Consider the following 72089-nt stretch of genomic DNA (forward strand, 5'->3'; position numbering starts at 1 on the left):
TAAATAGAGGCCCCACTGTATAGACGATTGAGGGTCTAGCGCACAATTTTAAATCCCCTGCAAGGGATAGGGGCAGTTACAGTCAAGCCGACCCAGTTTGTGAACAGACACCACCTAGAAAAATAATCGTGGGTAACATATCCCTCTCTCCCAAATCGTGGGAAAGCCTCAATTTTGAGTGAGCCACCAAGGCTGGCACACGCAGCATGAGCTCACAGCACCGCTGTTCAGCTTGTGACCACAGCATTACCTACAAATGTCAAAATATATATGTACATGCTATTATTTAGTGATAGTATTACAGAAGACCCCTGACTGTCATAAAACGGACCAGGATTCTGATAATAGCAGGATTGTGGTGATATTTAGCGATGTGCTCTATAGTGGGAGGAATAATGCTGAGGGAGGGAGGGAGGTGGCGTCGTCTTCTGACTGTGTGTGTGTGGCCACCTTTTATTGACTGCACTTACCATACCAGCTTAGTGGTTCACCATGGTGAACACAATGGTAGATACTTATATATAACGTGTGTATAGAGTGTAATAATAGCAATAGGAGTATGTTGGGAGCAGTCATTTTGGTGAGGGAATGTGTCATCTAATGACATGTCATGTTGTGTACTGGTGGCCACGATGGTTTTTGGGCACCAGACCAGCTTATTTGTGCAGGTATGGTGAATAAAACATGCAGATAGTTATATATAATGTGTGTGTATATATAGTGTAATAACACCACAAACAGTATTGTTGGAGGAGAAATATTAGTGCGTCCTGCCTTAAACCAGTGAGGGCGGCAGCCACCAGCTGACTGTGTGTGTGTGTAGCTATGTCTCTTATTGCCTGAACTCACAATACAAGCTTAGCTGTTCAGTTATGGTGAACAAAAGATGAAGATACTTATATATAACATCTGTATATAGTGAATAAAAGCAAAAACAGTATGGTGGGAGGAGAATGTTGGGGAATGAGGTTAGGAAGGGGAGAGGCAGTGGCTGGTTGGTGTGCGGCGGCCACTCTTTGTGGCTTTTTGACTCACTATACCAACTTAGTTGTTCCTTATGGTGACCAAAACATGTAAATACTTGTATTTAACCTGTGTATTGTTATGAGGGGTGGGCAAAGGGGGGATGCTAGGGGGTTCAGGAGAAAGAATGGTCAGTCTCTTTGACTCATGTAATTCACCAAAGTCATTTGGTCCCAAAGGTGAGGACCACGTAATGCCCACCACCGCAGGTCTATGCTCACACCACCTAGGTGCCATTGATCCACCCTGGGAGCCCTTCACTTATGGTGACCAAACCATAGTTGGTTCCCCATCAACCACGGAGGAACTGCTACAAGCAATTCCGGCCTTGCCCCACGGAGTGAAGGAAGACTCGGGCGTATCTTCAACAGCACTTCCGAGTCTTGCCTGCCATTATAAAAGGTCGCAGGTCTCTCTTCCACACCTGCGTTTCTATACTGCCTAACAAGATCACCAGCTGGGTTAATATCTCTGCACCCCAGCTATGCAGTTCAGTGGGTATGTACTATGCTGCCTGATGTCAAAGTGTTGCTTGAAATAGGACTACCAGCCTTGGGTACACTTCTATAAATGTCTGTGTTGCTCTAGCACCACCAGCCGCTAGGAAATTTCCATATAAAATCTTACTGTTTACTTGGTGGGGGTTACAATATCACTCGTGTATGCTCGTAGAGATAATATGGAGGCACACTCAAACACATCAGTAAAAATATATGACATTTACTAACAAAAAGCTACATGAACACATAAATAATAATGGTACATAAATGGACATATATGGAATAAATAGTCTGGAGTTCATCGGCAACTCTCCTCTCATGACCTCTGCCAACTTCGTCAGATGGGCAGATTTAAAAGGTGGTCTCACACCCTCTCAAGTGAGGGGCCACTTCTTCAACGTCGACCTTCTCCTCTCCAACTGCCACATCGTCCACACATTGCCTTCCTTAACAGTCGTAAATACTAGCATCCCTGCAGCCTATCCTAACACTAATATACTAATAAATATACCGATACTGTATTTAGCCTAATCAGCAAGGGGTAAAGGGAGGGAAAAAATTATCTACCTTCAACATTCTTGCTCACGATGCCTGTCCCTTGATGGTGCGAGGTTCCCATAGTTCCTGGGCTGCTCCTTGATGATACAGTGGCGTGTTGCAGGGCCTCAGGTGTCATGAAGCAATCGCGTCTTCTCCATGCCACTCACTAAGTTCAGGTCTTCCAATCCTGTTCCAACCAGTGATCACCGAGCCAGTCACTGTGTACACATGTTCCTTCCATGAGGCGTTTCCTCCTTGACCTAGAAACGGTGTCTTCCCTCCAACTTCAGTAGATGTGACCCGGTCATTGCAAGCCCACTCTCACATCAACTAGACTCGCGGACACCAGGTATGCCGGGATAAGTAATTTTTTTATTACTTATCCCGTCATCAGGGAACACAAATGAACACTTATATAAGATGAAAGAATTTTTTGATTTTTTTTTGTTGCACCTGGTGTGTGGTGTTGCAGGCCAAACAGCCCTTAGCGGTTTGAGGGTTAAGCACTGTCTATTCACTATAACAATAAACCAACTGCACATGACTAAAGCTAGAATATACAGAAATTAAACTAGAAGTTAACATTCCACAAACCTGTACACAAGCATAGTAGTGAGATATGTGACTAGAATCGTCCCCTCCCTGAGGAGAACCTCAGGGATCGAACTCGGCCCTAGTCAAAATTGGGTGTGGGAGTCCATAGATTGGGACGGGGTGTGTCAAGGGGGGCTGTTGTGGGTCACAGAGGGTAAAATGTATGGGACGGGTACCGCCAGGGAGGACATTGTGGGTCATGTGGGGGTAAGAGAGTGAGGAGAAAATGGATGGGGTGCAAAATGCGCGGATGCAAAATGACTCTGGATCCCTAAACGCGCAGAGGTGATCCTAAAACGCGTCGTCGTGATCCCAAAACACGCGGACATGTTTGTTGTGGGTCATGTAGGTAGAATGTGTGTGTAGGGGTAAGAGGGGTAGGGTGGGATAAGTAATGGGGGAGGTATACATCAACAAGTTGATAGTATGAGAGAGGGAAGGAGGAGGGGGGATGCTCCCACATGGTGTGGGACAGGTTGCGGCATGTGGGACGTTGTGAGTCATGTATGGTAAAAGTGTAAGTATAGGAACAGGTGAGCAATAGTAGTAGATGAATATGTATGAGTATGTGCCGGAGAGTTAATCGTGTGTAGATATATAGTTAAATAACAGTATTTAGGATATATATGTACTTCGGGCTCACCATAGCCCGTGCTGCTTGGGATTTTTTGTTCCAGGTAGCGAATCTTTAACAACAACATGTAGGATATGTTGAGGAGGTGTAGAGGGGGATCCCCCCTATCCCTGACAGGGTAGGAGACCAAACTTTAAGAAGATGAGTGGTTAGGGGTATGGCACGTGAAGGAGGATAGGGAGAGAGGGGAATGGAGGGGAGTAGGCAGTAGCTTTGTCTGATAGTTGGGTCTCATTTTTTTTTAACACTGTTTTATGTAGGAAAAAAAAACGTCTAACTTTCTCACCCAATTTTGTTTGTCGTTGGTGTTCAATGTCGACGATTAGTTTTTCACGTCAGACAGGACTGTGTTTGCGGCAGAGCGTCTCAGCAGCAAATGGAGTGTGTCAATGACTCGTAAATAGTTTTTTTTCTGTAAACAGTGTGGGTGGGTCTCTCCCCTCACTCCCACACCTTGCTTCAAGAGCGGTACATACTCAGCACCATCACATGACCACACGCCCACATGTGCCCACATAGACATGAGGTTCTCACCACATACCAGCAGACTATATAGGAGCTGTGAACTGTACTAGGAGCGGTGTACCTCCTCCATGTCGCGAGCCCTGGTGTGTGGTCTTTGATGCCCTGCGTATGAGTGGACAGTGTTCTCGTTAAGGAGGTGGTGTCATATATCTCACCCTTCCCCCTCCCCTCACCCCCCTCCCCTCACCCCCCTCCCATGCAGGTGACAGTCATCATCAATTTCTGACCAGGGGGAAAAAGACACAGGCCGATTGGGGCTTAAATTTTATTAGTAAATTAAATTCTGCAGAACATGTAAATAATATAAGTAGGAATTAACAAATGTAACATGTCTGAGGACTAAATTAACTTAAAATGTACCCCCGTAGTAGTAAGCATATCCTAGTGACATGGCAAACACGTTCTGCAGAAACCTAATGGCAGAAGAAATGTAATTAGAACTAGGTATAACAGTCAGGACACAAAGGGGAAATAAAGTATATAGACACAACACTTAACGGAGCCCGACCAAGACATAATGGGAAATCCTAGAATTAACAGGCGGGCAGAAAATACCTAGTGACTGGGGAAAACTGATATGACAAATGGGAGAAGTTTTCCCAGGGCGTGAGGCCGGCCGCCAAGGAATAAGAAGGGTTTCCTGACTCTTACTAGCACCTAGACTGGGCAAAGGATTAGCTGCGGACAGCGGAACACTTGGGGACCGGCGCTGCACCCCCCCTCCCCACTTGCGGTGGGGAAGACAGAGGGACACTGGCACAAAGCATGACTGGGAACTGCCACTTGCATGAAGGGGAGGCGGGTGGGAGTTTCGAGTACTGCGACGGTCGGGTGGAGAGAGAGGGAGCCCCTCTCTGCCCCGGAATTTATATGGCCCCGGGCTTCCCGTGCATCTGCGTGGGGCGCACTGCACAACTGTTTCTTTGTCCCCCTCTTCAGAAACATCTCCCATTTGTATTTCAAATCAGAGGCCATTCACGACAATTCCACACTTCACATTTCCTCAGTCCACAATAAACGAGGGAAAAAGTAAACACATTATATAAATTTATTCTTTTATTAAACACTTAAGCGATTTACAACGATAATAATAATATCATTGGCATGTATCAGCCTGTAGTCTTGTATGTCTTTCAGCAGTCAATAAGAAGTTAAAGGCGTAAACCCTTTATATATAATTTGGCCGAGGAGGAATGCTTCAGGGCGGCGGGTAACCTCTTGGGAGTTTGACACATAACTGGACTAAATGACTCGTTACCACGCAACATACCCAGCAGGTCCCCCACCCCCATACACCTAGCACTCAAGTCTGTTTACATCTTCCCCTCCGAGGCTCAGGGGGGGGGGGGGCTTACACGCATGACTCTATATTCCCAACAAATAACGACTATATAGCCTGAGGTATAGATCTTTTAATTTTGCTTTCACTCTGAATAACGAGCTTCATCGCTTACCAGTCTTCAATTTTCTTCTATCTCATCAAACTACTGCCCCGCATTTAGTATCACTCAGTAAACTCAGTCAATGTAAGTAAGTAGGTAAGCGTTTACTGAATGAGGGAAATATTTTTTTACATTTTAAAAGATGTCTACCAGTCTTAAATTTTTTCTATCAAATCAAATCAGTGCTAGCATCACTCAGTAAACTCAGTCAAAGTGTGTAGGTAAGCGTTTACTGAATGAAGGAAACATGTTTTACATCTTAAAAGATGACTACCAGTCTTCAAATTTTTTTATCAAATCAAATCAGTGCTAGCATCACTCAGTAAACTCAGTCAAAGTCAGTAGCTATACGTTTACTGAATGAGGGAAACATAACTTAATTCTAGAGCCAGCAGCACTGGGAGACTTGCGGGTAAGTGTTTCCACTACTGAACGAATATGTATAATTTTTTATCAAACACTGGGAGCTTCGCCATTACACACATCTGGGCTGGAGGTTTGAGGTGTACTGAGATGGGGTAGGTATTGGGGATGATCATACCCTCACCCCCCACCCCACCCCTAGATAACATACGACGCTGTCGAGTACACGCTACCTACGCTCCTCACTCTACGCTGTATTTCAGCCCTTAAACTACTGCCAGATGATGTAGACCACCACCTACAGGCAGCTAAGTACATGGAATCCAAGCATGTCATAGCACAATCAAAGTAACCAACCTAAATCGACTCATTCCGTCGCAAACTAAATTCAAAACAATCCTCTCTGGCTGTGAGTACCAGTGCATGCTGCCCGCCTCTGCCCATCACCGCGCTGCCTGACGCAAGTTTCCACCACAACATATACTCCAGTCATCCTCGACCTATCATGTCTCCCAGGAACAAGACTGTACAGGCAAATAAGATCAACAAAGCCCCTAACAAGGCATCCATCCCGACAAATACTGACAGTCATCATGTTTCTCCCTCTGGAAGCTCTGGGGCCTGTGGCGGCGGTGCTGCCCTTCCCTCCACCCCATTGAGTCAGGGAGGGTTGTGCTCTCAAGCCTCTCCTATTACCACTCTTACATCCCAGTTTACGAGATTCAAGCATGCTTCTGGTCCCTCACCGGATTTCCCTAACTGGGCTGATAATCAGTGGTTCAAAAAGTTGTGCTCAGTCCTTGAGGCTCAAAATACGATTATCTTGAGTCTTCAATCTGAAAATCAAGCAAACTGTTCGAACCTCCGTCAACAACAACAAGAAATAACCCTCCTCCACGAGTTAGTTAGTTAGTTTAGTTTAGTTCATTTATTATGCACCCCATACCCATCTTGTGGGCAGTAGTGGAAAGGGTTACAGAGGCACATAATGGGCTCAGGGACTGAACCCCACAATTCATTTAGCTAAGCAAGTTACAATCTTGATGAACTAGTTACAAAATTCAATATAAGTCGTCACATACGACAATGGGTTCAAGATCGACCTCAAGTACAGGTTCTAAATTAAGCAACTGACATATGTGGAGAGCTAGTGTCAAAATTTATATGTTTGTCCTGCACACCGCCCCACATCCAGTGGGCAGCGGTGGATAGGTTCACTCAGTTACTACCTACAGTTAGCAAACTGGGGATATTTGGCTAAAATTTCTGGTAGCAGATCATTTTGAATGAAATATTTACACATCGCTGGAACATTGGTTATAGAATTGTCTCTAAATTCATGTATCTTTTCGCACTCCATCACATAGTGACGGAGGGTGTGCGAATAATTTTGTTGACACAGTTTACATTTGGTCAGGTCTACATCAGCAGATAATGAGAATTCCCAGAGATACTTGTAACCGAGTCTAAGCCGAGCAGTAGTAACATCCAGAAGTCTGCTGATTTTATTGGATGATCCATAGATGTGTGGCTCCTCTTGCATGATAGTATGATGATAGATGGAATTACTGGTGTCAATTTCACTTTGCCTCAGATCTACAAGATAAAAAAAAAATAAAAAAATAAAATAAAATGTTTATTTAGGTAAGGTACAAACATACAATAAATTTTTACAAAGATTGGTTAACTTATAGGTAGAGCTAGTACATACAATGCCTAAAGCCACTATTACGTAAAGCGTTTCGGGCATGATAAACTTAAATGACAAGCTTAATACTAATTGAGCATAATGAGTAGAATGAAAACAAGAAATGAAAACATAGATGAAAAAGCAGCACAAATACAATTATGTCGACAAACAGCGCTCTTTAAAAAAAAACAGACATTGGTTGACAATAGAAGGGTAAAGTAGGTTACAGGGAATTTATTAGGTATAGCTTCGTTTTTAACTCTAATACCCTAACACACACAAACTAAAATAAACATATATGGCAGATCTCATCACACCCACAAGAGTTAAGATGATACTAATAATACATAATAATAACCTGAAAATAAACAAAAACATTAATGGAAAATTCTTTTATAGTTGGTTTTTTCTATATGGGACACAGCACACATAGGTAGGGGTGCACAGTATAACATTTAAAAAAGAACAAACAAACGCTGAAGACCAAAGCAGCAGGCTGCCCAATCGGCAGGGATGATGATTTGACGTCGGCATACATGGAAAACTAGACACAGTGGATGCTCCTAACAAGGCCCCGGAGCGGGAGGGTTATCATGTATGCGCATGGGGTCCCTCCGGTCGCCGCCTTACCTACTCGTGGTCTCTGCCAGATCATCCACCCTCTTGTGAGACGCCATTAGGAGAAGTGGTACTCCAGATGACGAAACTGCTTAGATAGTTGGCTACCAGCTGACTTGGCTGCGGTTCACCTAAGCGTGACTATAGTTACCCTTATGCACCCTGTGCACGGTGATCCCGGGGCTAAGGAGGCCTGCCCCTTGACATGGCCTTGGACCATATTCTGTATATAGAATATGTCCAGGTCAGGGCCTTCACGGAGTAAATCTCGAGGTCGCTCTTGGTGAGACCCATACCTTGTAGACCACGCGCACTCTCCTTGCACCATCCACCCCTCCAATTAAGGGTTATTGAGGAGGCGGATACTGTATGCTTACCGGTATACTCCCGGACCTTCTGCAGGATCTCGGGGGTGCCGTATTTGTCGCACTTGCTCTGATGTGGACGGGAGAGTGGGAAGTTATCAGCTGAGACCTGGGTGTCTAATATGAAGGCCTCATCACCTTTGCAAGCAATAATGTCTGGCTTGCAGAAGGTCCCTCCATCTGGTATACGGACTTCGCGCTCCACCTCAAAGCCTCTTTGCCGCAATCGGCCAGCTACGAACCGGGTGATGTCGTCGTGACGTTTCACCCGAGCCCCGTGTGTCTTATGGCAGGCCTGGGATATGTGGCCCAGGGTTCCTGGTTTCCGACAAGCGTCACAGAGACCAGAAGCCTCGGGTCTACCCCTAGCCGCCCTAGACGGTGTGGCTACAGCGTTTGCCCTAATTTGGATGGCGTGGGCAAAATCTCCTCCGCTTAGCAAACGGGTGCCAGACGCAACCCACTTGTGACAGGATGGGACCTCACAAGAGGAAGCGAGGCCGGCGCCGTCGACCATGCTGTACAGTTTTGCCTTCCATCTTCTAGCGCACTCGGTCGTCCTGTTGGATGGCGTTCCAGCGGCCGTGGTCGGGTCTACCCACCGGCGCATTCTCGCTTGGAATGCGGGTAGGAGAGCCGCTGCCACCACCACTGGGTCCGCTGATCCAGTCAGCGCCCCGAGCCGCTTGTTCTTTTGTAGCCGGATCGATGTGGCAAAGTCGGGTATCCCTAGTCCACCGTTGTTACGACCCTGGGTTCTCCAGTGGAAACCAGAGGTCAAAATTGAGCTATTAAACTTTCTGGTAGTACAGTTGAGGCATCACGAGCGGCAACTGTTTGTATCTTCCCTGCCAGACGTAAGACTATTATTGTTTCTCAAAGAGCATTTAAAGACTGAGCTGGGGGTTGATTATTAAATAATAACATAGGCACCAACTTTGCTTACTAATACTTTCTAATCATTTGTAAAGTAACAATACGTTGCATAGGGGAAGATCTTTAATGTGCTTAGCTGCACGATCAATTAGACTCCTTCCGGCACCACGACATGAGGGAGGCTAGCTGGTCGCTAGGAGCTTCCTTCTCTGGCTGGCGTTCGTGCGGACGAGACCTACTCTGTGGCTGCACCCCTACTCTTCTCCCTTCTCCTCTTACTTATTTCCCTTACCTGAAGTTCCTGTACCCTTAAGTTAAGTACGGGGCATTATTAAGTGTACCTACTCTGGTAGTAACGATTGGTGAGACCTGGGGGTAGTATTTGCCAGTGTTTTGGGTACCCCTAAGTGTTGTGTTTTGTATTAGGGTCCCACGTGGTTTCCCTACCCTAAGCTGCATCCAGCTTCAGTGCTTATCCAGTAGTACTTTACCCTAGCTTGTTATTAGTGTAAACCTTGTATCCTGCCTACGTGGACCAAGGCTTTTAACGTAAGATAGTGTGGTAAAGTTATTATTATTATTGTTATTGGTGTGAGTGTATATGGGGGGTTGTTAAGGGGGTTAATAAATAAGTACATGAATTACAGAGTATCCCTTCTTCCCGTGTGGGAGCGCATTGATCAACCCTTAGACTAACATATATGGTCTTGTAGCAAGTTATTACTACTGTGGATAGTTTATTTTGGGGGCCGGGCCTTTTAGCTCTCCCATATTTGATACTCTGTCTTCTAACTACCCTTACCCCTTAATAATACCAAGTCCCCCATAGAAGCCCCGCACACAATTATTTATAACAAGTGGTTGGCCAGTCCGGGAGGAACATTGTAAGTGTAAAAAATTAGATTCTTGAGTGCCAAAATTAAAATTTTTTGTTTTCCGCAGAACGGTTGTGTGCTAGCCTAGGGTCCAGCTCATCTAGCAAAGGACATTCTTGCACTGACTAGACACCCAGCTGGATCCCTTCACGATTAAGGTTAGTGTAGCCTTGTGTTAGGGGCCGTGCAAATTTTTGTTTTTTTCCAATTTTTATTTTTTAATTTTTTCTTTGGCTGGGAGCTAAAATTATTAGTGATGTCATCTGAAATGCAGAGACTGGCAGGTGAGCCTTCAGCAGTAGAGATAAAGAAACTTACCAAGTCTAATTTAGTATTGTTAGGCAAGGAATTTGGCCTAGAATTAAATGACGCGGATAAAAAGTGGACTTTGGTGAATGAAATATTACAACATTGTATTGATGAAGAACTATTGGCAAGTGATACACCTTTATGCCAGCCTAGCCAAGCAGAAAGTGCAGCTCATAAGGATAGAGAATTAGCTCTAGAGTTAGCAAGAATAAAATTAGAGGAGCAAAGACTCAAAACCGAGGAGGCTAGAATTAGAGCGAATGCCACTGGACCTCCACCTGCCGGGGATTCAAACCCCAGGCATTATGAGAAAAAGCATAATTTGCCTGAATTTTCCGAGTCAGACCCTGAAAGGTTTTTCAACCATTTTCAGAGATTGGCCATGTCCATGAACTGGCCAAAGGATGAGTGGGTGAAAATCCTACAGGGAAGACTTAGGGGTAAAGCACAAGATATTTTTATAAACATGCCTGACGACGAGTGTTTTGAATATGATAAAGTCAGGGAATGTATTTTGCGGGCATATGAAATTATTCCTGAAGCTCACCGCCAAGTTTATCGTAACCTTAGGCCTACTCACAACCAACCGCTCACTGAATTTGTTAATGATCAAATTCGATTGTTTGATAGATGGATTCGCTCGGCGAAAGCCGAAACATACGAGGCTCTCAGGAACTTAGTTTTAATGGAGCATTTTATAGATATTATGCCAGAGAATGTTTCACAGTACATTAGAGGAAGGGTAGAGGTAAATTCTAAAATAGGGGATTTGGCCAAGTTGGCAGAAAACTACCAATTGGCGGGCAAAAGGCCCAATAAAAATAATTATACCCCACAGAGTAGCAAAACTTATACCCACAGCCAGTCCAGACCAGCTCATTCTAACCCTTTACCTAATGCACCTTCTGTTTCAGACATAGCTAACCCTGTTAAAGTGTCTAGCCCCACGGCACCTAAGGGTGAACCGAAGGGTAATTCTGTTAGTAATGTCTCTTCTCCCCGACGTTTTTGTGGTCACTGTAATCGTTCAAACCACAATATTAGCCGTTGTTGGCAACTGTACCCGGAAAAAAGACCCAATGCTCTAGTTGTGACACAGGGCTTGAGGCCTTCGGAAGGGTTAGGGAGTAAGACCTCCAACCCACAGTGGTTGGACTTGCTTACCCCATTCTTATCAAAACGGAGACTACTTTTGTCTGAGGGTTCTTCCTGGAAGGACGTGGTGATCTTCCAAGACACCGGTGCCATCCAGACTTTAATTTTAGAGAGTGTGTTGCAAGGTGCCAACACTCTCGACACTGGAGAGGTGGTACTGGTCGAGGGTGTCACTAGTGATACTCGAGCAGTACCCCTCCATAAGGTTACCCTGGAATCTGATTTCCACAAGGGTGTTTGTACAGTCGGAGTCACTTCATACCTACCTTTCCCTAATGTTGATGTAATAGTTGGTAATGATTTAGCAGGGGATAAGGTAGGGGACTCCAGACTGCCTATTATGTTCCCTACCCCTAAGGTTTGCCTGGATCCACCCGCTGCAGAGGATAATGTTGTGTACCCTGCGTGTGCAGTGACCAGGTCTATGGGACTTAAATGTAAGGGCAGCCCTGTGCTTGCCAAGGTGGTAAATCCCGAGGTCACGAGGAGCTTTCCGAGTGGTGAAAACCAAGTGGACCTCGCGGACACATTCATGGCCCGACTCGATGACGTGGCCGAGGACATTGTGGAGAGCCTGCCACCGCCATCTACCGAGAGTAGTGGGGAGGTGGAGGAGAACACTGTTGAGCCTCGGCCAATGGCATCTGACCAAGGCCTAGATGCCTCCTTGAGTGAGTTACAGAAAGCTGACCCCACTCTTGCAGATTGTCATGAAACAGCCGTCTCTATGGAAGAAATTGTAGACGCAGCAACTGGGTACTACTACAATGATCGGATTTTGATGAGAAAATGGAGACCACAGAGTGCTCCCTTGTCAAATGAGTGGGAGGTAGTCCACCAGGTTATGTTGCCGACCTGCTATAGAGAAAGAGTTTTGGCAGCTGCTCATGATGATCCTATGGGGGGACATCAAGGTATAAATATTACGTATGACAAAATTTTAAAGTATTTTTTCTGGCCCAAGCTGAAAAGCGATGTGGCAAAATTTTGTAATGCGTGTATTGTTTGTCAACTGGTTGGGAAACCAAACCAGACTCCACCTAAAGCTCCTCTAAGGCCTATTGTCGTGCCAGAGGAACCATTTTCTCATGTGGTAATGGACTGTGTTGGACCATTACCTAGAACTAAGTCTGGTAATATTTACCTAATCACAATGATGTGTATCACTACTCGTTACCCAGAGGCTTTTGCTGTAAGGAACATCCGAGTAAAAACTGTTGTTGCTCGTATGTTGCAATTTTTTTCCACTTTTGGACTGCCTCGGGTCGTGCAAACTGACAATGGTACTAATTTTAAGTCTGATGTTTTTGAGCAATTTTGTAAGGAACATGGAATAACTCATAAGGTTTCCAGCCCATACCATCCACAGAGTCAGGGGGTAATTGAACGTTTCCATCTAACTCTGAAGCAGATGTTGAAGACATCGTGCGAGAGTTCCCACACCTTCTGGGATGAGAATTTACCGTATGTTTTGTTTGCGGCTAGAGAGGGATTACAAAGTTCACTGGGTTGTTCTCCTTTTGAGTTAGTCTTTGGCCATAAAGTTCGTGGACCCTTGCAAATGTTACAGGAGAATCTGTTAGGGAACGTAACGTTAACCGAAGGTTCGGCTTTCTTTGCGCAACACCACCAGAGACTCAAGGACTGCAAGGCGGCTGCATTAAAGTATCTTGGCAAGGCCCAAGAAAAGATGAAAGAACGTAACGATGCTAAATCTAAGTTACGGGTATTTCAGCCTGGCGACCCTGTCCTGGTATTAAAGCCTCGACTAGGGAACACTATGTCCCACAAGTACGAAGGCCCCTACATTGTGACAGAAAAGACTGGGGACCTCACGTACAAAGTGAGGCACTCTGACAAACGTAACCAGGTAATGCTCATACATGTAAATCGGATGAAGAAGTTCCAGGGCCCCAGGCCCATTGCACTAACCAATGTTTCCATTTCCAGTGAGAGAGGGGATGATTGTTCTGGGGACCCAACTAATCTCATTTTCAATAATTCTAGTTCTGTGAATGCTGTGGAGGAAGGACTGTCCCATTTGCAGATGGCCCAACGTGAAGAGGTTCAGTCGTTGGTTGATGAATTCTCCAGTCTGTTCGGGGAGGTCCCGACCCAGACTGATGCTATTTGCCATGATGTCGAGTTGACGGACTACACTCCCATTCGCCTTCAACAATATCGGATGAGTCCAGAAAAGAAGGCCATCGTACGGAAGGAGGTCGACTTCTTGCTCCAGCACGGCCTCATCCGGCCGAGCCAGGGCTCTTGGTGCTCGCCCTGCCTTTTGGTTCCCAAACCAGACGGCTCCTGGCGATTATGCACCGACTATCGGCAGCTCAACAAGGTGACCATTGTGGATGCCTATCCGCTGCCCCTCCTCGAGGACTGCATCGACGAGTTGGGAAATGCCAAGTACGTTTCGAAATTCGACCTCTCGAGGGGGTATTATCAAATCCCACTCACTGAACGTGCTAAACAGCTAACCGCGTTCGTGACACCCGAGGGTGTTTTTGAGTATCAAGTGTTACCGTTCGGCTTGCGTAATGCTCCTGCCACGTTCCAGAGACTCATGAACTCTCTACTCGCTAAGGTGCCAAATTGTCGGGCGTATTTAGATGATATCGTGCTGTTTGACAGTAATTGGGCTGACCACATAGCTAGGTTACGCCAGTTGTTTGCCATCTTGAAAAGGGCAAATCTTACCTTAAATGCTAAAAAGTGTCATTTTGGCCAAGGCACAGTGACGTACCTCGGTAATGAAGTGGGCCAAGGAAAAGTGTTACCTCGGGAAGATAAAATCAGTGCCATTCTGGAGTATCCAGTACTAAAGTCTAAAAAGGACGTTCAAAGATTTATCGGTATGTGTGCGTACTATCGACGTTTTTGTCAGAACTTTTCCAGGGTTGCCACTCCTCTCACAGACTGGTCCACCGCTGGTTCCACCTCCGTGGGGGTAACCTTCCAGTCTCCGGAAAGGACGCATGCAGCAGCTTTTGAACGATCCTTCTCGTACAGGCTCTGGCACAGAACATACTGTGCCCTTCGTTCCCTCTTACGTCCAATCGGAGGTTGGGTTGGATTGGCACGGTTTATTGGGGGGGGGGGGTCTCTGCCGACGCGCAGGGCGGAGGCGCAGTGCGTGGTCACCAGATCTTTTGGCTGTAGTTACCACCCAAGCATGGCGCTCGAGGATCCTATCCACGTTATGGCCGTTACCACTGACCAGGTCAGTGATTGCCTTGTCGAGGAGTTCCTCCCCCCATCCGGTTTCCTGGCCCCTGGGTGCAATAGCTGCAAGGAATTCGACCATAGTTTCCTTCCAGGCAGCTTCCTGGGGGGTCCCGTCAGGGGGGGGCATGTCAGGATCGGCTCCATCGGGGGCGCCCACCGCCGCCCTAACGTTGCCTCTCCGTCCACGGTTCCTCAACGGGCTAGGCAGTTCGTCATCCCTGTCTGAGTTAGACAGTGATGACTCTGAGCCCTCGCCCTCCGCTCGGTTTCTGTATTCCGCCACCAACTCTCTGTATTCGACCCGCTTCCTTTGGCTCTTAATGGACTCAAGAGTTCGCGAAGGAAAGCGCTGTTGCAGCCGCTGGTTCATACCTTCCCGGCCAGCCTGGGGTCTACCCTCCAGCCTTACCTCTTCCCTTGCCAGGAGGCGTTTCTCCTCATCGGTCCACCTTGCTTTGGGCCTACCCGCTCTACTCGCGGCCTCTTCAAGTTCTTGGTGGTATTGAACTAAACTGGTTGAGAGAGGTACAGTCTTTAACATGGTTGGGAAGGTCATTCCACATTCTGGGCCCCTTGATTTGTAGAGCATTTCTAGTTTGATTAAGTCGTACTCTAGGAATATCAAAACTGTATTTATTTCTGGTGTGGTGCTCATGGGTTCTGTTACACCCTTCTATGAAGCTTTTGAGATCAGGATTGGCATTATAGTTTAGTGTTTTATATATGTATAATACACATGAGAGAATGTGCAGTGACTTAATGTCTAACATATTCAGAGATTTGAGTAGGGGTACCGAGTGATGTCTGGGGCCAGAGTTGGATATTGTCCTAATAGCAGCTTTGTGTTGAGTAATTAGAGGACGTAAGTGATTTTGGGTAGTAGAGCCCCAAGCACAAATACCATAGTTGAGATATGGATAGATAAGGGAGTAATAGAGAGTCACCAGGGCAGGGCGTGGTACATAATATCTGATCTTAGAAAGAATGCCCACAGTTTTTGAAACTTTTTTTTGATATATTTAGAATGTGTCCCTGGAAATTCAGCTTGTGGTCAATGAGAATGCCAAGGAATTTGCCATCTAATTTGTTACAAATTTGGGTATTGTTTATTTTGAGATTTATTTGATTAGAGGATTTATTGCCAAACAGAATATAGAAAGTTTTGTCAATGTTAAGGGTGAGTTTGTTGGCAGTTAGCCACAGATGGACTTTATTTAGCTCAGTATTTACTGTGGCATTTAGAGCAAGGGGGTCAGGACTGGAGTAAATGAAGGTTGTGTCATCAGCAAATAGAATTGGTTTGAGGTGTTGGGAGGCATTTGGAAGGTCATTAATGTAGATGAGAAAGAGGAGAGGGCCAAGTATGCTGCCCTGATGAACACCAATGTTGATGGGTAGGGTGGGAGAAATTGTATTATTCACAGAAACATATTGAAGCCTGTCAGTAAGGTAGGATTTGAGGTATTGCAGGGAGTGTCCTCTGACTCCATAATGATGTAATTTAAGAAGAAGATTTTGGTGGTTGACAGTATCAAAAGCTTTACGCAGGTCCACAAGAAGACCTGTTGAAGTTCTCGGTGTACTGCTGCTCTGAGATTGCTCATTGATATTAGAAACTTAAGGGCTAGCCGAGATCAACTCCAGCATGACTTGAATGGTCTCCGTGAGGAAAACATTCGTCTGAAATCTGATGAAGCCATAAAAAAACAAGAGGAAGCTCTTAGCAAAATGACTGCATGTATCAATACATTATCCGCCCAACGTTCCGTCACCCAGGATGAACAAGATCAGCAAAAGCTGCTTGTCTGTAATTGTGTCGTCCCAAGCTATTCCAGTGGAAAGCGAAGGTGAAAAGTGTATTGAAATTGTTCAGGATCTCTTCAAAAAAGAATTGCAGGTCTCTCTAGACAAAACAGACATTATTGCTGCCTACAGAGTAGGCAAAATGAACCCATCAGGACAAAACCAGCGGAAAATTCGCCTGAAATTGACCTCCCAGTCCACGAAATCGCATCTTGTCCAGACAGCTGCATCCTAACGACAGGGAATCTACATCAACGAGTGCTTGACTAGAAAAAGACAGCAACTCCTCTACCGCCTGCGTCAAATCCGTCATCAAAATCCAGATGCGATTCATCAGTGCTTCGTTAGAGATGGCTTGATCAAAGTAAGAAGGACTTCAGTAGGTAAAATGTTTACAATTGCTAATGAGGATAACCTCAACACTTTCCTCACCCAATGTGGTTTGTCTCACTTTATTATCACTCCCAATGAGTCAACATAATTAACCCCCTTGTCACTTAGTGCGGGCTAGGTATCCTAATGTCTCTGTTTCACTTTTTAAATGAATTTTTAATTTACTTTTTACTAGTCATTTACTGGACTTAATTAACTGAGTGCTTTAATATTTCTTTAGGTCTTATTAATTATACGATCATAACTAAACTACATATAGTTAATAATCTTTAGCTTAAATTTGCCTATGTTTATTATTCAACTTTTTTCTTTGATTGGCAGACAAGTATAGACCCAGAACTAAACCTCTTATCCACTATCTATGACAATCATCACTTTAATGATCTAAATTGCAGATATTGTACAGCACATGATGTAAACAATGTATTAACACATAATCACAATATGTCTGTAATAAACTTGAACGCTAGATCCCTAGGTAAACACTTCGATGATGTTAGTACCTTGATTGAAACTATTGACAACAAATTCTCTTTTATTATATTTACTGAAACGTGGTTGAAAGAGGATATTACTCAACTCTTTAACATGCCTAACTACTCGGCAATTCACAACTGCCGTCAAATTCAGAGAGGTAGTGGTACTGCTCTTTACTACCACCAAGAACTAACATGCTTAAAAGTAATTAGAACTAGAGACTGCTGTGGGGAGTATATCTTCGCCAGTTTCAGAGTCAAGGGTGCCGAGTCTGTCCTGTCTGTGGGTGCAGTCTATAGAATTCCTAACACTGATGTGTCCGAATTCAACTCAAACCTTAGAAATCTAATACTCAATAATAGACTGAACAAAAACCATCTAATTATCACAGGGGACTCTAATATTAACCTCTGCGAGCCTGAACACCCTACTGCTTTTAGCTTCCTCAACTGTATGAATTCCTGCTTCCTCATACCCTTAATCACTAGGTCTACTAGAATCACTGATAGTACTGCCACGACTCTAGATCACATCTGGACCAACATAACCTCTCCGCGTACTTAGGTATAATCACCGATAGCACTACAGAGTCAAGGAAGTTAAGCTTTAGGCTGCACAATGAAACTGCTATAGACAATTTTATAACTGCTGTTGATAATGTCAACTGGGAGTTCGAATTAGGTAACATAGGGGACATCAACCTAGCAGTGCAATCTTTTCTTCAAAAAACTCTTAGCCTTTATAACACCCACTGTCATATGCTTACAAAACAAGTCACAACGAAAAGGCTTAACAATCCTTGGCTTACAAAGGGAATACTTAAATCAATTAATAAAAAACATGACCTTGAGAAGAAGTATAGGTTAGGAACCGTCTCCAAAGAATTCTCAAAGAATTACTCGTTAGTGCTATCTAAGATAATTAGACGAGCCAAAACTAAATACTATGAAGATAAATTTACCCAAATAAAGAGCAACATTAAAAAAACTTGGAGCACAATTTCACAAGTATTGGGATCAAAGAAGATTTTAAATAACAAATCAACACTCCTGTCCAATAACGATAGTCAGCTTTCAGCCTCTGATTCTGCTGTTGAGTTCAATAGGTTCTTCTCTTCTATTGGGTCATCCCTTGCAAATGATATTCCATCTTCCAGTACTGATGTTAAGGACTATCTTACAGGTAACTATCCACAGTCTCTGTACCTAAAGCCTATTAATTCCACTGACGTCAATGAGATAATCCTTTCCCTTAAAACCAAGTCTAGTGCCCTTGAGGAGATACCAACTTTAATTTACAAAAAAGCCTCCAGATCTTTAGCCCCTGCTATTGCATTGCTCTTCAACAAGTCACTTGAACTCCAAACCTTTCCAGATATTCTAAAAATAAGCGAGAGTAACTCCTGTCCACAAATGTGGTGATCTCACAGATGTTAACAACTACAGACCTATATCAATCCTGCCTAACTTGTCAAAAATATTTGAAAAACTAATCTACAAGCAGCTTTAGTCTTATCTAGCCATACACAATATACTTAGCTCTTGCCAATATGGCTTCAGACCCAAAACAGCTCTAACGATGCACTTATTAGTATGATTAACTTGATTCATGCAGCTCTTGATAAAAATGAGTTCCCTGTTGGGTTATTTGTGGACCTGCGTAAGGCTTTTGACACTGTCAACCACCAAAACCTTCTTCTTAAATTACATCATTATGGAGTCAGAGGACACTTCCTGCAATACCTCAAATCTTACCTTACTGACAGGCTCCAGTATGTTTCTGTGAATAATTCAATTTCTCCCACCCTACCCATCAACATTGGTATTCCTCAGGGCAGCATACTTGGCCCTCTCCTCTTTCTCATCTACATTAATGACCTTCCAAATGCCTCCCAACACCTCAAACCTATTCTATTTGCTGACGACACGACCTTCATTTACTCCAGTCCTGACCCCCTTGCACTAAATACCACAGTAAATACTGAGCTAAATAAAGTCCATCTTTGGCTAACTGCCAACAAACTCACCCTTAACATTGACAAAACTTTCTATATTCTGTTTGGCAATAAATCCTCTAATCAAATAATTCTCAAAATAAACAATACCCAAATTTGTAACAAATTAGATGGCAAATTCCTTGGCGTTCTCATTGACCACAAGCTGAATTTCCAGGAACACATTCTAAATATATCAACAAAAGTTTCAAAAACTGTCGGCATTCTTTCTAAGATCAGATATTATGTACGCCGCCCTGCCCTGGTGACTCTCTATTACTCTCTCATCTATCCATATCTCAACTATGGTATTTGTGCTTGGGGTTCTACTACCCAAAATCATTTACGTCCTCTAATTACTCAATACAAAGCTGCTATTAGGACAATATCCAACTCTGGCCCCAGACATCACTCGGTACCCCTACTCAAATCTCTGAATATGTTAGATATTAAGTCACTGCACATTCTCTCATGTGTATTATACATATATAAAACGCTGAACTGTAATGCCAATCCTGACCTCAAAAGCTTCATTGAAGGTTGTAACAGAACCCAATATCAAATAACAATATCTAATCTACCCATTCTATCACAAATTTTTGAAGAAATTATTTACAAACAGCTCTATTCCTACCTCGTAAAATTCGACATACTCAGCCCCTGCCAGTTTGGCTTCCGGTCCCAAAAGAGCACTAACGATGCAATCATTAGTCTCCTTAACGTAATCTACTCAGCCCTTGACAAAAATGAGTTTCCAGTTGGACTCTTCATTGACCTAAGAAAAGCCTTTGATACTGTTAATCACAACTACCTCTTACTTAAACTCCAGCATTATGGAATCTGAGGCCTTGCCCTTGACTACATCCGATCCTATCTTAGTGACAGACACCAATATGTAACCATCAGTGATACAACTTCCACTCTACCAATTACCGTTGGAGTGCCACAGGGCAGTATCTTAGGACCTCTTCTATTTCTTATATATATAAACGATCTGCCTAATGTCTCTAATATTCTCAAACCTATTTTGTTTGCTGACGATACTACCTTTATCTATTCAGACCTCAACCCACATACACTAAATAATGTTGTGAATAATGAATGAAAAAAAGTCCACTTATGGATGTCAACGAACAAAGTAACATTAAACATCGAAAAGACTTACTACATCTTATTTGGAAGCAAATCATCAAATGCAATTCAGCTACAGATAGACAACATTAACATCAGTAATAAAAATGATGGCAAGTTTCTTGGCCTATTCCTAGACAAGAGACTCAACTTCAGCACCCACATTCAACACATAACTAAGAAAGTCTCTAAGACAGTTGGTATACCCTCCAAAATCAGATAATATGTTCCTAACTCTGCTCTCCTCTCACTATATTATGCACTAATCTACCCCTATCTTAATTATGGTATCTGTGCATGGGGGTCTACCACTGCAAACCACCTTAAGCCCATCATCACACAGCAAAAATCTGCTATCAGAATAATAACTAACTCTGCTTTCAGACAACACTCAGCTCCCTTGTTTAAATCCCTAAACTTGCTAAATATTAACTCCCTCCACACATTCTCTTGTGTCAACTACATTTACAAAACCCTATTCTTAAATGCAAACTATGCTCTGAAACTCTCCCTGGACAGATGTAATAGGACCCATTATCACCACACCAGAAATAAATATCTCTTTGATATCCCCAGGGTCAAACTTAATCTGTGTAAACACTCTATGCAAATTAAGGGACCTAGTCTATGGAACTCACTCCCTAGTGAATTGAAAAACTGTAAAACTTTTGCCTTATTTAAAAGCAAAACCAAAAAGTACCTAATTTCTTCTTCTTGGTTTCCTACACTGAGCTTTAAATTTGGTCTGTACCTAGTGTTACCCAATCTCCTAATTTTTATGTATTTAACCCAAACAACCTTATCATTGTATTCATTGCTGTCTTCTTTTATGTGCTAGCCATATGCTGTATTGTGCCTACCAATTTTTGTCAACTACCATTCAAGCTGTTATTTGCAATCAATCTTAGCTACCTATGTGCTTTAATATACTGTACCTACAATTTTCTCTCATTTTTTTTCTTGCCATGTAACTGTTTTCGTTTTTTTTTTTTTATAAATTTTGCAAGTATTTGCCTACTTAAAATTTTCTTAGATTAAGAACCTGCCTGAAACGCTGTGCGTACTAGTGGCTTTACAAGATTGCAATTACCATATTATGTATCCTCACATTCCCAATGTACCTTCTTGTATATGCATAAATAAATAAATAAATAAATAAATAAATAAATAAATAAATAAATAAATAAATAAATAAATAAATAAATAAATAAACCCATGAGCACCACACCAGAAATAAATACAGTTTTGATATTCCAAGAGTACGACTTAATCAAACTAGAAATGTTCTACAAATCAAGGGACCCAGAATGTGGAATGACCTTCCCAACCATGTTAAAGATTGTACCGTCTCTCAACGGTGCTTATCCAGAAAACTGGATAAGCACCTCCAAAGGATACCTGATCAACCAGGCTGTGACTCATGCGTCAGGCTGCGAGCAGCCGCGTCCAACAGCCTGGTTGATCAGTCCAGCAACCAGGAGGCCTGGTCGACGACCGGGCCGCGGGGACGCTAAGCCCCGGAAGCACCTCAAGGTAACCTCATTCACTAAATGCTTACTTACTGACTTTGACTGAGTTTACTGAGTGATGCTGCCACTGATTTGATTTGATAGAAAGAAAAAAATTGAAATTATTATTACAGATGCTGCCACTGATTTGATTTGATAGAAAGAAAAAAATTGAAGACTGGTACAGATAGTCTTCAGTCCAGTGGGGTTCAACCACTGCAAACCACCTCAAGTCCATCATTACCCAGCAAAAATCTGCTATCAGAATAATAGTATAGTATAGTATAATAGTATAATAGTAATAATAGTATAATAATAACAAATTATGCTTTCAGACAACACTCAGCCCCCTTGTTTAACTCCCTAAACATGCTAAACATAATCTCACTCCACAAATTCTCTTGTGTCAACTACATTTACAAAATCCTGTCCTTAAATGCAAATCCTGCTCTGAAACTCTCCCTGGACAGATGTAATAGGACCCATTCTGCAGTTGGAAGAAAACGCTCACTGAGTGGGGGACTTGTTTATTTTATAATAATAATAATAATAATAAATTATTTAAACAAATAATTAATAAATAATAGTCATAATTAATGATTTAATAATTGATAATCCTTAAATGAAGCCTAATAGCTCATTATAACGAATAAATAGATGATTAAAGTGGAATTAATTATGGTGACTAATAATGATTAGTGAATAACCATAAATTATTATACAGAAATAAAATTATTGGATAGCTGTTATAATGATTAAATCAAATACAATGAAGAGAGATCTCGTATTCTTGGCTTATCACTTTGGGGGTTCCGTCGGAGCACCCCCACTGCTTTAGCTCATCCCTTGGAGAGTAAAGTCGGGGGAGCTGGGTTTCCCGGGAGGAGGGTGGGCGTTTTGTAGTGTAACTGATGAGGCGGAGGCGAGCAAGAGGGCGCTGTGTCCGCGGCTTGCATTTAAGTACCCCACTCGGTGCGCGCGCTACATAGTCGGTTAGTCTCCGACTCATGGTAATGCATTTTCTTCCTCACAGAATTTCACCGCTTTTCTGAGAAAATCAGTGATTATTTCTGCGGTTGGAAGAAAACGCTCACTGAGTGGGGGACTTGTTTATTTTATAATAATAATAATAATAATTAATTATTTAAACAAATAATTAATTAACAATAGTCATAATTAATGATTTAATAATTGATAATCCTTAAATGATGCCTAATAGCTCATTATAACGAAAAAATAGATGATTAAAGTGGAATTAATTATGGTGACTAATAATGATTAGTGAATAACCATAAATTATTATACAGAAATAAAATTATTGGATAGCCGTTATAATGATTAAATCAAATACAATGAAGAGAGATCTCGTATTCTTGGCTTATCACTTTGGGGGTTCCGTCAGAGCACCCCCAATCCCGTGAGGGCCAGCGCCGCGGAACCCCCAACTTTTGCATCATTCAAAAACAATACTAAAAAGTACCTAATTTCATCTTCATAGTTTTTTACCTTTTGCTTTAAAACTGCACAGTATCTATTGCTACCCAATCTCCCAATCTGAACATCTTTATCATTGCGATCATTGCTGTCTTCTTATGTGTGCTGTCAATCTGCTGTATGGTGTCTATTAATCTTGTTTAAATTACCAATCAAGCTGTCAGTGTAATCAATCAGAGCTTTAATATACCAATGTGCTTTAATATACTTACTATATCTCGCTCATCTCATTTTTTTCCCTTGCAATGTAATTGTTATCAATTTATTAATTCTGATAGAATTTACCTACTTAAAATTATCTGTTAGATTAAGGACCTGCCCGAAACGCTGCGCATACTAGTGGCTTTACAAGAGTGTAATTACTGTACTATGCTATGTATTCTCACAAACCCAATGTACCTTCTTGTATATAAATAAATAAATAAATAAACATGATACTCTGGGGAATACATTGACATGAAGGGCGAACCATAGAACAGGATCAGCAGGTGAGAGGGGTCATATTAGGGTTTTAAAGAAGTTAAGATAGCTTTAAAGAGTCCTGTGTGTTTGATGGTGGGTAAATGTTCAGTCAATAATTCTCGTGTTTTTAATCTGAATGAGGGGTCCTAGTTTGCGTTCTAGTCGTAAAATGAGTTCCTTAGTATATATGCTATGGAAAATGAGCTTTCAGTACTCTATATAATTTGAAATGAGGTCAAGAAAGACATGTTTATATGTGAGAAGAGTCAGGTTGGAAACTGTTTATTCCAGTCATCCCCCCTCGGATTTACGCCATTTTCTGTGGCCAGAGTAAAGATTCCATTTTCTGTGGAATTCAGTTGAGTACTGGTGGAAAAAGGCATGCTTGCATTTGTATGGTTCTAACCTGTTTATAGATTTTATAGATATTTTTTTTTTTGTTTTTTGAGATATATACAAGAGTTGTTACATTCTTGTACACAAGAATGTAACACAAGAGTTGTACACAAGAGTGAATGTACACTCATACATATATTTGCTCGGGCCTTAAATTAGCTTTTAATATGGAAAATACCATCATATGTATGTCTATCTTTTGTAATAAACATTAAAAACATTGCCATTAGCTGCGATATTTCATATAATACAAAAAAAAGGCTAAATAGTAGGGCCTCAGCCATATTGTGTTGGGTTTGACACTCCAAACATTGATTTGACACTTGTATATTTGAATATAAAAGAAAATAGTTTAATGTTTTAAGCAATTTAAAATATATTAGGAATCTGTTCATATTCTGTATTAAATTGCATTTTTTATAACACACGGTAGGTCGCTGCTGTTGTAGTGGGGGTCCCAATAACTCATTTAATGCGACTACTGGCGCTATCTGTTGCTATGAAATGCTTTTTTGCTATCAAGCCTAAAAATTTAAAAGCCGAATCCATCAGTTTCCTTTTTTATGTCAGTGGTGGTATATCAAGCGCAAAGGGTTTTAGAAAATGTTAGACCTCCACCTTTCAAAAAGTGAGAAGATGAATTCATTTTGGCATTACTGTCATTACTTTGGAAGTTTTAATGATAGCACATGCTTAAACAAACTCACTCGCAAAACAAACTCAATTTTTTTTGGTTCAACTTACACAAATAAACCCAGGGCTTTCACATTCGCGCAAAATACTTAGTCACCCCTAAACTTAAAACAGTTGCACAATCTTACTTAAACACATCAGGGCAAAAATAGAGAGAGAGAGACCTCGGACAAGCTACCGGCCTCCTGTCCTCACCAAGGCTACTAATTCGCACATACTTAAACAAACACACTTGTTAAACTCTTATACACAAACAAAAACTCAAATTTTAACTTACACAAATAAACATGGGCTTTGCACATTCACACAAAAAATGCTTAGTCCCCACTAGACTTGAACACTCACAATCTTACGGTGGTTTAATTGCCAAAGCCTTCCAAACCTGCACTGGGTCGTTAGTCATACATAGAATCGGGGAGAAAAAGATCTGCTTCAATATATATATAAAAAAAATCCTCTTGAATAAATAGTCCAACCACTTGGGCTGGACGGTAGAGCGACGGCCTCGATCACTTCATGCAGGTCGGCGTTCAATCCCCCGACCATCCAAGTGGTTGGGCACCATTCCTCCCGCATCCTATTCCCAAATCCTTATCCTCACTCCTTCCCAGTGCTACATAGTCGTAATGGCTTGGCGCTTTCTCCTGATAGTTCCATTCCATTCCATTCCATTCTTGACTAAATAACTAGCATTAAGTTTTAATCTTGGGCATAGCATTTTATCAAATCACCTTATTCTTTGGGGCACACGTGAGGAACACAAATGAGAACAAGCCTGAATGGTCTCCAGGACTATAATAATAATAATAATAATAATAATAATAATAATAATAATAATAATAATTTTTATTTAGGTAAAGGTACATACATAAAGAGATTTTACAAAGTTTGTTGGCTTTATAGATAGAGCTAGTACATACAATGCCTAAACCCACTATTACGCAAAGCGTTTCGGGCAGGAAAAAACACTAATGACTAAAGCTTAAAACTAATGGGTAAAAAGAATAAAATGTGTTGAGTACAAATAAAAATAGAGGTAAAAGAGGGGGGAACATTGTTGAAAAAGCAGCACAAATACAATTACAAATTATTACAGAAAATTACATTCAAACAGCGTTGAATTGAAAAAAAAAAAAAAAAAAAACATACATGGGTTGACAACAGAGGGGTAAGGTAGGTTACAGGGAATTTATTAGGTATAGCTTCGTTTTTAACTTAAACTGTTAAAACTATATGTAGATGCCTTAATTAATCCGCTTGACCATCAATGGTCAAGCAAATTAAGGCGTCCTGTAGATACCAGTTCCATTGCTCCTGGCAGTATGGGTTCGAGTCACTTCTGGGGTGTGAGTTTTCAGTTGCATATAGTCCTGGGGACCATTCAGGCTTGTTCACATTTGTGTTCCTCACATGAGCCCCAAAGAATGAGGTGATTTGATAAAATGCTATGCCCAAGATTACCATCCAAGTGCCGGCAGGGAAGTGGTTCAAATAGCTTCGGTTATCACTTCTTTATGTCCGGTCGTGATGGTCAAGCAGATTAAGGCGTCCTGTAGATACCAGTTGCGTTGCTCCTGGCAGTATGGGTTTGAGTCACTTCTGGGGTGAGTTTTCAGTCGCATATAGTCCTGGGGACCATTCAGGCTTGTTCGGATTTGTGTTCCTCACGTGTGCCCCAAAGAATGAGGTGATTTGATAAAATGCTATGCCCAAGATTACCATCCGAGTGCCGGCAAGGAAGTGGTTCAAATAGCTTCGGCTATCACTTCCTTATGTCCGGTCGTGATGGTCAAGCGGATTAAGGCGTTCTGTAGATACCAGTTGCGTTGCTCCTGGCAGTATGGGTTCGAGTCACTTCTGGGGTGTGAGTTTTCAGTCGCATATAGTCCTGGGGACCATTCAGGCTTGTTTGCATTTGTGTTCCTTTCGTGTGCCCCAAAGAATGAGGTGATTTGATAAAATGCTATGCCCAAGATTACCATCCGAGTGCCGGCGGGGAAGTGGTTAGCATGTAATTGTAGCATGTCGCACTGTGTTTGACCTTTCCTGCTTCTGAAAAAAAGGTTGCCAGTATTTGGGTAAAAGGCTGACGTATATTGATATTTTATGGCAAGATATTTGAGTTACATACTGTGCTATTTGAGATGTTTTGTTTTTTATACTAATTAAGTCAGTAAAAAAAATGTTCCTATTGGCTTCTTGTTGGTCGAGGCCCTTATAATAATAATATAAATATTTGCTCAGTATGTGGTAACTTTACACACACTAGCAGGGATGGAGATATAAGGGCGCAAAGCCCCCACGACGAATATTTGCAGGGTCGACACAGGGCGGTTGACTAGGCTTTATCCAAAACATAAGGGAAAGTAAAAAAAAAAAAGAAAAATGGAGACGTGGCTGGAAACGCACACCGGATATTTAACCGATGAAGAATTTTGCAATAATGAAACTTGCATTGTGTATCCTGTAAACTGCATAAATTGCGTTCCGTACGGGATGGCGAAGGACATATCAGTGAAATACAAACACGCAACCGCCTATGGTGAGCGCAGGCCTTTGTATAATCTCAAGAGATGTGTTCCCCATAATCACCCAATTCCCTGTTCAATTCATGTCTCCAATCGTCGAGCTGAAAATCTCCCCTGCATTATTGCTGCTTCAGTGCAATATGGGATAGGGGCGCCTGTAGAGAACAATGAGATCGCCAAGTTGCATATAGAAAAATCCAAAGATCGCGATATGCTCGCTGGATTAAAAGAAGATACAACGCAAAATCGTCTCATCTATTTCAAAAGGCTATAGAAGCCATAACGTGATTCATCAAATCTTCTCCGGAAATTGCACGAGTTGTATTACCTGTGGGTATTGGTCGCACCTGCGTTCAAAGAGATGAAGTTTAGGAGGAAACATATCTTCCAATTATCGAAGATCTGTATGACAACTTAAAACATTACGACGTTAATGTTATATTAGTGCGTAATGACCTGAGCTCCAAGGAAAAAAAAAATGTCTCTGGCAACTCTACGATACGCAGTTGTCCCCCGCGCCGGAGTGAAAAGTGTATATAGACCCCCTTCTGAGTCACTACCTCACAAGCCAGCACTATGGAGCTTCCCTCCCTGATTGGCGACTTTGCCTCTTTGCCCATCATTAACAATCGTGATTGTCTGCTCTATGATTTGGATGCGACAAGCGTGCAGTTGAGCGAAATGGTACACACTTTATGGGAACGATACCAATATGCTCGATTGCATCGGAAAAACCTGCCATACAAAAATCGCGCCGTTAGAACTGATAGAGATATCCCCGGCCTCATATTTGCTGGCTAAGCACCCGAATTCTGCAATAGGATGGATGACGACCCCTATGACAGTTATGCTGTTTTACCGCACCTTATTGGATTAATCACCCAGTTTACCAACGGTCCAGCGACGCCATCTTCTTACAAAGAGCCCAGGCACGAAGTATGGAGTTTGGTTGAGCATTTTTATGACGGCCTGAAAAATGATACCGAATACCAAAGATGGCGTTGGTTTGACAAAGCTCTGCGAAAAGCCATTGAACATATTCTTCAGAGAAGCCGAAGAGGACAAGTGGGAAGGATTATTTTCCCATATGGGTTGGGCAAGGCTTGCGGGCAATATCTCACAAGTGGCGAACGCAACATATTGGAGACTAAATATTTCCCTGTGATGTGCAAATTAGCTCAGAAACTGCAAGAACGTGGTATAGCGACTTTATTGATATGTCCTGTAAATAATAACACGCCAACTCGCTCTCCAACCCATGGCATCTTTAGACACAAGATTCCACATATGGCCATTTCACCTGTTTCTACGAATGATAAAGACTGTGTTTCTACTGTCAGACCTGCCGCTGACGTGAGAGAAGACGGGTCAGCTGTCATGTAAGATACCACGAGCGTTGCTGTGGAAGATGATCCATCTACCGGCGCCATGTTTGTTACTGTAGGAGATGACGTGCTCACTATTGTGGAAGACGACGACAATGAAGGCAAAGAGAAAATGGAAATGGAATATAATGAAGATGAGATTAGAAGAGCTGTAGAATCTATATTGTAATATTTCACACGAATTAAAACAAAAAAGAAATGTTAACCTGTATTTTATTTACTTTTCCTAATTTCTCTATACACACACAAAAAAAAAAATGTTGACCTGTATTTTATTTATTGTTTCCTAATTTCTCTGTACAAAAAGAAAAACTATGAATTACATATTATAAAAGCCTCTAACAACTCTATGTGACAGGGTGTATATATAAGATGAAGGTTATGTTAAAAACCTTTTTAATCGCTTCGAGATGTGTTCCAACTACATGCGAGCCAAATTACGGCGAATCAAAGATTCTATTCTTGAAGTGGATTTCCCCAACGATGATATATTTAAACCCGGGGACTGTATTGTCTATGATCTTCCTGCCCTACACCAGTTTTCTAATGGTTACTCCCAACAGCTGTGGGAAAAATATCCTTATGGGATGGTTGAAAAGAAAATATGTCCTGAAACGCTTTGTGCCGTAGTTACGGATCGTGGCACTCAGGAAATATAATCCTCTCCCCGCCACCAGAACCTGATGTGCAACCTTATCTCATAGCCCTCATATGTCAATATAGTGTAGGTGCATCTATTGAAAATAATGACATTAACCTATTTCATATTAAGCACAGTAAAGATATCGATATAGTAGCGGGATTGCAGAGAGATACAACTATCAACAGATGCTGGTGTTTTAAAAAGGCCGTGAGTCGCATTGTGAGCGAAGCCAAGAGTAATAATTCTATCAAACGGATAGTTATGCCATTTGGTATAGGCTTCAATTCTGGGGTGGATTGGTCTAGAGCGGGTGAAGAAGAAGAATGGCTGGCATCTTACTACCCTACACTGGCTCATTTGGCCCATGTAATGAAAAAATGCAAAAATGAATTTGTGCTGGTGCGTCCTAAACAAGATGGAGCAGGGAAAGGTCAAGTACCGCCACACGTAGTGAAAAGACCATCGAGTAAAAGGAGGAACCTTAGATCTTATTACACTAACGACGAAAAATAAAAAAGTACTTGTTTTTTGCATATGTACTCATAATAAAATAATTTTTTTTTTAAAATGTCAAGTTCTTTTTTATCTGTTAAAGTAGTTTTTTAAAAAAAAGAGAGAGACCTCGTCACTTATTCACCCCCCTTCCCCATGACAAGTACTCTAGCAAATACTACCTGATATTTTTTGTTTAACATATTTCATCTTCAAGGGGAGTGTGCAATAATAATAATAATGATACATGATTTTTTTATTTAGGTAAAAACACATACATACAAAAAAAATAATGTTCTGGTTGAACATAGGTTGGGAGACAGTCTCGAGATTTGGGGATAACCCACTCCCCATCAGGCACCCGCACACCACTCCTGTAGTATGTCCCCTTTCCATCATTAGTTCCTAAGAGTTATCTTGTAGGTGGAGCTCTATCTAGATCTGCCTTAATGACGAGATGCAAATTTTCCCTCCAATAAACCTCATCCTCTGGCGCAATTTCCTCACTTCGGAGGTGGAACAATAATCCCCGAAGAAAATTTCTCTAAATGCATTCTGCGCTCGAACTTTGTCACGATAAATAAACCAGTTTTCACACTGTTTAAAATCAATCCGCGCAAACTGTTTTTCTATTTCACCTTGGGCTTGCACCCACTCGATAAAGTTGGGTATTCCATTATACGCCACTTTAATCAAGCCTATTCCTATTTCGACAGGTAGTCTTATTTCTGTTTCGTCACAAAAACCGCCATATATGGTCTCAACGGCGTTAATTTGTTTGGTTTTCTGTCTTTGAACATGTGAGTCTTCTAAATCTGCGCCTTCATACTGCTTTTCAATTGCTGCCAAAGCCTTGATGCGTGCGATGAACTAGGGCAATTCCTCATACTCCACGATGCAATGACCTCGTGAAATAAATACCAGGGGCGATTCCCTGCATTGCATCTTCCTCTTTTCCTCAACATCTACAGCCTGATGGCCGAGCTCTGATAAAAGATATAACAAAAAAAATTAATTGCATACACCCATAGAAAGATAGAAAAAAAATCGTTGAACTTTATCGTGGGTCCTGGGGACCCCTGGGGGGAACGGACCACCACCCCGGCACCCCGCCAGCCAGCCAGGTGCGCGCCGAGCGCGTCCTGACCCAACTGCTTGAAAAGTATTTTCACGATTTGGCCCACCGGCGTCGAGTCGGCATGGAAGTGCCCAACCGTTTCTGAAAATCAATTTACACTACTAATATAAACACTAGCAATACCCTATACACATTACTACACACTTATGCCAGAAAACGAGAATGCAGTGCTACTTAGCTTTGTAAACTAGACACAGGATAAGGTAAGGGAGAGAAGCAGGAGGAAGGGGAGAGGGATGCAGAGCAACACAGTAGAGTTGTTGACACCATGCCGCCAGCCAGTGAAGAACGCCTCAGCCTCCAGTCCCAGAGATCCTGAGGTGTGTGGTGCTGGGAAGAGCCTAATTGATTGTGCAACTTATACACATTACAAATCTTCACCAATGTACAATATTGTTTGCTTTACTCATTCTAAGGATGGTTAATAATTACTACAATGTTGTACTTAATTCACAACAAGCTCAAGAGTCTGAATGTTCTTTGAGAAACAAGATACGTCTACGTCTGGCAAGGAAGATACGAACAAAGACATGTCGACAAGCGCATCAAATAATGTAAAGTAATTTATTTATGCTCAATTTGACCTCTGGTTTCCACTGATGAACCCAGGGTCGTAACACTCCTCCCCCCTTCAGAAAAAAATGTGGCTACTATAATAGTAGTCATATTTTTTTTTAAGGTTATGCAGAGAATAAAAAAAGGAAAATCTATGACATAAAAGAAAAATCAATCAAAACAACAATTTCTCTGCAAGAAAAAGTACAAAGGAATTCTCTGAAAGAAAAAACACATACAAAAAAAAAAAAAAAAACGGAGAAGTAAATAAATTTGACACGGAATATTTAATGTCACAGGAGAACCTAAAAAAAATAACTAAAGCATGACAGTTGGTATATGGCTTCCTGTGGCTCAGATGAATGTTACTCAAGTAACCGGGACAGAGCGTCAGCTATCACGTTGAGTCGGCCAGATGGATAATGGAAAGATTGAAGTCCTGTAGGTACAATGCCCACCTGAGGATGCGTTTATTTTTTTCCTTCATCTGATTCAAGAATACTAGTGGGTTATGGTCCGTGTACACTTTCACTATATTACCTGTGAGTTAGACTTCGAACTTTTTACATGTTAACACTAGCGCCAACACCTCTTTTTCTACCACTGAATAATTGCGTTGCGCCTTGTCAAATTTCACAGAGTAATAATATACTGGGTGTTCCACTTGATCATCCCCAGTTTGCAACAACACTGCACCAGCACCTGAGTCAGATGCGTCAACATGAATTTTAAATGGTCGGTCGAACCTTGGACTAGCGAGCACTGGGGCGGAAGCTAAGACCAATTTCAAATTTTTAAACGCCTCTACACAGTCTGATGACCACTTAAATTTAACGGCCTTCCACAACAAGTCTGTGAGAGGAGTGGCAACACTTGAAAAGTTCTGACCAAAGCGTCGATAGTACGCATACATACCGATAAATCTTTGAACGTCCTTCTTAGACCGGAGCACTGGATATACCAGAATGGCACTGATTTTATCTTGCCGAGGTAACACTTTTCTTTGTCCCACTTCATAACCGAGGTACGTCACTGTGCCTTGGCCAAAATGACACTTTTTTGCATTTAAGGTTAGAGTTGCATTTTTCAAAACTGTGAACAACTGGCATAACCTAACTATGTGATCAGCCCAATTACTATCAAAGAGCACAATGCCATCTAAATACGCCCGACAATTTGGCACATTAGTGAGCCAAGAGTTTATTAGCCTCTGGAACATGGCAGGGGCATTATGCAAGCCGAAAGGTAACACTTGATACTCAAAGACACCATCGGGTGTTACGAACACAGTTAGTTGTTTAGCACGTTCAGTGAGCGGGATCTGATAATAACCCCTCAAGAGGTCGAATTTCGAGACGTTCGTGGCGTTCCAGATTTCGTCGATGCAGTCTTCGAGAAGAGGCAGTGGATAGGCATTCACAATGGTCACCTTGTTGAGCTGCAGATAGTTGGTGCATAATCGCCAGGAGCCGTCTGGTTTGGGGACCAAAAGGCAGGGCGAGCACCAAGAGCCCTGGCTCGGCCGGATGAGGCCGTGTTGGAGCGGGAAGTCGACCTCTTTCCGTACGATGGCTTTCTTTTCTGGACTCATTCGATAGGGTTGAAGGTGAATAGGGGTGTAGTCCATCAACTTGACATCATGGTAAATGGCATCAGTCTGGGTCAGGACGTCTCCGAACAGACTGGAGAATTCGTCAAGCAACGACTGCACCTCTTCACGTTGGGCCATCTGCAAATGGGACAGTCTCTCCTCCACAGCATTCACAGAACTAGAATTACTGAGAATAAGATTAGTTGGGTCCCCAGAATAATCATCCCCTCCCTCACTGTAAAAGGAAACATTGGTTAGTGCGATGGGCCTGGGGCCCTGGAACTTCTTCAGCTGAAGAAGTTCCAGAACCCCAAGTGTATGAGCATTACCTGGTTACACTTGTCAGAGTGCCTCACTTTGTACGTGAGGTCCCCAGTCTTTTCTGTCACAATGTAGGGGCCTTCGTACTTGCGGGACATAGTGTTCCCTAGTCGAGGCTTTAACACCAGGACAGGGTCACCAGGCTGAAATACCCGCAACTTAGCCTTAGCATCGTGTCGTTCTTTCATATTTTCTTGGGCCTTCCCGAGATACTTTAGTGCAGCCGCCTTGCAGTCCTTGAGTCTCTGGTGGTGTTGCACAAAGTCGAGCCTTCGGTTAACGTTACATTCCCTAACAGATTCTCCTGTAACATATGCAAGGGTCCACGAACATTATTGCCAAAGAATAACTCAAAAGGAGAACAACACAGTGAACTTTGCAACCCCTCTCGAGCAGCAAACAAAACATAAGGCAAGTTCTCATCCCAGAAGTTGTGGGAACTCTCGCACGATGTCTTCAACATCTGCTCCAGAGTTAGATGGAACCGCTCAATTACCCCCTGACTCTGTGGATGGTATGGGCTAGAAACCTTATGAATTATTCCATGGTCCTTACAGAATTGTTAAAAAATATTAGACTTAAAATTAATACCATTGTCAGTTTGCACGACCTGAAGCAGTCCAAAAGTAGAAAAAAACTGCAACATACGAGCAACAACAGTCTTTGCTCAGATGTTCCTTACAGCAAAAGCCTCAGGGTAACGGGTTATAATACACATCATCATGATTAGGTAAATATTACCAGACTTAGTTCTAGGTAATAGTCCTAACAGAAACCCACACAAAGGACTACCATGATGGTGAAATATGGATATCAGAGTGCAATCTTTTCAGATGTGATAGGAAACACCGGCTTCAGGGTGGGGTCAGCCTCTACATCAAAGACACACTCATCTGTACTGAGCTGCTAAACACCTCAAATTATATGGTGGAAATGCTGATAATCAAAACAGAGATTCTAAATGTAGTTATTGTCCTTGTATATAAGTCACCGGAGGCAAACCCTCAGCAGTTTAAAGACCAACTAATGAAAATAGAACACTGCTTGGAAAACCTCACAAATTCAGCTCAAAACATCATCCTGCTTGGGGACTTCAACCTACGGCATCTGAAATGGAAGCACCTGGCTAATACAGTAATATCAGAAAGAATACCAGGAAGTAGCCTAAATGAACAGGCCTGCTACGAATGTGCGACAGGTTTGCCTAAAACCAGCAAATAGTAGAACCAACTAGGAAGGAGAACATGCTGGACCTCATTTTCACTAATAATGATGAATTGATCAGGAACATAATGATTACAAATACCTGTTACTCAGATCACAACTTAATTGAAGTTATGACAACCATGGGGAGTAGACCTTCAAAACCAGTCCAGATTCCCGGTGGAGGAGATTTCAGCAAATTCAACTTCAATAATAAACAGATAAACTGGAAGCAAATAAACCAGGACTTCACAGAAATAAACTGGGAAGAACAGCTAGAAAATGCAAACCTGAACCAGTGCCTGGAAAAAAATAAGCTCAGTAGCACTAGAAATATGTTCAAACCGCAAACCTCTAAGAAAAAAGAGGAAGAGATGCAGATTGGAACAGGAACGTCGTTCCCTATATAGGCGAAGAAAACGAATCGCGGAACAACTTGAGAGTCGCACCCTATCTCAAGAACGGCAAAGAAGGTTAGGTAGAGAAATAGAAACCATTGAACGGAAGCTACAAGAATCATACAAAACCCAGGAGAGGCAAAGAGAGCAAAAGGCCATCAGTGAAATAGAGAGAAATCCGAAATATTTTTTCTCCTATGCAAAATCAAGATAAAAAACCACATCTAGTATCGGGCCCCTGCGAAAGGGAGATGGAACTTTCACCGATGACAACAAAGAAATGAGCGAGCTACTGAGGAAGCAGTACGACTCTGTTTTCAGCGAGCCATTAAACACACTAAAGATTGATAACCCAAATGAATTTTTCATGGATATGATACCAACATCAAATCATATATCAGACGTCACCCTATCCCCACTGGATTTTGAAGAAGCCATAAACAGTATGCCTATGCACTCTGCACCAGGCCCGGATTCTTGGAACTCCATATTCATAAAGAACTGTAAAAAAACACTATCGCAGGCCCTCCACATTCTGTGGAGACAAAGCCTAGATACTGGCGTTATTCCTGATATACTAAAAACAGCAGAGATAGCACCACTTCATAAAGGAGGAAATAAGGCAGAGGCAAAAAATTACAGACCGATAGCACTAACATCGCACATCATAAAAATTTTTGAGAGAGTGCTAAGAAGTAAGATCACAAAATACATGGAATCACAGCATCTCCATAACCACGGACAACATGGTTTCAGAACAGGGCGCTCTTGCCTGTCGCAGTTGCTGGACCACTATGATATGGCATTAGATGCTATGGAAGACAAACAAAACGCTGATGTAATTTACACAGATTTCGCAAAAGCTTTTGATAAATGTGACCATGGTGTTATTGCACATAAAATGCGTTCAAAAGGAATTACCGGAAAAATAGGCAGATAGATCTACAATTTCCTGACCAACAGAACCCAATGTGTAATAGTCAACAAAATAAAATCCAGCCCATCAACCGTGAAGAGCTCAGTTCCCCAGGGTACTGTGCTTGCTCCAGTACTTTTTCTCATCCACATATCGGACATAGACAAGAACACAACCTATAGCACTGTATCATCATTTGCAGATGACACTATTGGATCTACATGAGAGTAGGCAACATAGAGGACACAGCAAACCTCCAGTCAGATGAAGATCAGGTCTTTCTATGGGCTACAGAAAATAATATGGTGTTTAACGAAGATAAGTTCCAGCTCATGCGCTATGGAAAAATGAAAATATAAAAACGGAAACCACGTACAAAACTCAGGCAAATCATAACATAGAACGAAAAGGCAATGTAAAGGATCTGGGTGTACTCATGTCGGAAGACCTTACCTTTAAAGAACACAATAAAGTAGCCGTCACAACTGCAAGAAAAATGACAGGTTGGATAACAAGAACTTTTCACACTAGAGATGCTATACCGATGATGATACTTTTCAAAACGCTTGTGCTCTCTAGAGTGGAGTACTGCTGCACAATGACAGCCCCTTTCAAAGCTGGAGAAATTGCTGACCTGGAGAGCGTGCAGAGATCCTTTACTGCTAGAATCCACTCAGTAAAACATCTAAACTATTGGGACCGACTAAAGAGCCAAAAACTGTACTCCCTTGAGCGCAGGTGGGAGAGGTACATAATAATTTACACGTGGAAAATATTAGAGGGGCTGGTCCCAAACTTGCACACAGAAATAACATCACATGAGACCAGAAGACATGGCAGGATGTGCAGAATACCCTCGTTGAAAAGCAGAGGTGCAACAGGTACTCTGAGAGAGAACTCTATCAACATCAGAGGCCCGAGACTGTTCAACACGCTTCCACAACACATAAGGGGCATAATTGGCCGACCCTTCAGTGTTCAAGAGAGAACTGGATAAGCACCTCCAAAGGATACCTGATCAACCAGGCTGTGACTCATACGTCAGGCTGCGAGCAGCCGCTTCCAACAGCCTGGTTGATCAGTCCGGCAACCAGGAGGCCTGGTCGACGACCGGGCCGCGGGGACGCTAAGCCCCGGAAGCACCTCAAGGTAACCTCAAGGTAGGTAAGGTAGGTAATGGACCAACACAGTCCATTACTACATGAGAAAATGGTTCCTCCGGCATGACAATAGGCCTTAGAGGAGCTTTAGGTGGTGTCTGGTTTGGTTTCCTAACAAGTTGACAAGCAATACATGAATTACAAAATTTTGCCACATCGCTTTTCAGCTTGGGCCAAAAAAAATATTTGAAAATTTTGTGATAAGTAATACTAATACCTTGATGTCCCCCCATAGGATCATCATGAGCAGCTGACAAAACTCTTTCTCTATAGCAGATTGGCATCATAACCTAGTGGACTACCTCCCACTCATTTGACAAGGGAGCGCTCTGTGGCCTCCATTTTCTCATCAAAATCCGATCATTGTAATAGTACCCAGTTGCTGCGTCTACAGTTTCCTCCTTAGAGATGGCTACTTCATGGCATTCTGCAAGACTGGGGTCAGCTTTCTGTAACTCACTCAAGGAGGCGTCCAGGCCTTGGTCAGATGCCATTGGCCAAGGCTCAATAGTGTTCTCCTCCACCTCCTCACTACTCTCAATAGGAGGCAATGGTAGGCTCTCCGCAGTGTCCTCGGCCAAGTCATTGAGTCGGGTCATGAATGTGTCCGCAAGGTCCACTTGGCTTTCACCACTCGGAAAGTTCCTCGTGTCCTCAGGATTTACCACCTTGGCAAGCACAGGGCTGCCCTTACATTTAAGTCCCATAGACCTGGTCACCGCGCACGCAGGGTACACAACATTATCCTCTGTGGCTGGTAGATCCACGGAAACCTTAGGGGTAGGCAACATAATAGGCAGTCTGGAGTCTCCTACCTTATTCCCTGCTAAATCATTACCCAATATTACATCAACATTAGGGATAGGTAGGTATGAAGTGACTCTGATCACTAGTGACACCCTCGACCAGTACTACCTCTCTAGTGTCGAGAGTGTTTGCACCTTGCAATGCACTCTCAAAAATTAAAGTCTGGAAGGCACCGGTTTCTCTGAAAATCACCACATCCTTCCAGGAAGAACCCTCAGACAAAAGTAGTCTCCCTTTCGATAAGAATGGGGTAAGCAGGTCCAACCACTGTGGGTTGGAGGTCTTACTCCCTAACCCTTCAGAAGGCCTCAAGCCCTGTGTCACAACTAGAGCAATGGGTCTTTTTTCTGGGTACAGTTGCCAACAACGGCTAGTAATGTGGTTTGGACGTTTACAGTGACCACAGATTCGTTGGGGAGAAGAGACATTACTAACAGGATTGCCCTTTGGTTCACCCTTAGGTACCGTGGGGCTAGACAATTTAACAGGGTTAGTTATGTCTGAAACAGAAGGTGCATTAGTTATAGGGTTAGAATTAGCTGGTCTGGACTGGCTGTGGGAATAAGTTTTGTTTCCCTGTGGGGTATAATTATTTTTATTGGGCCTTTTGCCTGCCAGCTGGTAGTTTTCTGCCATCTTGGCCAAATCCACTATATTAGAATCTACCTCTATCCTTCCTCTAATGTAATGTGCTACATTCTCTGGCATATTATCTATAAAATTTTCCATGAGAACTAAATTTTTAAGTGCCTCATATGTTTTGGCTTTAGCCGAGCGAATCTATTTTTCAAACAATCAAATTTGATCACTAGCAAATTCAGTGAGAGGTTGGTTGTGAGTAGGCCTAAGGTTGCGATAAGCTTGGCGGTGAGCTTCAGGCGTAATTTCATATGCCCTCAAAATTCGTTCCCTGACTTTACCATATTAAAAACACTCGTCGTCATGCATGTTTACAAAAATATCTTGTGCTTTACCCCTAAGCCGCCCCTGTAAGATTTTCACCCACTCTTCCCTTGGCCAGTTCATGGACATGGCTAGTCTCTGAAAATGGTTGAAAAATCTTTCAGGGTCTGACTCTGAAAATTCAGGTAAGTTATGCTTTTTATCAAAATGCCTGGGGTTTGAGTCTCCAGTAGGCTGTGGTACCATTCTTGCCGCCTCATTTTTGAGCCTTTGCTCTTCAACTTTAGCATTTTGTTCTACTACTCTAGCCTCTTGCTCTGCCAGTCTTAACTGGGCTAGTTTTAATTCTAACTCTATATTTCTACTAGCTACACTTTCCACTGGACTGGGCTCGCATAAAATTGTATCACTTGGCAATAGTTCTTGGTCTATACAATGCCGTAAAATTTCATTCACCAAGGTCCACTTTTTATCAGTGTCGTTTAACTCGAGACCAAATTCCTTGCCTAACAATACTAAATTTAATTTGGTGAGCTTCTTAATCTCTACCACTGAAGGATCCTTTGCCAGTTCCTGCATTTTAGATGCCATCACTAATAAATTTAGCTCCTAGCAAAAGAAATAATAAAAAAATAAAAATTGGAAAAAACAAAAATTTGCACAGCCCCTAACACAAGGCCACACTTACCTCAATCGTGAAGGGATCCAGCTAGGTGTCCAGTCAGTGCAAGACATATTATTCGCTTGATGAGCTGGGCTAACACACAACCGTTCTCAATCGTGAAGGGATCCAGCTGGGTGTCCAGTCAGTGCAAGATATATCCTTTGCTAGATGAGCTGGGCCCTAGGCTAACACACAACCATTTTGCGGAAAACAAGAATTTTTAGTTTTGGCACTCAAAAATCTATGTTTTACAATTACAAAGTTCCTCCCGGACAGGCCAACCACTTGTTATAAATTTGTGGGCTGCTATGGGGGATCTAGTATTATGGAGCAGGGTCAACAGTTAGAATCAAGGTGTAACAGGGTAGTGACACAATTAAGCCCGGCCCCCAAGGAACATAGGTTCCTGTTTATACTTTAAGGTTTTAGAACAGATCTGTCGTCTGGGATACAATCAATTACGCCACTACAACAGGAGTAATGGATACACCTAAAAAACTATGAGACCTAAAAAGATCTCATACACCTAAATAGGTAAGATACACCTAAAAAGATGCGTTGTCCTACTAAGGGGAGGTCCACGTAGCTACGCTACGAGACCAACGTGATCACGCTGCGCTCCTCACTCTAAGCTGTATATCAGCCCTTATACTATTGCCAGATGATGTAGACCGCCACCCACAGGCAGCTAAGTACATGGAGTCCTAGCATGTTATAGCAAAACCAAAGTAACCGACCAAAATCAACTCATTCCATCTCAATTAAGCTTCAAAACATTCCTCTACGGCTGTGAGTACCAGTGCATGCTCCCGCCACCGCGCTGCCTGACGCAAGTTTCTTCACAATATATACCCCCAGTCCATTCTAACCAATCATGTCTCCTAAACATGGGGCTGTGCAGAGAAAGAAGGACAACAAACCCCTTAACAAGGCAACCATCCCGGCCAACTCAAACAATATTCGTGTTTCTCCGTCTGGAAGCTCTGGGGTCCAGGGCAGCGGTGCTGCCCTCCCCTCCACCCCTTTGAGCAAGGGAGCAGAGACATCTCAACCCTCTCCTATGGACATGCTAGCATCCCACTATAAGCAACTCAAGCGAGCTTCCGGTCCCTCACCGGAATTCTATAACTGGGCCGAGAATCAGTGGTTCAAAAAGTTGTGCCAAGTCCTCGAGTCTCAAAATGCTATCATCTTGAGTCTTCTAAATGAGAATCTAGCGATCCGCGCTAATCTCCAACAACAACAACAAGAAATAACCCTCCTCCGCGAGGAAATTAGAAACTGCAAGGCAAGCCAAGACCAACTACAGCATGATTTAAATGATCTCCGTGAGGAAAGCAACCTTCTGAAAACTGATGAAGCCATTAAAAAACAGGAGGAAGCCCTCAACAAAATGACTGCATGTATCAGTACATTTTCAGCCCAGCGTTCTGTCTCCCAGGATGAACAAGACCAGCAAAAGCTGCTAGACTCTGTTATAGTGTCGTCCCAAGATATACCTGTGGAACATGATGGTGAAAACTGTGTCGAAATAGCTCTGGATCTCATAAAAGACAAATTGCAGCTCATTCTAAACAAATCTGACGTTATTGCTGCCTACAGAGTAGGCAAAAAGAATCCATCAAGTCAAAACCAACGGAAAATTCGCCTGAAGCTGTCTTCCCAGTTCACGAAATCCAATCTAGTCCGGACAGCTGTAGCCCAACGGAAGGGATTATACATCAACGAGTGCTTGACTAGGAACAGACAGCACCTCCTCTACCGCCTGCGTCAAATCCGTCAAAAAAACCCAGATGCGATTCATCAGTGCTTCGTTAGAGATGGACTGATAAAGGTGAGAAAAACCGCAGAGGGCAAAATGTTCACAATTACTAAAGAAGAGAACCTCAACGCTTTCCTCTCCCAATGTGGTCTGTCTCAGCTCATTATCACTCCCAGTGAACTAACTTAATTAACCCCCTGTCAACTAGTGGGGCTAGGTTTCCTAAGTCTCATTGTTTCATTTTCTGACTTAATTTTTAACTTACTCTTAACTAGTCATTTACTGAAATTATTTAATTGAGTGCATAAATAGTTCTTCAGGTCTTATTAATTATACAGTCATAACTGAACTATTTATAGTTAATAATCATTAGCTTAAATTTGCCTATGCTTATTATTCAACTTTTCTTTGATTCCACTTATTACCTAGGTTGCCTAGCCTCGCCATGCTCCCTTACTCCATTAATTGTACCCCTGGCTTTGCCTGTATCTCAAATTGTAAATTGTTACTTACAGTGTACCTGAGAGTACTTGTAAGCAATCTACCTCATTTTTCATTTTTGCTCAATTTGTTTTTGTATTGCTTAGTCTTGTTTATATTTTTGTTTTGTATTTCTATATCTTGTGTTTTGTATAGTCCATGTTTATATGTTTTTTCGTTAATCTCATTTATTACCTAGGTTGCCTAGCCTAGCCATACTCCCTTACTCCATTGTACCCCTGTAAGCCCCTTTTGAGTTTGCTTTGTTCTGTATTGTGTACATCTTTTTCCCTATTTTATAGCTTATTTCTACCTTGTTATTTGCCTTTCTTCCCTTGTTTTTACTGCAATCAGTTTTCTTTATGCAGACAAGTATAGACCCTGAACTTAACCTCTTATCCACTATCTATGACAATTATCACTTTAATGATCTAAATTGCAGATATTTTGCAGCACATGATGTAAACAATGTATTAACTCATAATCACAATATCTCTGTAATCAATTTGAACGTTAGATCCCTAGGTAAACACTTCGATGATGTTAGTGCCTTGATTGAAGCTATTGACAACAAATTCTCTTTTATTATACTTACTGAAACATGGTTGAAAGAGGATACTACTCAGCTCTTTAACATGCCTAACTACTCAGCAATTCACAACTGTCGTCAAATTCAGAGAGGTGGTGGCACTGCTCTTTACTACCACCAAGAACTAACATGCTTAAAAGAAATTAGAACCAGAGACTGCTATGGGGAGTATATCCTCGCCAGCTTCAGAGTCAAGGGTGCCGAGTCTGTCCTGACTGTGGGTGCAGTTTATAGAATTCCTAACACTGATGTGTCCGAATTCAACTCAAACCTTAGAAATCTAATACTTGATAACAGACTGAACAAAAACCACCTAATTATCGCAGGGGACTTTAATATTGACCTCTGCGAGCCTGAACACCCCACTGCTGTTAGCTTCCTCAACTGTATGAATTCCTGCTTCCTCATACCCTTAATCACTAGACCTACTAGAATCACTGATAGCACTGCCACGACGCTCGATCACATCTGGACAAACATAACCTCTCCGCTTACTTCAGGTATAATCACCGATAGCACTACAGATCATTACCCCACATTTCTCTTAACTAACATTAGCAAACCACCTCTTGAGTCAAGAGTGATACGTTTTAGACTACACAATGAAACTGCTATACACAATTTTATAACTGCTGCTGATAATGTTAACTGGGAGTCCGAGTTAGGTAACATAGTGGACATCAACCTTGCAGTACAATCTTTTCTTCAAAAAACTCTTAGCCTTTATAATACCTACTGTCCTATGCTTACAAAACAAGTCACAACCAAAAGGCTTAACAATCCCTGGCTTACAAAGGGAATACTTAAATCTATTAATAAAAAACATGACCTTGAGAAGAAGTATAGGTTAGGAATTGTCTCCAAAGAATTCTCAAAGAATTACTCATTATTGCTGTCTAAGATAATTAGACGAGCCAAAACTAAATACTACGAAGATAAATTTACCCAAATAAAGAGCAACATTAAACAAACTTGGAGAACAATTTCTCAAATATTGGGATCAAAGAAGTCTTTAAATAACAAACCGACTCTCCTGTCTAATAACGATGGTCAGCTTTCAGCCTCTGATTCTGCTACTGAGTTCAATAGGTTCTTCTCTTCCATTGGTTCATCCCTTGCAAATGATATTCCATCTTCCAGTACAGACATTAATGACTATCTTTCAGGTAACTATCCACAGTCTCTGTACCTAAAGCCTATTAATTCCACTGACGTCAATGAGATAATCCTTTCCCTTAAAACCAAGTCTGGTGCCCTTGAGGAGATACCAACTTTAATTTACAAAAAAGCCTCCAGATCTTTAGCCCCTGCTATTGCTTTGCTCTTCAACAAGTCACTTGAACTCCAAACCTTCCCAGATATTCTAAAAAAAGCGAGAGTAACGCCTGTCCACAAATGTGGTAATCTCACAGATGTTAACAACTACAGACCTATATATCTATCCTGCCAAACTTGTCAAAAATTTTTGAAAAACTAATCTATAAGCAGCTTTACTCATATCTAGCCAAACTCAATATACTTAGCCCTTGCCAATATGGCTTCAGACCCAAAAAAAACACTAACGATGCACTTATTAGTATGCTTAACTCGATTCATACAGCTCTTGATAAAAATGAGTTCTCTGTTGGGTTGTTTGTGGACCTGCGTAAAGCTTTTGACACTGTCAACCACCAAAACCTTCTTCTTAAATTACATCATTATGGAGTCAGAGGACACTCCCTACAATACCTCAAATCCTACCTTACTGACAGGCTCCAATATGTTTCTGTGAATAATACAATTTCTCCCACCCTACCCATCAACATTGGTGTTCCCCAGGGCAGCATACTTGGCCCTCTCCTCTTTCTCATCTACATTAATGACCTTCCAAATGCCTCCCAACACCTCAAACCAATTCTATTTGCTGACGACACAACCTTCATTTACTCCAGTCCTGATCCCCTTGCTCTAAATGCCACAGTAAATACTGAGCTAAATAAAGTCCATCTGTGGCTAACTGCCAACAAACTCACCCTTAACATTGACAAAACCTTTTATATTCTGTTTGGCAATAAATCCTCTAATCAAATAAATCTCAAAATAAACAATACCCAAATTTGTAACAAATTAGATGGCAAATTCCTTGGCATTCTCATTGACCACAAGCTTAATTTCCAGGGACACATTCTAAACATATCAAAAAAAGTTTCAAAAACTGTGGGCATTCTTTCTAAGATCAGATATTATGTACCACGCCCTGCCCTGGTGACTCTCTATTACTCCCTTATCTATCCATATCTCAACTATGGTATTTGTGCTTGGGGCTCTACTACCCAAAATCATTTACGTCCTCTAATTACTCAACACAAAGCTGCTATTAGGACAATATCTAATTCTGGCCCCAGACATCACTCGGTACCCCTACTTAAATCTCTGAATATGTTAGACATTAAGTCACTGCACATTCTCTCATGTGTATTATACATATATAGAACGCTAAACTATAATGCCAATCCTGATCTCAAAAGCTTCATAGAAGGTTGTAACAGAACCCATGAGCACCACACCAGAAATAAATACAGTTTTGATATTCCTAGAGTACGACTTAATCAAACCAGAAATGCTCTACAAATCAAGGGGCCCAGAATGTGGAATGACCTTCCCAACCATGTTAAAGACTGTACCTCTCTCAACCAGTTTAAGTTAAAAGCGAAGCTATACCTAATAAATTCCCTGTAACCTACCTTACCCTTCTATTGTCAACCAATGTCTGTTTTTTTCTTTAAAGAGCGCTGTTTGTCGACATAATTGTATTTGTGCTGCTTTTTCATCTATGTTTTCATTTCTTGTTTTCATTCTACTCATTATGCTCAATTAGTATTAAGCTTGTCATTTAAGTTTATCATGCCCGAAACGCTTTGCGTAATAGTGGCTTTAGGCATTGTATGTACTAGCTATACCTATAAGTTAAACAATCCTTGTAAATATTTATTGTATGTATGTACCTTACCTAAATAAAATTGTATTGTATTGTATTGTATTGTACTAACTTATTTATTAAACCCTCTTAACAATTCCCATATACATTCACAACAATAACAATAATTACTTTACCACACTATCTTACGTTAACTACCTTGGTCCACATAGACAGGATACAAGGCTTACACTTGGGACAAGCTAGGGTAAAGTCTACTAGGCAAGGGACACTAGCAAGGACTCTAGGTAGCTTGGTACCACTGGAGAAGCATGTGATTCCACTGAGTCCCCTTTAGAGTAAATTAGCAATATAAACACTAGCGATACCCTATACACATTACTACACACTTATGCCAGAAAACGAGAATGCAGCGCTACTTAGCTTTGTAAACTAGACACAGGATAAGGTAAGGGAGAGAAGTAGGAGGAAGGGGAGAGGGATGCAGAGCAACACAGTAGAGTTGTTGACACCATGCCGCCAGCCAGAGAAGAATGCTTCAGCCTCCAGTCCCAGAGCTCCCGAGGTGTGTGGTGCCGGGAAGAGCCTAATTGATCGTGCAGCTTATACCACATTACAAATCTTCACCGATGTACTATATTGTTGTGGGTTGGACATGTATATGAGTGGGATTGGGTGGTTATAGATAGGAGCTGCCTCGTGTGGGCCAATAGGCCTTCTGCAGTTACCTTTGTTCTTATGTTCAATCCTTACCGCTATCAACTGCCTCAACTATGCTAGAATAAAAAGATAACAAATTTGTTAAACATGAACGGCCATTTATAAAACCATGTTGCGACTCATTTATTAATTTATGTTTTTCAAGATGAAGACGAATTGTCTTTGCAATTATCGATTCGAGTAACTTTCCCACAATAGACGTTAGGCTAATTGACCGATAGTTTGACGCAAGTGATCTATCACCTTTCTTAACTTTACCTATAAGGTTCTTCAGATCCTTTGTTATCCACTTTGGATCATTAGTATTCGATCTGGATCTGTAGTATATGGTATACTACATTCCTGGGATTTGCTCAGAATATTTTTAAATAGGTTATAATTTGAATCCACATCAAAAACCCCTTTTACGTCACCTATCACCCATTTCAGAAAGTAAATTATATATTATTTATGCACATATAATGTAATGAGTGTAAGTGACAGCGTTGTTGAACAGACCACCAACGATAGGAGGCCTGGTCAAACCAGGCCCCTGGGGACGTTGATGCGTGTAACCTTGGAAAGAAAAAGTAACCGCAAGGTAAAGTAATCCTCCCCAGGGGCGATAGACTTCCCAACCTTAATTGTCATCTTTATGTTTAACATTACTGTTCATGTTTAAAAAATTTGCTATAATTTTATTCCAGCATGGTTGAGGCAGTTGATAGTGGTAAGGTTTGTGATGTTGTGTACCTTGGCTTTAGCAAAGGTTTTGATACAGTGCCACATGAAAGTCTGATTAAAAAGATAGAAGCTCATGGAATTGGGGGTGCTATATTAAGTTGGATTAGGGCATGGCTATACCAAAGGAAACAATGTTAGTATCAATGGGGTTAAGTCAGAGTGGGAAAATGTTGTAAGTAGAGTGCCTCAAAGCTCTGTCCTGGGACCTCTGTAATTCATAATATATATAAAGGATTTATATTGAGGCTTGAGCAGCAACATTTGCAAATTTGCCGATGATACAGAAATTGGGAGAGAAATAAGCTCAGAAAAAGACTCACTATCAATTCAAGATGATCTAAATAGGGTTTTGAAATGGTCAAAGGATTGGCAAATGCAGTTTAATGCTGACAAATGTAAGGTTTTGAGGCTTGATAATGATGATAGAGTTACAAGATATTTACTAGATGGTGTTGAGATTGCGAAGTAATATTGTGAAAGGGATCTGGGAGTTATGATTAGTAAGAAATTAAAACCAAAAAAATCAATGCATAAATGTTCGTAATTAGGCAAATAGGACACTGGGATTTATTAATCGAAGCGTTAGCAACAAGACACCTGGTGTTGTTCTTCAGCTATATCTTTCTCTGTTTAGGCCCCATTTAGATTATGTAGTTCAGTTTTGGTCGCCATAATATAAAATGGATATAAATTCACTAGAATGCGTCCAGCGTAGGATGACAAAGCTAATCCCACAAATTAGAAACCTGTCATAATGAAGAAAGATTGACAAAGCTTAAGCTACATTCTCTGGGAAGGTTGAAGAATCAGGGGTGACATGATTGTACAAGTCGATGAATAGACATAACAAAGGGGATATTAATATTATTGGGTGGGTGGATATGAATAGGAGCTGCCTCGTATGGGCCAATAGGCCTTCTGCAGTTACCATCATTCCTATGTTCTTATGTCATTAATACTTCATCCCGGGTAATGTCTTTGCAAGGAACCCATCCTCCTAAAATTTAATTTAGTTTAAAATTCATTGTATCGGGGGACAGGAAGCCGGAGTGTATTTATACACGTTAGGCTTTTATCAAGGCCACCCACTACGTCCCCAGGGAGGAATTACTAACCCCATCCAGGATGCAACTCCACAACAAACTGGCTAACTCCTAAGTACCTACTTACTGGTAGACAAACAGATGCATTAGGTGAAAGAAAATATGTCCAACCATTTATGTCCCACCCGGAATACTCGTAATCACATTAGCAACCTTCCACGACTCACTTACACACTGCCTGACTCTTGGTTTATGATGGTATGCAGGCTGTGACCTTTAAATTAGGATTTCCTGGGAGAAGTTGTATATAGGTAAGTGTAGTGTGGGCAGTGTTGTCAAGGGAGGTGGTGTAATTGTTGCATTCACCTTGCAAGTTGAACTGGTAGCAATGCTGGTGCCCCTTAAAATGATTGAAAACGCTATAGTAGACAGCTAAATATTTTCAGACTCAATTTCTTAACTACTAGCATTAAATAGATTACAATCAAATAATGACGTATGTTAAATAAAGGAAGTGTTTGTACTATGGGGCCTAGTATTATCTGGATGTAGGGGCAATAGTAAGCATTAAGAGTTATCAAATATGGGAGAACTAAAATGCCCGGCCCCCAAAATAACTATCCATAGTAATAATAACTTGCTACTAGACCATGTCAAACTAGAGGTTGATCATAGAACTCCCACACAGGAAGAAGGGGAAACTCCTTACTAACTTACTTATTTATTAACCCCTTAACAACCCCCCATATTCACTCACACCAATAACAATAATAGTAATTACTTTACCACACTATCTTACGTTAAAAGCCTTGGTCCACATAGACAGGATACAAGGTTTACACTGTGAACAAGCTAGGGTAAAGTACTACTGGATATGCACTGAAACTTTATGCAGCTTAGGGTAGTGAGGCTACGTGGTACCCTAATACAAAACCACAACACTTAGGGGTACCCAAAACACTGGCAAATTCTACCCCCAGGTCTCACCAATCGTTACTACCAGAGTAGGCACACTTAAAACACACCGTACTTAACTTAATGGTACAGGAACTTAAGGTAAGGGAAATAAGTCAGAGGAGAAGGGAGAAGAGGATAGGTGCAGCCACAGAGTAGGTCTCGACACCACGAACGCCAGCCAGAGAAGGGCGAGAGACTGTCTCCTTCCCCTCAGCTGGCTCGCTGCCGGCAGCCTGCTCAACTAATCGTACCGCAGCCCTATACCAAGTTTACTCAGGTTTACTTTACAAATGATTAGTAAGTATTAGTAAACAAAGTTGGTGCCTATGTTATTATTTAATAATCAACCCCAAGCTCAGTCTTTAAATGCTCTTTGAGAAACAAGAATAGTCTTACATCTGGCAGGAAAGATACAAACAATTTCAGCTCGTGATGCATCCAACATTCATCAGATCTAACAGAAAAAACAGAAATCACAATCAAATAGCTGGTAAACAAAGAACTCATACTGAATATAATTGCCTATCAAAGAAAGGAAAATGCTTAAAAAACAAAACACTTAAGCGCACTTAAAGTGATCAATACAAATAAAACTTATTAACTGTCACATATATTAAAACTAATTTAAAATCCATTAAACTACAAGATGAAATTTATAACTACTAAAACAAACCATTCCATTAAACTTACGTGAAGTGATCAGAAGTGAAACTTGATACCTAACACATAGATACTAAACACTATAACAAATATTTATATAATGACCACAAATCTACAAAAACTGTATGTAAAATACAAACAGAATAAACGACAATTATGTTTTTTATATGATTTTGGTTTGTACTTTATAATTGTCGTTTATTCTGTTTGTATTTTACATACAGTTTTTGTAGATTTGTGGTCATTATATAAATATTTGTTATAGTGTTTAGTATCTATGTGTTAGGTATCAAGTTTCACTTCTGATCACTTCACGTAAGTTTAATGGAATGGTTTGTTTTAGTAGTTATAAATTTCATCTTGTAGTTTAATGGATTTTAAATTAGTTTTAATATATGTGACAGTTAATAAGTTTTATTTGTATTGATCACTTTAAGTGCGCTTAAGTGTTTTGTTTTTTAAGCATTTTCCTTTCTTTGATAGGCAATTATATTCAGTATGAGTTCTTTGTTTACCAGCTATTTGATTGTGATTTCTGTTTTTTCTTTTAGATCTGATGATGAATACGAGAAGTATTCAAAACGTTATGTTTTTTAAAGTAAAGATTCTGATACAAGATGTTCAGTATATCCCTGGTTTTCCTATTCATCTTAAAATTAAGATTCCCGAAGGGTACATCGATCATAAATATATATATATATATATATATATATATATATATATATATATATATATATATATATATATATATATATATATATATATATATAACATATATATGTTTTCCGTCACATATATATGCATACATGTGCGCTATTTCACCATCCCTCTAATTAAAAGCAAAAGTGTGTGCGTTGGTTGGTAAGTGTAACTTCTAATATATGGTCACTTTGTATATTTATATATCTGCTCAATAATATTAACAATCAGTTGTTTGTTCTTCTATTTGTTCTAGTTCTTTCAATATTACTATTATTAGTTAAATCTTTTTTAAGTTCCTCATTGTATCCAACACCATATTTTCGGATTTTTAAAACTGTCGATTATTATCTATTTTTTACCTTTTGTTCACTTAGATGTTAAATGAGACTGGTAACATCTATACACTCGAGAGATAAATGTGAGGGTTAATGTCACAGCCATACAGTTTATATGCGAAAGGTCTGTGGTCGCTGACATACATATTAATTAGTAGGTACAGAGATTGCATGTTCAATTTATTTGATTTGTTTAAAATTATATATTTAGAGCACAAGTTTATTTCATTTTCCTTAATTTTTTTGTAATAAATAACATTGTCGTACTCTGTTTAATTATTTCATTATGTTTAACTCCATTTTCTTCATTATAAATTAAAATTTAAATATATAAAGTTTACATATTGTAAGTAAGTTCTCACTGCATGAAAGTTTCTTACTTGTCTATCTTATGACATCTGCAACATTAACTATAGAACTGTAATTACAAGTTATGACTATTTTATATTAACCCATCTAACACCATCCGCCTTATGGATGGAAGATTTGGCTGTAATAAATGAAGGCCAACTAGTCAACGCTGTCCAAAGATTGGTATTACAATGGCTAATTAGTGATCACTTTCCCATATTAAGTACATACATCCCTATAAGGTAATAACCATTGGTAAAACTTTTATCCTGGGTAAAATAACTTATTTACATTAACGCTATAAGTTGACAATGCACTGTACTTGTTTGATTAAAATAGCTTGAAGGTTAACATCCTGAGAATAACCTTGTATATTAAACTTAGTAAGTGTAACAAGGGTAAATGTAATAATGTGTAACTTCCAGAGAATAAGTCTAACAATGGGGGTATTACATTTTACATTAGTAAAAGTGCTTCCTTGGGTAAAAGACAATGTAATACTGCAACATTCTATGCGGTTAACATTTAATTGCCTGGAAGGGGGGGCACCAGACGGCCCCCACCCTGTTAGATTAAGCACTTGCCCAAAACTATGTGGCTTTGCAATAATTGTAAAAACACCACTGTTATGTACTCTGAAAAATCCAATGTACCTTCTTGTATATAACAGAAACAAATATGTAAATAAATAAATATTGAACTGATAAATTTAATGAACTTTGGATGAGAAGGGATAGATAGTAATTTCTTTGGAAGGACAATATTGGATGAGTAGGGAGGATAGTAATTTACAGGATCCCCGGGATCCTCATGAAATGAATTGTTTGTGTATTTGCTATTTGTACCCATAGCTAAAGCTGTTAGCTCTTGGATTCCCCCTTTCTAACCATCTGCTGTGTAATGTACTGACTCCTGACCTAATTTTCTCTCTTATCTTGTATTACACACACACACATTCCCAGGATAAAGATTCAGAGAATCTGATTCCTTTCACATCACTAATCTGATGTCTTTCTGCTCACTTAGAAAGTCCTCTGTCATATATGGTGCAATAAACCCATCTGGCCTTGTTGCTTTCTATTGGTAATAACTTTAGTCTCCACAAACATGTGTGCTTGGGTAACATTTAAGAGACATTCTTAATGGTTCAACTATAGACAAATGTGATAGAAATGCTACTGGATTTTTGTGGTCTCAATTCTTACCTGATCTGAAATGTTAATTAAAATATTTTACTGGTTACTGGTACAGTAGTAGTTCTGCTTAGAGCTAGCTATACGCTACTAATTCCATTTGAATACTATAATTCTAAAACATATTTTCATGCACTCAAAAGATCTTGAATTTATCAAGCGAGGAGTGAATGTAAATGACCACTGCATTAAGCAGGAATGCGGAGGAATTTCTGATGGAGGAGAAAGACAGTTGCACAGCGCGTTCCGCGGCGCAACGTGCGCGCGCCATGGGGGCCTATATAAAGGGAAGAGGAGAGGTCATGCGTTCACACCATCTGGTCACCATTTGGTCCGGGAGACATCTCCCGTCACGCTGGGTGCAGTCGCACCTCCACAGATCTCCAGTATCCTCTATTGATACTGGTGATGGCTCAAAAGGGCCACCACTTACGAGCTATTCATGCCCGTGCCACCTTTTGGGTGGCTTCATCTTCATCTTAACACATTCACAAGGGAGACATCTCCCGTCATGCAGGGTGCATTCGCACCTCCACAGATCTCCAGTATCAGCTCTTGATACTGGTAATGGCTTAAAATGGCCACCACTTACGGGCTATTTATGCCCGTGCCACCTTTTGGGTTGCTTCATCTTCATCTTAAACACATTCATAAGGGAGACATCTCCCGTCATGCAGGGTGCATTCGCACCTCCACAGATCTCCAGTATCAGCTCTTGATACTGGTAATGGCTTAAAATGGCCACCACTTACGGGCTATTCATGCCCGTGCCACCTTTTGGGTGGCTTAATCTTCAATCATCTGGTCATGCGTTCCACAGTTCACCCAGTGAGCCAACTGCATGCTGACTTTGTCTCCAGTAGCACAGAGCATCACCTTCACTCACCAGACCACTCCACAAGTGATCATTTGAATTTCATCATGGAATTCCAATTGACTTATAATCGATCCAGCAATGCTGCTCAGTGTAGGAAAAGACCATCGATAATGAATACTAGTTCCGAAAGTGACGGCGAGTGGCATCACGTGAATAAGGCTAACAGGACAAGCCACTCCATGACGACCCATCGCCCATTAATCTCTCCAGCTTCTCCAGCTCTCCCAGCGCCTCAGACTAGATCTACGCTTCCAGTCTTCAAAGTGCAGCACACGGAAGGTAAGTCTTCCTACGCTACTGTAGTGGACCTGGAAAAAGAGTACCCCCAGCTCCAGGTCAGAGCAAAACCTAATCTCAAAGGAGAATACATTCTGAGGCCTAAAGACGAGTCGGCCGCTACGATTCTAAAAAATTACGCAAAATGTGAGGAACTCAAACCAGAGGATAAAATAAGTAAAATCATTGTCCTCCACTATCCCTTGCATATGGCCCTTGGCCATCTCGAAAAGCTGAACTATGTGGTGTCAGCAGAGAGATGCCAAGTACGAACCACAAAACAGGAAACTCGACAAGTCCTTCTCACAGTAAGAGGACGGATCCCGGAGAAACTTGACCTTGGAATCTGGGGTGTGTTCCAACACAGGCCTTACACCCCAGAACCTCTAAGATGCTTTAGATGTCAGAGATTTGGGCATCACAAAGATGGCTGCCAACGCCCAGTGAGGTGCGGAGTCTGCAGCCAGCCCCATGATACAAAAACATGTATTGATAAATTCAAGGCAAACCACCCTGTTCAGGCAAAATGCCCAAATTGTTCCAAGGCACATCATGCCTGGAACTTGAAATGCCCTGAAAGGCTCAAAAGGCTTCAAACGAACCCCACCACGCCTACAGCGGAGCTGAAACCCCCACCAAAACGAATACCAGCTCCCATGCCCACTAAAACCGCGTGGGGTCTACCCATTCAGGAAGAGGGGGCACACGGCCCTTCACCATCGGCCATGGTGAAGGATGAGAAGACAGTACAGGACAAAAAGAAAGATGGAGGACACAAGAATCATGTTCAAAGCAGTCGGCCTCCTATTTCATCCAGCAAGCACACTGGGGCCAATAGGAGTAGCAATTCCAGTGCCAAAGTTACCACCGAGAAGGGTCTAAAAGCCACTAGGCCCCAAACCTGCACAACATTAAATAGTGCTCCCACTGAACTGGACGCTCTCTGGCCAATGCTCAAAGCTTTGGTCACTGAGTTGATCGAAAGTCTGCCTTCTTCACATGGAATCAAGCAAACCACAGAGACTCGGAAGACAATTGAGCACAAGCTCAAAAAATTCGAAGATGTAATATCCACACCGTCAAGACAGCAGGGCAGGAGACACCCCCATAAAAAGCAGATAGAGTCCAGCTCGTGGGAAAGCGACATTGATGAGTCAAATTCAGGTCCACTAAGAACCTATACACCAATTGCAACTTCCATGGCGTGTTCATCAGACTCCATGGATACCACGGAATTATCAGCAAATTCCAAGAACCTAGAGGTCTAAAGATCCTGCAATGGAATGCGCAAGGACTGCGCACTAAATTGCAACACTTGCAATGCATAGCAGCAACCAAGGGCATAGTCATCCTGATACTACAGGAGAGCTTGCTTCGAGCCGGATTAGAACCTAAAATCTCAGGCTATCGAGGCTTCTTCCTTCCATGGATCAATGGGCAATCAAGGGGATGTGCAATCTATGTAAAATGTGACTTGATCTCCAAATCCATAACCAGCCCACCCAATTGTGGAGCAGGGACAGAGGTAATGGGAGTCACCATTGAGCTAAGACACGACAAACTTGAAGTGTTCAATGTGTACAGGTCTCCACAAGCCGAAATGGATCTCTCTGTGTTATTTGGACACGCGACAACAACAAACACAATCATTTGTGGAGATTTTAATGCCCATCATCGATTGGCACTGGGCTCGAACAGAACAAATGAAGCCGGCATACACATTACACATCTACTGGACCAGCTTCCAGAAATACAAATCCTAAACAAGAATGAACCTACCCACATCCAAGGAGGCAGATTAGACCTTACCTTCGTTTCAGCCTCCCTAAGAGATGCAGCAACATGGTCAGTTGAGCCCACACTCACAAGCGACCACTATGGGGTCCAAATTGATCTTAAGTTAGACCTACTCACCCCACCTCCGCCTCCATCTGAAGCCTGGAACTTTGCTTTAGCAAACTGGGACCGATTTCAAAACCTCATTTCAGAGTGGCAAAGAAACTATGATCTTCCCGAAGACATTAATCAGGCAGAACAAGAATTTGTCAAAGCGATTCAAAGTGCAGCCAACCACTCAATCCCACTGAAAAAACAGTCCACCGGACACCATAAAGATCATTGGTACTATTGCGAACGTGTCAAAGAACTCAACCATAGACTCAATAGAACAAGAAAGCTATACAAAAAGCAGCCAAGTGACCGCAACAGGATCTTACTTTGTGAGGTCAAGGAACATGTACATCGAGAGACCAGATAAATAAAAGAACAAAAGTGGCTGGAATGGTGTTCACACCTGAATGAACACACCTCTCTCGGAGAGATGTGGCAGCAAATTCACCGGGCCAAAGGGAATAAAACACCTAACGCTCCACACCCCAAGGATCCTCAACAGGAAGCCGAAGTACTGGCAACCAGGTTTGCAGAGAGAGCAGCCAGCAATCAACTTCCACCAGATGTATTAGCAGTACAGACCGGACTAGAGGAAGAAAGGTGGCACAGAATCCTTACAGCATGTGAAGAAGTCTCTGACACTAATGCCCCCTTCACACTGGATGAGCTCAATCGGGCTAAGAAAAACTCCAAGGATACATCCCCTGGAGCCGACAAAATAACCTATAAAATGATTAGAAACCTCGGCCCAGAGGGAGACGCTGCATACCTAAGGTTAATTAATTTAGCCTGGACTTCTCAAACTAGACCTTCTGCTTGGAATAGAGCAGACATAGTGCCGATCCCAAAACCCAAAGATCCAGCTAATCCCAGGCCCATCTCTCTCCAAAGCTGTGCAGCCAAGACGGCTGACAGAATGGCACTCAACAGACTGGAGTGGAAAATGCCTAAACTGCACCATGATATGTATGCCTATAGAAGAGGGGTTGGCACAGTGGAATGTATTACAACTCTGTTAGCCCACTTGAATGACAGACCAGGAATGCTGATATTCCTGGACCTCGAAAAAGCCTTTGAACTGACTAGCGCCCCAGCTATTCTCTGCTGCCTTATTGACAAAGAGGTCAGAGGCAACCTGCTCTCCTGGACCAAAAACTGTCTCATAAACAGAGAAGCAAGAGTAAAACTTCATGGCACAGTCTCTGAGTACAAAAGACATGAAAATGGTACACCGCAAGGAGGTATTCTCAGCCCTCTTCTCTTCAACTGTTTAATGGAAAGAATAATGAGGTTGAAACTCCCACATCACTGCAGGCTGCTAAACTACGCGGACGACTTTGTCATCATCATAAAAGGAAGGGATGCGGCGCGCCTTGCACCCAAATGCTTAGACTGCATCAGTAAAGAGGCAAAACAGATTGGGATCAAACTCATCCCCTCAAAGTCAAAGGCCATGCCCATAAAAATAGCGAAGCCCAACATCCAACTCACAGTACAGGGTCAACCAATAGAATGGGTCGACACCTATCAGTATCTAGGAATCATCCTGGACACACATGAATTTTAATGCTGAGGTCACTTACTTGAGAGAGCGAACTGCGGCCCGGACGGCAATCCTCAGGTCGCTAACCTCCGTTTCTGGAGGAGCCAATCTGCAAGTCCTTCGCACATACTATGTACAGGCAGTCAGATCAGTGATCGATTATGCCGCACCTGCACTCACAAATCTATCACACCAACAGTGGAAAAAGCTTGAAGTTGCCCAAAACAATGCTATGAGAGCTGCACTAGGAGCCCCCATGTGGACCAGGCTTGAAACTCTTAGACTGGAGACGGGTTTGCCCTCTCTACAAGAAAGAATATCACAAAGGACAGCTACAATTATCAGTAAGATAATTATTTCTTCTGATCCAATCCCAGTACGGCAGGCCTTGGTGGTTGGACTAGGCCAAAACAATGGAAACTCTTGGGTTGCAAGAGCAGGAAAAGTCCTAAACAGACTACATTTAAAAAACATGATTCTTGACAGAGAGGGTGATCATCCACACCCAAATTACACTCCTTCCGCGCCGTGGGAAGAACCTACTTTCAAAATAGTAATAGAAAGTCTCCCAATGAAAAAGGCTGCCTATGATCCGACAATCCTAAGGCGCATAATAGAAGAGCAAATGTATAGCATAACAGTAGCAGGAGCCACCCACATCTTCACAGACGGATCGGTGGACACAGAATATGAGAGTGCTGGCGCTGCTCTTTGCACGACCAGCGTACAGGCATATTGGAGACTGGGAGGACTAGTATCATCAACCCAAACTGAGCTGTTTGCCATACAACAGGCATTCGCATATGTGATTGCACAAAACACTCAAAATGCAATCATACACACAGACTCAAAAGCTGCACTTCAAATACTAGGACAAAAACAGTGGAAAGATAACGTGGAAATAATTACCACCATTTTGTATCTTGGAGCAGTCGCTAAAGGCAAAGGACTCAACATAACTTTAAACTGGATCCCATCCCATATTGGAATCCCATTAAATGAAAAAGCTGATGAAATTGCTAAATTGGCAACTCGTCATCCAGTGATACATAAAACAATTCAACCCAGCCTAGAGAACATAAAAAACATCATCACCAAAAAACTCTCACATCTCAACAAAGCCTACCTTCACCAGAGAATAGCTGAAGGTTCGCCATCTGCAACATGGTATCTTCAGGCAACCAAATTAGAAAGGTTAAATATCCCAAAAGGAATCCACAGGGAAATAGCAGTTAGGTTATATAGACTATGTCTAGGTTACAGATGCAACTGGGAGATTGGTGAACCCCGACAGAGAGAGTGCATCTTCTGCCAAACTGTCACAGAAAAGCCATTACTTCACTATCTTCTGGAATGTGAAGCAACCAATGACCTTAGAAGAGCTTTAAGAGTTCCTGAATCATGCAGTGGCCACCCTGAAGCCATCAACACAGCCACTCTCCTGGTCAACAAAGGTGTCCAGCAGCTGGACACCCTCATAAAGACTGTGAAGCAGTATCCTCCCCCGCGATAACAGCTTGATGGTTAAATACAACCTCAGAATACTGAGAAAAAAAAATTGTACCACTTACGGGCTATTCATGCCCGTGCCACCTCTTGGGTGGCTTAATCTTTATCAATCAATCAATCGGTCATGCGTTCTCTCCTGTTCCTGACACGCCCCGCTTCGCAAGTCAAAAGAAAAACTTAGGACTCTTGTGTTCTTAGGACTTCTAGAAGCTATGGAAACTACGACTGCTACCTCGATCCCTGACCCCACCCTGGTTGAGTTTAACTTCGCGGGCCCTTCAACATCACACACTGACCTGCTAGGGGCGGCCTGCACTACTCAACTTTCTCTAAGGTAAAGTGGTATCTTATGTTCCAAATGTACAGCTAGGTTCCTCCCAAGTGTCGGCGTGTGACCAGCGCTGTTCCTCACGCGGCCGTGTAGCCGCTTTAGCTAGTCCAGCTGGCTCATGTCTAGGCCGGAAATTTTATGCAGCCTCCAGGCCTATTGTCTGCTGGTTAAGACGAAATTCTTATGCAGCCTCCCTCGCTGCTAGATTGCCAGAATTATTGTCTGCCGGTTAAGCCCGGAAAATTTTATACAGCTTTCCTCGCTGCTGGTTTGCCAGAAATATTGTCCGCCGGTCTAGCACGGAAATTTTATGCTGCCTCCCTCGCTGTTGGATCACCAGACCTTGTCTGCTGGTTAAGCCAGGAATTTTTATGCAGCCTCCTCGCTGCTGGTTTGCGAGATCATCACGGCAGTCAGACCACCATCTGGTCACCATTTGGTCCGGGAGACATCTCCCGTCACGCAGGGTGCAGTCGCACCTCCACAGATCTCCAGTATCATCTATTGATACTGGTGATGGCTTAAAAGGGCCACCACTTACGAGCTATTCATGCCTGTGCCACCTTTTGGGTGGCATCATCTTCATCTTAACACATTCACAAGGGAGACATCTCCCGTCATGCAGGGTGCATTCGCACCTCCACAGATCTCCAGTATCAGCTCTTGATACTGGTAATGGCTTAAAATGGCCACCACTTACGGGCTATTTATGCCCGTGCCACCTTTTGGGTTGCTTCATCTTCATCTTAACACATTCACAAGGGAGACATCTCCAGTCATGCAGGGTGCATTCGCACCTCCACAGATCTCCAGTATCAGCTCTTGATACTGGTAATGGCTTAAAAGGGCCACCACTTACGGGCTATTCATGCCCGTGCCACCTTTTGTGTGGCTTAATCTTCATCAATCAATCAAATGCTGGTTTGCCAGAATTATTGTCTGACGGTTAAGCCCGGAAATTTTATGCAGCTCACCACGCCGCTGGATTGCCAGACATATTGTCTGCTGGTTAAGACGGAATTCTTATGCAGCCTCCATCGCTGCTGGATTGCCAGAATTATTGTCTGCCGGTTAAGCCCGGATTTTTTATGCAGCTCTCCTCGCTGCTGGATTGCCAGACCTATTGTCTGCCGGTTAAGCCCGGAATTATTATGCAGCCGCCATCGCAGCTGGATTGCCAGACCTCTTGTCTGCCGGTTAAGCCCGGATTTTTTATGCAGCTCTCCTCGCTATTGGATTGCCAGACCTATTGTCTGCCGGTTAAGCCCGGAATTTAATGCAGCCTCTCTCGCAGCTGGATTGCCAGACCTATTGTCTGCCGGTTAAGCCCGGAATTATTATGCAGCTGCCTCGCTGCTGGATTGCCAGACTTATTATCTGCCGGTTAAGCCAAAAAATTTTTATGCAGCCTCACTGGCTGCTGGTTTGCCCCTGGCCGTGGATTGTCCCTGGCCGCTGGTGAAGCAGGAAGTCCCACCAACAACGTCTTCAGATGATGGAGATCATTGCAATGGACTCAGTAACCAATTTTATAATTTGCTGCTCCGAAAATCTCCCTGGACAGACGCAAGGACCCATTTTCACCACACCAGAAATAAATATCTCTTTGACATCCCCCCAAAAAAATTGTTTTTTTTTTTTTTATTCAACAGGTGATGACGCTCCGACTGCTGCCGTTACAGCTGATCTGCAATCAGCAAATTCACGAGGCTGATAAACGTACCACGCATTCGGAGAACAACTTACGATGGAAACCTGGAAACCGCTGTATTGGACCTTATATTTCTTATATTTATTATCATCCTTATATTTATGGAGTCAGTGCCGTCCGGACACATGCATGTCACAGTCATGATTTAACTTCCTTCGGACGAGATTAAGCTTTTAATCTCCAGCATTAAGATTATAAGCTGTGGTTTACACATTAAGTGGTTATTCTTTAATACAATCTTATACTTATCTTACGCTTAACGCATCTTAATTAAAACTTTAATCGCAATAGGTAAATCAATTTATTTGTCGGCCTGCATACGGAGGACAACATATGATGGAATTCAACGTAATCGACTCAGTTAATTTTAGACTGTAATGGACGCAGTTCTTTGCGGGCTGTTAGGGACTCAGTTACCACAATTTTAATTTGTTGTGTGTGTGTCTCTCCGGACACAAGCAGGTCTCAGTTATGGTTTAAGGGGGCATATCAGTATAAATTAAAAGTTGTTCAATTTGCTTATAAATTTTTTTTATGAAATGGTTATAGAAAGGGCTGCAACTGGTCCAAGTTTCACCATCACACCCTAAACAGAAAAGGAGAAAAAAAATACACAACGTATTATGCAACGAATGTTCAACATTCTCAAATAATCTCAGGGAACACATGTGTCAACTAAAATGTCTACTATGTGCTGTAGAAGCACAAACTCTTGTAATAATTGTAATATGTATGTGCAATATATTTATATGTAATTTTTTTTTTTCTTTTTTTTTTTTTGGCCAATTTTTTTTTCTCGTTTGTTATCAAGGGATTTGCATGAAACTTGCACACCTTGCTCAATGGATGCCTATCTGCAAGGGTGCCAATTATGAACGAAATCTGTCGAAGTCAAGCTCAGCTACAGGTGGCCGAACTTGGATCTTTATTTTACTCTGGAAAGTAATTTACACCTTCAAATTACTTCAGAGCTTTCATTTATTAATCAATTTACATGCAAATTACACCGTATATGTAGAGTTTGTGCTTCTACAAACCTATTGAGACATTTTAGTCCAAAGTCAATTTGTTGATTTTATAAAAATTTATAAACATCATATATTGCATATTTTTGGAAGGGTAACTTTGAATAATTATATTATTGCATTAAACACTTTTTTGATAAAACTGATCACTACAATCCTTTATTATGTGCTACATTTAATATCTGAGTGTTATAGAAATGATTTTAGTTGACACATGTGTTCCCTGAAACTATTTGAAAATGTTGAAAATTCGTTGCATAATACGATGTGTATTATTTTCTCCTTTTCTGTTTAGGGTGTGATGCTGAAACTTGGACCAGTTGCAGCCCTTTCTATAACCATTTCATAAATAAATTTATAAACAAATTGAACAATTTTTACGAAACCCGTAATAAGCCCCCTTAAAGAACTGTTTTTCTTATATTCATTTTATCGGGTACTTATACGTTGATATGTATTTTATATGGGTCATATAGTTATTATATTGATTACTTCGGAGTATTCTATCTATATTATTATGTTGGATTATATTTGAATATTATATTATATTTGAATATAGTTAATACCTGCTTACGATCGTTCAAGCCGATCAAATCCCTCCGGGGCAGGATATTGCAGTCTTCCTTTTGAATTAATGTTAAGATTAAGGTTTTACTCTTCAATATAAGTTTTACAGTGGATGGGGTTTGGTGCGGTATTCATTTAGACAACGGGTAACTTAAGTTACTCCCTTCTTCTGACCTTGGGTGCAGGGGCGCGTGAGCTTTTCAAGCCACGTTCCCGTTGGATTACAGCTACGATTAAGTATTATTCTTCCTCTTTCAGCTTTCAAGCCTAAATCTTTCAGGTTAAACAGACTATCCCCATTTAATTCTTACTAAATTACACTTTACACACTTATTACTTATTCAAGATACATATTTATAGACGTTAATTTACTAAGGCTTATGGTCATTTCGTTATTAGCTCTTCTATTAATTGTACATGGGTTCTTTATTATTCCTGTTCCTCGGAGGTACTTAGGTATTATGTTCTGTATTACTTCGGCTACCTCTTTGTTGGTGACGATATATACTTCCCTCTTCTTGAAACGCTGTGGTCCTCGTGGATTTACAAGTTTGTAAATAACATGTGATGCTACGTATTCTCCCACACCCTTTCAATTCGTCCTTCAATAAATTAACTAAAACTTTAATCACAATAGTTAAATATTTAAGCTGCTTAATTTTCTCAGTCTCGTGCGTTTCATTTCGTGGGTAAATTAAGTTAATCCTTCTTCAGTCCTCGGTAGCATTGGCGCGTGAGCTTATTCTGTCACGTCCCAATAGGATTACAGTTAAGGTCAAGTCTATTCTTACTCTTTAAGAATTTAAGCTAAAAAACTTACAGGTCAAGCGGTCTACACACTTTTAATTCTTATTTTTTCCCTTCACTGACTTAATATCTCATTCACGCAGTTACCTATCAACTGTTATTTTCTCTGTTTCTACGAAGTAGGGAAGTTTTGTTCCTGTTTTCGTGTTCGGATTATTGTGTATTTTCTTTAAGTGCTACCCTTTAGGTAATTCTGTAATCGCATGCTTTTTCATTACTTAGGAATTATCGGCCAGTCAAGTGCGGTATTTTTTTATTATTATTGTCGGTCGCTGGGTCTCACGTTACAAATTTAATCCTGTACTTCTTTAAGGCATTTAATTCTTACTAATTTACTCCTCACATATTTAATAACTTATTCACGCTACATATTTATATACTGTAATTATTTAAGGATTATGGACATTCGCTATTTGTACTCCTATTATATGTTACATGGATTATATTATTATCCCTGTTATCACTGAGGTAATTAGGTATTCTGTTCTGAAAAATCTGAAACCTCTCTTGTTTGTTGATGGTACTTCCCTCATCCTGAAACGCTGTGGTACTCGAGGCTTTCCAAGATTGTAAATACTACGCGATGCTACGTATTCTCACAACCCCAATCATTCTTACCCTTACCTAACTTAATTAAAACTTTAATCACAATAGTTAAATAATTACGCTGCTTATTTCTCTCAGTTTGGGATGTGTTCTTATTGGATTTGTTATTACTGATTAACGATAAACCTTAAACATTGATGCCTTCCTTTTAGTCATTATTTCGTCGTCACACCTTGGCCTACCCTACCGTAATTAAATCCTGTTCACAATTGTGCCTTCCTTTTAATTAATCGGTCACTGGGATTCCGGAACGTATTTAAAAACTATAATTATGAAGGCTTTCTAAGTTTATATTTGTTAATTTTATACTTATATCTATACAATAGATATTGAGAATTACTATTACTGTCATTATAAAGTACTTAGTTGTTGTTGTTAAAGATTCGCTGCCTGGAACGGGGAGTTCCAAGCATCACGGGCTATGGTGAGCCCGTAGATGAACTTAGTACTTAGCTATGTTAATGTCTTAATATTCATTAACCCACTTACTTGTAACAGTCTGGGACGCTTTATTCTATCAATTATTAATTTGTTTTTCTATCCACAGACTGTTGGGGATAGTCTTTACGGTATTCTTATACAACACATTTGGTGAGCTCAATTTTTATACTCGGTCGCTGTGGTCCAAGATACATAATTATATCCTGCTAATCATTTAAGGCTATCTATGTACATTTCTTATTTGTATATCTATATATATCTAAAGGTAACAGGAATTATTTCTCTCCCTGTCATTACTGAAGTACTTAGTTAATTTAAAGTCTTATAATTTCATGATTAATACACTTATCTGTAATAGCTTGGGGCGCCTTAATCTATTAATTATCCTTATTCCATCCACAGCGGTTAGAGTAGTGGTACGGTTGTTGGTTGGTCGTTAAGGATTAAGCCACTCAAGGGGTGGCACGGGCATGCTTCGCCGGAAAAATCGTGTGACATTATACAGCTCATTTTATTCTGACTAACGACCAGTTAAAAAATGCGGTTGACAGGCCGCATTGACGTAATATCAAGCTTGATGCGGTGCCCCCCTTTGCATCTTGGGGGTGTGGGTTGTTCTCACATATTCATGCATTAATTGCAGTATATTACACGTTCATGTGAATTTAATGACGTTCTATAGTACATGTCTTCCCCATGCTTGGAACATTGGAAGGTCCCATCCTCCACTACGTTTCGTGGTAATTGGTCCACAATTTTAACAACCATGTTATCGAACCAGTATTTACCCAAGTCTTTTTTAATTTCCTACGCTGTACACGTTGAAGGGAATTTATTTACGTACTATAGTATGACGCAAAAATACAGAATTGCTTATTCTAACTAAGGCACAAATTCAGTGCAAGATTAACGGAAGAACAACACCAGGCGTCTTGTTACTAATGCTTTATTAATATTCCTCAGTGTCCTATTCGCCTCAGTACGAACAAGCATGCATTGCTCCTTTGGTTTTAAAAATCTTACTAATTGCAATTCCCAGTTCCCTTTCGCATTCCCTTCGCAATCCTGACATCATCCGCTTGTGACTTGTAATCCTTTTCATCATTAACTAGCCTCAAAACTTCACATTTATCAGCATTAAACTGCATCTGACAAGCTTTTGCCATCACAAATCCTATTTAGCTCAACTTGAAGTGTTAGTGAATCTTCTACCATGTTATTTTCCCTACCTTTTTCTGTATCATCGAAAATTAAATAGCAAATGTTGCTATTCCATCCTGAATCTAAATCATTTATATATATTATATTCGTCAGAGGTCGCAGGACAGAGCCTGAGGCACTCCCCTAACAACATTAACACACTCTGACTTAACCCCAGTTATACTAACTCTCTGTTCACTTTGGTATAGCCATGCCCTATTACAACTTCATATGACCCACAATACCATGAGCACTATTTATAATCAGTCGTGCATGTGGCACTGTATCAAAGCTTTGCTAAAGTCAAGTTATACATCATCACACTCCTTACCGTTTCAACTGCCTCAACTATGCTGGATTAAAAAGATAGCAAATTTGTTATTTAAAATACTGTACGAGGGACTTCCTTACAGACACAGGTATTCACTGCAACCCTGCCCTATGGTCTCTCCCCCGTGAGTACTATAATGTATGCATGGGCATTTAATGCTTCCCTTTCAGCTTCAAAAAAATTTAATGGTGCCTTTTACTTCATTACCTCAATGACAGGTCGGGTCTGGAGTGCCTCTCCCCCTATTTCCCTCGGACTACATGCTGTTGACTATGGCAGTTACATTTTCCTTCCACGGACATGCTACAAGGGGGGCGTCCATGCCCCCTCCCCTTTCATTCCCGGCGGGTTTTTTTTATTCATGCCTATAATGCTTTATATGATTAAAAGTGTAAGTTTGTTGTCGATTCAGGGTTTACTTGGGCCACCATACCTGGTTTCACTTACGCTACCGAAAAAACACCCCCCCCCCTTCCTCCACAGAATCATCGCGGAGGGGTCAACACACACCCATCGGGACGAGGAGATCGGCGTGGAACGGCCTGCTCCCACCTGACGCAATCTGATTCAGCGGTCCGCTGCCCATTCATCCTACGAATTTGTTTTTTTTCCCCTAGGATCCTGCTTAGGTACCCTGCCTAACATCGGGCTTACCAATAATATGTAATAATAGGCATTTACCCACAGCTTGCGTTAGTCGCAGTCTGCCTTACCCGCGGTGGCCTATACTGGGGAGTGTTACCCGTCTGTCATCACTTAAATTACCCCTAGAGTGTTCTTTTCCCCAATATCTGTTCAGATCAATTCGGCTTGACCGCCTGGACGTTGCAGTCTACGTCTCCGGTGCTGTCGGTTCAAGGTAGCCCACCCACTTCTTGACTTCAGTTCCTGCCGCTAAGGGTGAGCATGATAGCACACCCTTAGTCCTCTCCTAGAAAGACGGCATCCACTGGACCTGTGGAATTGACTATACTCTATCCGGTATTATTACTCAAGCCTTAATCAGAATAGAAGTACACACTTTTTCACTTCCATGCGTTGTGTTTTTAGACTAACCCGCCAACAGTGGCCTTCAGGTGTTGGTCGGCCCCACAACTGATATTTACCATTTTGTGATTAACTGCAACATCAGTGCTTCATTTACTTTACGTTATCTAATTTATCATCATTACTATTTAACATACTTTGAGTGATCCGTCAGTGTATATGGTCTGTACAATGTTGTTTTCAGCTTGTTGCAAGGAGCCCTGTTCGTTCGGTTTTCGGAGCGTTTAATTTCCCCCCTGCTTTACCACACTGTCCTACTTATGCCACATGTTCACCCCTGCCAACCCTTACTGCCGTAATATTTCCAGAACGACTACAGACCATCGGGTCTGTAGAAGAACACTCTCGATGCGCCCGAAGAACACTCTCGATGCGCCCGAAGAACACTCTCGATGGACTGCACGGATGGGCGAATGAAGGAACTACTCAGTTGCACTGGGGCCAGCCTCGCTAGGCTAGCCTCCGCGTGGGCGGGATACAGCGACGACGACGCCCACGAGGACGACCTGGCGTGGCGGTGCACAGCACGCAAAGCACGCACGAGAACGACTACAGGCCATCGGGGAACACCTCATGGACGGAGAACATAGGATCGCGCGCGATGAACAGTCTCGACGGACTGCACGGATTGGCACACGCAGGACCTACTCACCCGCCCTGGGGTCAACCTCACTGGGCTAGTCTCTGCAAGGGCGGGATACAGCAATGACGACGACACGAGGATGTCCTGGCGTGGCGGGGCATAGCACGCGAGGCATGCACGAGGTAAGACGCCCACTACACGCGGACATCAAGACGCCCGCCTTGTATACACATGCACCAGAAGGGGCTCCATTGGTCACTTCCAGGATGCTGCTTACCTAGCAGCATTTACCAGCCATGTACGCCCGACTCTGTACCTTTTTTCAGTTCTGGAAATCCTGACTGTTTTTTTTTTAACGGCAGAGGTAACGGGTGTACAGGCACGGATGTGGACGCAGACAAGGAAAAACTCCATGATACCCGCGACGCAGAACTTGCGGCGACGCTATTCCTGGTGGCACGGCCCCCAACGTCAGATGAGAAGTCAACGCCCCTACACGCTGATGCTCCTTACGCGGCCAGCGGGCACTCGCCCTTCGGGGGGGGGGAGGGGGTCCGGCCTGCTGGCCTTGCGGAGTGGGGGTGCAGCGCCGGCCCCTAAGTATTACGCTGTCCGCAGCTACTTACTCTGACTTGTAAGAGTAATGTTAAACTTGCCCTCTAGGTGTATTCTGCAGTTACTGGTAATTTACGATTTTACATTATGTCTGGGAATGGCGCATTATTTCTGTCACGTGTTAGGCCACTATATGCTACTCTATAAGCCCTGATTCTACTTGAAAATTATGCTAAACGTTTGCCTTACTTGTACACATAGATAATAAGGATTCGGCGATCTGCAGACCATGTTTTATTTAGTTACCGGCTATAAGCATATGTATTAATGTTATTAAGTTGTAGTGTAGTCAAGTTATACATGTATATTTTATGCTGTTGTAAATTATACAAGTTACCTGCTTCATTAACATGGTCTGCAAAAAATTATTTACTTGTTCTACTATTAATTAAATAAATAGGCCCCCATGCTGTTGGTGTCTTATTCCTCCTAAATCAGAAAATAATCTTCAAGGAATGAGTATGGGGTGCAAAATAAATTACTAATCACAGGATATGACACTATGATATTCGTGCTCAACTCTGGGGTGAATAAAATACATTATTATTTTCAGAATATATACTTTAATGACAAATATTTGAAAAGATATTTAAAGTTGAAATATTTATCTTTAAAAAAGATAAAACCTCCTTGCATTACACAAGTATTGATGAAATATGACATATTTACCGACTATAATGATGGCATTGAATGTAGTGTTCATGTGTCCGGATACCGGCGATTATGTAGTATTATTTATTTAAAAATATAATGCCTTTCACATAAATTATATATATTACTTGAAATGTAGCTACAGTAATGTCTACATCTCTGCCTTTCTTCTGACATATAAATCTTGAAGGTTAATTAGCATATATATGCATGTTAATTAGACAATTGATTTGCTGGTGTGTAGCTCTCCACACACCCAGAGTGGGTCCATGTATTTTCCCAAAGCTATATCCATAGCTACCTAGTGCTACTCCGGCCTTATAGCATTACACAAGTAATGAAGATATATGACATATTTACCCCCTATAATGATGTTTTTGAATGTATTATTAATATGAATGCATGTTAATTACACAATTGATTGGCTAATGTGTACGGTTCTACACACACACCCAGAGCGAGTCCAAGTATTTACCCAAAAGCCACCCCTAGCTACCTAATCATACCCCAAAATTTTCTTGCATTATATAAGTAATGAAAAAATACGTCATATTCATCTATTATAATGATGGTATGTAATGTAGAATTTGGAAAAACATGGTTTTACTCTGAACTAATCTCTGAATACGTAAGTGCATAGTAGTTGAAGTAGCGAACGCATACCAGCGAATAATCATCAGCATCTATATATTTTTTTTTTGAGATATATAACAAAACTATTGTCCCAAGGAGTTAATTTCACTTCCAGATACCTATTTTTCAATACAATTTCAATATTTTCTGGCTATTTATGCTAAATATTATTGTAACTATGCATTATTGTAGTTTATACCATTATTTCAATTTGTGACAATTTGAGCAGAAAAGTGCGACGTGTGTACAAGAGGCTGATATGCCAGCAAACACTCTCCAGGCAACAATCTGTCTTGGATAAGTCGCTCCACAACATTGACGCTTGGATCGTCGACTTGATTTGGTGTCACCAGCTCTTTATTTTCGTCTAATTTCTTTATAAAAAGATACATTTTCAGATTAAAATTATGTTTTTTCGTGGTGTATGTTCAGCACCAACATTATAATGAGTAAATATATCATATTTATTCATTACTAACGTATTACCAGGAAGCTTTCTGAAGAAGTTTCTGAAGCTTTCTGAAGAATAATTTGATTGAATTATTCAATCGAAGCAAGAGACATTAAGTCAGCTTATAGAGTGGGTGCCAAATCATCTGGTGCAAACAACAGAAGGATACGCGGGAAGTTAGATAGCTGCTCCCGCAAGTCAGACCTTATCACTGCTGCAGTCGCTATGAAATCCAATGTTTATGTGAACGAATGTCTAACCAGATTCAGACAAAATCTCTTATTTAAACTACGTGGAATCTGCAAAAGATCCACTGCTATTAAACATTGTTTTGTGCGCGATGGTAAAATAATAGCTAGGAAGACTGACTCTGGAAAAACTTATGTCATAACCACTGAAGCACACCTCACTTCTTTCCTGGATGACTGTGGGATATCAGCTGAATAACCAGAACATAATTTGTAGTCTCACATACAACCAAAGTGTACTTAAGCTCTGCCTTTCCTTTCCAAAGGTGTTTATTTTTATTTTTATTTTATTTTTTTGTTTGTCATCTTTGCCTGTTTTATACTCTTAATTATTTGTTCTTAGTTAATCCCCTTGTCACTAAACCTAGGGCTTTTTATTACCCTGTTAATTAACCATTACTAAGCTAATTATCTTCAAGATCATTTTTTTATGATTATTATTTTTCTTATTATTTTTTATTTTACATTTATATTGTCTGTCTCTACTGATTTTTTGTTTTTTATTTTATGTAACTTCTGTGTCCTCCCTGGCTATCTATTGGATCTTTATTTTACTTCTAAATTGTTACTATTTTATTGTATTTGCTTTTATTCTTGTGTTTTGCTTTATCGTGTATCTTGTATCGTGATCCCTCTGCATCTCTATGCACACTGATATTGATCCTGGTCAAAATCTTCTGTCTCATATCTACACCAACCAGCACATTGATCATCATTATTGCAAGTATTTCACAGCACACCAGGCTAAAAACAAACTCCAAAATAGCACCTGTCTATCAGTTTATAACCAAAATGTTAGATCACTTGGTAAACATTTTGACGATTTAAATGCATTACTCACAGCAATAGGTACTAACCTATCGTTCATTATTTTAACAGAAACTTGGCTAAATAAAGACTATACCCAACTCTACAACTTAGCTGGTTATAAAGCCATTCATAACTGTAGGCCTAATAAAAAAGGTGGTGGCACAGCTATATATTACCGAGATACATTTATCTGCAACAGTGTTATTAGTGACAGAGATGACTACTGTGAATATACTTTTGCTCAGTTTACAATTAAATCCCTTAAATCCTCTTTGACTATTGGAGCCATCTATAGATTTCCTAATACTAACATAGCTTCTCTCTCAGACAACCTAAAGAATCTTATTATAAACAACAATCTCAACAAAAACCACATCATTCTGGGAGGAGACTTTAATTTTTTTTTTTTTGAGATATATACAAGAGTTGTTACATTCTTGTACAGCCACTAGTACGCGTAGCGTTTCGGGCAAGTCCTTAATCCTATGGTCCCTGGAATACGATCCCCGGCCGCGAAGAATCGTTTTTTCATCCAAGTACACATTTTACTGTTGCGTTAAACAGAGGCTACAGTTAAGGAATTGCCTCCAGTAAATCCTCCCCGGCCAGGATACGAACCCATGACATAGCGCTCGCGGAACGCCAGGCGAGTGTCTTACCACTACACCACGGAGACTGTAATATTGAACTGGGTCAACAAAATTGCTCTCAAGTTGACTATTTCCTTAACAGCATGAACTCCTGTATGCTAATCCCCACAATCACCAAACCTACCCGAGTCACTCAAACATCAGCCACTACCTTGGACCACATATGGACAAACATAACAGCTCCCCTTGTATCTGGTATAATCTACGACAGAACAACTGACCACTATCCTACCTTTCTCATAGCGAACATGGACATAACACCACCAAAAAGCAAGAAACTTCCATTTAGGCTACACAGTGAATCAGCTTTAGACGATCTTACAGAGGCACTTTACAATATTAACTGGGATTCTGAATTCAATAATACCCATGATATAAATTCATTAGCTAACCTCTTTCTCTCCAAAACTCTAAGCCTCTACAACCTTCATTGTCCCCTTCTTACCAAGCAAGTAACTGACAAAAGATTAAACAATCCATGGCTCACAAGTGGCATTCTCAACTCAATCAACAAGAAACATGAATATGAAAAGAAAGTTAGGATTGGCCTAGTTTCAAAGGAAGTAGCTAAAAGGTACTCATCAATGCTTACCAGTATCATAAGAAAGGCAAAACTTGCATATTATGTGAATAGATTCAATGAAGCAAAAGGCAACATGAAAAGCACTTGGAAAACTATCTCTAGTATCCTAGGAACTAAACAACACTCACATAACCAAATAAAACTCTACAAGGATGGGGATATACCGTCAACTGATTTAGAAATGGCAAATGAATTTAATAGTTTCTTTTCATCGGTTGGTGCTAATCTTGCCAGTAAAATCCCACAGACTCAGACACATATTAACACATATCTCTCAGGCAGCTATCCAAACTCTCTTCTCCTTTCACCAATCAGCCCGGCAGATGTTGTGTCCATCATACACTCTCTAAAAACCAAGGCAGGGAACACCAGTGAAATTCCTTCCATTGTGTACAAGAGAGCCTCCCATGCCCTTGCCCCACCCATAGCACTACTGTTCAACAAATCTATAGAGTGTCACACCTTCCCTGATATC

At 41.4% G+C, this 72089-nt stretch overlaps 1 long non-coding RNA gene across 1 annotated transcript; it reads right to left on the reverse strand.

Moving 5' to 3' along the window:
* Positions 1-30412: 30412 nt before the first annotated feature.
* Positions 30413-49694, reverse strand: LOC138372411 (uncharacterized). Its single transcript, XR_011230853.1, has 3 exons — positions 49679-49694; positions 49385-49442; positions 30413-31127 (listed from the first exon to the last, which is right to left on the reverse strand). It is a non-coding gene; the product is annotated as an uncharacterized lncRNA (long non-coding RNA).
* Between the last annotated feature and the right edge of the window lie 22395 nt (positions 49695-72089).

The sequence above is a fragment of the Procambarus clarkii genome, chromosome 38 (assembly GCF_040958095.1).
Source record: "Procambarus clarkii isolate CNS0578487 chromosome 38, FALCON_Pclarkii_2.0, whole genome shotgun sequence".
NCBI lineage: Eukaryota > Metazoa > Arthropoda > Malacostraca > Decapoda > Cambaridae > Procambarus > Procambarus clarkii.